General features: G+C 53.8%; 3 protein-coding genes across 6 annotated transcripts; 1 reads left to right on the top strand and 2 right to left on the bottom strand.

The window, feature by feature from the left end:
- The first annotated feature begins 9,604 nt into the window (after positions 1-9,604).
- CD300LG (CD300 molecule like family member g) lies at positions 9,605-23,098 on the top strand. 2 transcript variants are annotated; one of them, XM_079798764.1, is made up of 8 exons: positions 9,605-9,710; positions 11,886-12,221; positions 15,113-15,211; positions 15,964-16,204; positions 17,246-17,358; positions 19,368-19,420; positions 21,767-21,886; positions 22,435-23,098. In XM_079798764.1, exons 1-8 carry the CDS (start codon positions 9,668-9,670, stop codon positions 22,546-22,548), a joined length of 1,119 nt encoding a protein of 372 aa, XP_079654890.1. In that variant the 5' UTR covers positions 9,605-9,667; the 3' UTR covers positions 22,549-23,098. The 2 variants fall into 2 exon arrangements, with proteins under 2 accessions (XP_079654890.1, XP_079654891.1); XM_079798765.1 differs by lacking the exon at positions 15,113-15,211 and having other exon boundaries at positions 16,075-16,204.
- A 4,754-nt stretch (positions 23,099-27,852) lies between these two features.
- MPP2 (MAGUK p55 scaffold protein 2) lies at positions 27,853-48,864 on the bottom strand. Of its 2 annotated transcripts, XM_079796762.1 has the most exons (13): positions 48,786-48,864; positions 46,012-46,075; positions 40,549-40,667; positions 35,475-35,627; positions 35,198-35,347; positions 34,561-34,788; positions 33,593-33,724; positions 33,380-33,485; positions 33,236-33,304; positions 32,864-33,025; positions 32,002-32,204; positions 31,563-31,691; positions 27,853-30,400 (listed from the first exon to the last, which is right to left on the bottom strand). In XM_079796762.1, exons 2-13 carry the CDS (start codon positions 46,040-46,042, stop codon positions 30,224-30,226), a joined length of 1,659 nt encoding a protein of 552 aa, XP_079652888.1. In that variant the 5' UTR covers positions 46,043-46,075; positions 48,786-48,864; the 3' UTR covers positions 27,853-30,223. The 2 variants fall into 2 exon arrangements, with proteins under 2 accessions (XP_079652888.1, XP_079652887.1); XM_079796761.1 differs by lacking the exons at positions 46,012-46,075; positions 48,786-48,864 and adding an exon at positions 42,337-42,470.
- Positions 48,865-62,712: 13,848 nt separating this feature from the next.
- Positions 62,713-65,704, bottom strand: PPY (pancreatic polypeptide). Of its 2 annotated transcripts, none has more exons than XM_079799088.1 (4): positions 65,559-65,704; positions 63,282-63,472; positions 63,016-63,090; positions 62,713-62,851 (listed from the first exon to the last, which is right to left on the bottom strand). In XM_079799088.1, exons 1-4 carry the CDS (start codon positions 65,700-65,702, stop codon positions 62,827-62,829), a joined length of 435 nt encoding a protein of 144 aa, XP_079655214.1. In that variant the 5' UTR covers positions 65,703-65,704; the 3' UTR covers positions 62,713-62,826. The 2 variants fall into 2 exon arrangements, with proteins under 2 accessions (XP_079655214.1, XP_079655215.1); XM_079799089.1 differs by having other exon boundaries at positions 65,542-65,702.
- Positions 65,705-65,836: the final 132 nt, after the last annotated feature.

The following is a 65,836-nucleotide window of genomic DNA, read 5'->3' as shown; positions in this document are numbered from 1 at the left end:
ATTGGAGGGACTCCCAGGCGGGGCGGGGGCGGGGCGGACGCGAGGACAACCGGGTAACAATACGACGCGCTGGGAAAGCTGGATCGGCGCCCGCGGCCCGGGGCGCGGAGAAGTCACGGGGGAGAAGTTGGGCTGGGAGACCCGCGAGGCTCAGTTCCGCTCGGGTGCGGGCGGAAGGGGCGCGGGGAAAGGGGAGGCTTGTGTGCCGGCGCTTCTCGTGAGGACAGGCTCAGAGCGGCCTTGACGATCACGGACTTTTATGGTGGGTCCCTCTGGCCCCGGCACTCCTCAGCCCCTCGCATCACGCTAACCATCATTGTCTCTGTAACAGGAAACTGAGGCCCAGGGGTGGACGGCTGTGGGTGGAGGAGAGGGCAGGAGCTGCCCCGGGAGTGAGCAGGTGGTTGGGGGTATCAGAGGGTAAGGAGTGGGTGAGAACCCGCCCCCTCCCCCAGCAGCAAAGAAAGAGAAGGAGAGGAAACGGGTCCCCATTCCCCACCCCCACCCACCCAGGAGCCTGCAGTGCTTGGGACGGTGGTCAGTGTTGTCAGGGGCAGAGTAGGTAGGTCATGAAGACAATTTCCCTCCGCCCTCAGACGTCTACACCAGGGTTTCCCCGAATATAAGGCGCCTATAGTCAGGGGTTGTGTAGGGCCGGAGCCCTGCCAGAGTGTGCATTTCTAACTAGCTCCCAGGGGATGTGATGTTCCCTGTCTTAGGACTTCACTTTGGGTAAAGGAAGACTATAGGAGACAGGTTTACCTGTGGTGCTTAGTGTTAGATGTCAAGAGCCACCTGACAACCCTAGCTATCAGTGGACAGAGTATCAGCCTGTGGACTGAAAGGTCCCAGATTTGATTCCAGCCAAGGGCACATGCCTGGGTTGTGGGCTGGATCCCAAGTAGGGGGTGTGCAAGAGGCAGCCAATCAATAATTCTCTCTCATCATTGATGTTTCTATCTCTCTCTCCCTCTCTCTCCCTCTCTAAAAAAATATCAATAAAAATAAAAAAAGAGCCACCTGCTATAGGGTCAAATGATTTTTGACAAGAGCAGCAGCAAATGATGCTGGGACAGCTAGACATTCAGGTGTGTTTGGTGTTGGGGGTGGGAGCCCTGTTTCATACCATATACAAAATTCCATTTAAGAAGGTCTAAACATAAACTAAATGGATAAGTCTTCCAGAAAAACATAGATGATTATTTTCTCAATTTTTCAGTAGTCAGAGATGTCTTAGAAAGGACATAAAAAAACAGACCCTAAAAAAGTTGAGAAATGAACTTCGTCAAAATTTAAAACTTTTGTTTATCAAAAAAACACTATCAAGAAAATAAATAAGTGAGCCACAGACTGAGAGGAAATATTCATAACAGATATATCTGACAAAGGACTTTGCAACTCAGTAAAGAACTCCTGTAACTCAATAATAATAATAACCAAAATAATGGGCAAAAGATGTGAACACACCTCACAAAAAATGATGTATAAATAGCCAATAAGCATATGAGAAAATGCTTACCCAATATAATTTGTCATTAGGAAATTGCACATTAAAACCATAAGCAGGTATCACCATGCATCTACCCTATGATTCAACAATTCCACTCCTAGGTAGTTATCCAAGAGAAATAAAACCATCTGTCCACAATACCTATACAAGAATATCAATGCATCTTTATTCATAACTAGAGGCCCGGTGCATGAAATTCATGCACAGGTAGGGTTCCTAGGCCTGGCCAGCGATCAGGGCCGATTGGGGCCTTCCAGCTGCCAGCCGGGGCCTTCCTTTGTTCCGTGCCGCCCCCTGGTGGTCAGCACACATCATAGTGAGCAGTCAAACTCCCAGTTGGTTGAACTCCTGAAGGGACAATTTGCATATTAGCCTTTGATTATATAGGATAGCCAAAACCAGAAAACAATTCAGATGTCCAGCAACAAGTGAGTGGATAAATAAATTGTAGTATATCTGTACACTGATATGTATATTCACTCATCAATGTGGGGGGGGGACCCAAACTACTATTTAAAGATTATTTCTACCATATTACAACATGGTCGAATGACAGGTGTGTTACTAGTATACTGCACGATAGAAGGCAGGCATGAAAAAAACATAGTGTAGGATTCCTGGGGGTTGTGATCTTGATGCTGTCCCTACACTCACAGACCTTGATGTGGCTGGTCCAGAGACCCAGTTTATTCTTCTTACAAATTAGCAAAAGGACTCCAGAAGAGACAGAAATATTAACAGGCCAATTTCAATAGAGTTGTCAAAGAATTGCTCCCTCAAAAAACATCAGGTAGTTCTGCAGGAGAATTCTACCAAACATTTAAAGAACAGATATCTTTAACTCTTCTAGAACAGCGATTTTCAACCAGTGTGCCTCAGGAATTTTTACAACATGCAATACCTGACTAGTCAGGGGCACTGACCACTTTTCCCTTAGATTTTCAAATTTAAAAAAATTACAACAGCCAACCCAACGATAGCCATCCAGTGTGAATGAATCAAAATTATACCTTTTTTTTTTTTGTCAGATCCACAAAACAAGAATTATCAAAGCTATTCACAAAGAAATAGATAACCTAAATGGTCATGTATCTATTAAAGAAATTGGAGAAAAAAATAACCCACAAGAAATATTTCCAGGGATAGGGGGGATATTCCATAATGATGAAGGATCAGTTGATCAAGAAGACATTTCAAGCCTAAATGTGTATGAATACAATAATTAAACCTCCAGGTGCCTACCATCGCCAGAGTCATTTAACATGGCTCCGGGTGTGTTGGCCAATATGAACAGACGAGAAAAACAAATAACAGGCATAAATACTAGAAGGCGGCGGCTCGGGTGATACATGGTATACCTAGAAACTCGAAAGTATTGACTAAAAATAGAAATAGAAATGATGAGTGCCATCAGGGATGTAAAGCAATAAACCAGTTTCCACAGGTGGAAAGAGTGATAATTGATATTAAACTTGCTGGAAGATGATTTGTCATTATTTACTAAAATGCTCATGTGTACGTGTCCTTAGCCAGGGGACATTTGGGCAGGGAGGTTAGAATGAAAAGTAAGCACACACAGAGAGAGATGTTTGGGTGAATGAGGGTTTAGAACTGGGGTTCTGGGGAGAAAGCTTCACCCCAAGGCAGAGGAAGTGACTCAGGGCAGAGTTGGCCAAGATGGCTAGAAGCTTAGGCAGGGGTCCCCTCACCCAGCCAAGCCAGGGCAGCCACCGATGGAACAGGAAGATGAACTCAACGCCAGACGAATGAAGGACTTGGAGTCCATCTCTACAGGGAGAGGAGCGTGTAGGAGGCAGGCTCTGGAAAAGACAGAATGTCATGATCTTCCCAAGAGGTGACAGAAGGAATCTGCTTCAGGCTACAGGTCTGCATCTGTAGGTCTGGCATTCAGCCCAGACGCTGAGGGAGCAGGGAGTAATTCCAAGGTGAGAAATAGGCTCGCTCCCAGACACACCTCAAGAGGGTGAGTCAGGAGGGTCTGGAAAAAGGGCAGCTCAGTGAGAACCAGGCAGACTGTAACTACTTTTGGGGGGATGGGGGTGGGTGGGAAGGAGCAGGGGAGTAGATTTCTGGTAACATTTCCTATTTGTTGTTTTTGTTATTCTATCTCAAAAACCAAAGTTTAGATTTATGAACTAGAATACTAGACACACAGGAGCGTGCACCAGCAAGACAACTTCACAAATTAACGAGCACCCGTGTAGCCACCATGCCTGTGAAGAAATAAAGGCTGCCAGCCCAGAGGCCCCTCACAGATACATCTCCCCACAGCGATGACCACTGCCCGACTCTCCTGGTGATCGCTTCTGCTTCCTGGTTTTGCCACCTACACGTCACCATCCAATACCATTTCGTGGTTCCGTCTGGTTTGCTTTCCGACAGCTAAATGGAATCTTACAAGATGTCTTTTGTACACATGGCTTCTTTCCCTCAGTATTATCCTTTTTTTTAAATGATTTATTCATGTTGTCTGTGACTTTTTCCCTCCCACTCTGTGGGTATGTCTTTTCACTCTTCATGGCGTCTTTTGATGAACTGTTTTTAATTTTAACACAGTCGAATGCGTCAGTCTTTTCCTCTGTGGTCTGTGCTTTCGGTGTCTGGTTTAAGAACTCTTTCCCCACCCCAGAGGCCACATTATCTTTAAAAAGCTTTATCACGTTGCCTTTTTCATTTAGTTCTGGGATCCACTTCGAATTGATTTTTGTGGGTGATGGGAGGCAGGGGTCACATCTCGCATTTTTTCCACATGTTCCAACATACGTACTGAAAAGCCATCCTCCCCCGCCCCACTCTGCTGTGCCACCTTTGTCACAGAGCAAGTGTCCACACTGTACCCAGGCGAGAGAGGCCCAGGCCCTGGGCATAGCACCCCGAATATTATAATCATATGCATATTAAAAAAACACATGGTGTGTTGTTGTTTTTTTAATTGATTTTAGAGAGAGAGAGAAACATCGATTTGTTGTTCCACTTATTTATGCATTCATTGGGTGCCCTGACCAGAGATCAAACCCGCAACCTTAGATGACACTCTAATCAACCTTGCAACCCGGCCAGGGCCCATGGTGTGTTTCTTCACATTCGGAACATTCTCACAATTACTTATTTGATTACTGCTTGTGTCACATCCTCTATCTTCTTTCATTTTCGTCTCCAATAAAATGTATGTTGGGCATTCTAATGTTATTCCCCATTTCTCTTACCCTCTCTTCTTTATTTTCCTTCCATTTATTTCTCTCTGCTTCATTCTGGATGATTTCTTTGGTTCACTATTATCATTTCAACTGTGTCTCACCTGAAACTCATTTATTGAATTGTTAAGTCTAAGGATTATATTTTTCAGTCCTAGAATTTGATGTTGTTCTTTTTCAAAACCGCTGGCTCATTTTTCATACTTTCCAATTCCCTGTCAACAATTTCAAGCTTGACTTTTACCTCCTTGAACACAGTGAGAATGGTTGTGTTAAGGCGACGCCTGCTGCTTTCAATCTCTGTAGTCTCCACGGGTCTGCTTCTCTTGTACATTCTCGCTTATGAGTCTTGTCTCCTCAGACTATATCTGGTTCTCTTTCATTGTATACTAGAGGCCTGGTGCATGAAATTCATGCACTTGGTGGGGGTCCCTCAGCCCAGCTTACGCCCTCTCGCAGTCCGGGAGCCCTTGGGGGATGTCCGACTGACAGCTTAGGCCCACTCCCTGGACATCCTTAGCGCTGCCACAGAGGCGGGAGAGGCTCCCACCACCGCCGCTGCACTCACCAGCCGTGAGCCCGGCTTCTGGCTGAGTGGCACTCCCCCTGTGGGAGTGCACTGACCACCAGGGGGCAGCTCCTGCATTGAGCATCTGCCTCCCGGTGGCCAGTGCACATCATAGCGACCAGTCATTCCGCCGTTTGGTCGATTTGCATATTAGCCTTTTATTATATAGGATTGGGTTGTATTTGAAGGGAAAAATGGTTTTCAAATATTTGAGGCATAGGCTGATGCTATCTTCTTTTTTTTTTTTTTATTGATTTTTTACAGAGAGGAAGAGAGAGGGATAGAGAGTTAGAAACATCGATGAGAGAGAAACATCGATCAGCCACCTCCTGCACACCCCCTACTGGGGATGTGCCCGCAACCAATGTACATGCCCTTGACCGGAATCGAACCTGGGATCCTTGAGTCCACAGGCCGACGTTCTATCCACTGAGCCAAACCGGTTTCGGCGGCTGATGCTATCTTCTTCCAGAAAGGATTTTCATTGGTATCTTTAAGGTACCTGGGGGTAGGGGGAGAGAGGGCATTACCAGACCAGGACCAGTTTTTTAAATTCGAGTTCAAAGCTTGAAGTTTCCTGGGACACCTGATGACAGAGCTGAGTGAGCGCCCACGGTGGCCTGGTTACTGCATTCACCCTTCTCCCAAGTGCAGCCCCTTGGTCCTAGTCTAAGGAGATTGAATACAGGTAAGGATAGCCCTCGACTCCAACATTCCCTGAGTGGCTCCTCCTGAATCAGTAGGTGCTCCCCAGGTCAAAAGCACCTTGCGCCCTGCGTCCGGGCGAGACCAAACCAGAGGGAGTCGGACCTGCATTACCACCATTTGTCCACCATCCAGAGCTGAGGGGTCAGTGCCGACATGTACTCATAAGGAACTGGTGGACATTGAAATTGGGTCTCAAAAGAACTGTTGGTCCAGAAAGAAACTTACTACAGACTGATTCATTTGCCTGTCAGCATAACTATTATTGCTCGTCTCACATTCAGTTCTTATAAGTGTATTTCTAGTGACACATGATCTCGCTCATGTCGGGCCTCAGAGGGAGGATAGGGGAGGTTGGGGGGAGGGGGGAGAGATCAACCAAGGGACTTGCGTGCATGCATACAAGCCTAACCAATGGTTAAGGACAACAGGGGTGTGGGGGCATCCGTGGGGAGGGGTGGGGGATGGGAATGGGGGGATGAGGACAAATATGTGACACCTTAATCAATAAAGAAATTTTAAAAAAAACACACAAAAAACAAAAGCACCTTGCGTGCTCAGCTCATCCTTCTGGGTTTCTACTTGCAGACCTCAGCCAGGTAACCACTCATGCTTTTGTTGGCTCTTCACTGCTTTTTTTTTAAAAAAATAAACTTTACGCCCTAGCCAGTTTGGCTCAGTGGATACAGTGTCAGCCTGCCTGCAGACTCAGGGTTCCAGGTTCAATTCTGGTCAAGGGCAAATGCCCAGGTTTCGGGCTCAGTCCCCAGTAGGGGGTGTGCAGGAGGCAGGCGATCAATGATTCTCTCATCATTGATGTTTCTATCTCTCTCCCTCTCCCTCTCTGAAATCAATTTTAAAAAATCTATTTTTTAAAATAAATAAAATAAACTTTACATTGTGGAATAATTTTATACCTACAGAACTCCCCTGAATGTCCTTCATTCTGTCTGCTCTAACGTTAACATCTTACTTAACTGTGATACATTTGTCACAACCAAGAAATTCACTTTGGCACATTACTAGTAACTAAACTCCAGACTTTATTAGTATTTGACTAGTTTTTCCACTGATATCCTTTGATGGTAGGGCACCTCCCAGAATTCTGGGTAAGAAGCAGGACACCTGTGTCCTCTCCTCTCAGATCCCCAAACCCACCAGAGGACACATCTTGCCCACCCTATTGCTCTCCCTCCCCCGCCCCCATCCACCCCATGGGGTGGGACCAGGTGCAGGGCCCATACTAATCCCTCCCTCTAGGCCCTTCTCCCCAGCTCCTGCAATACTTTCAGGCCTGGAGCATCTGTTTCTAACGGAGTCCTCAAACCTGGCTCCTGGTTGGTGTGGGGCTGCGGGGGGAAGGACCTCACCAGACACACAAAGGGAGCAAGGATGATGCATATTGGACCCAACCCCTTCTACATAAAAATTAAAATGTGGTAACACTTCTTTTACTCTCCGGAAATGCAATCATAAATAATATGTCTTCTCACACTTACTTTTTAAAAATCACAATACAGTGCCTGAGCTGTAACAGAGGGAAAAAAGGAAAACAACTTGTCACCAAATAAAACATATTTCTAAGTGTCAACGCACAGGCACAGAGACACTGGAAACCGTGACAGTGTCAGATGCTTGTCCCTGCCTATAATAAATAAGTTAGGCTTTAAGATAAGCAGGAAGGCCCAAGCTGGTTTGGCTCAGTGGATTGGACCCGGCCTGAGGACTAAAGGGTTCGAGGTTCAATTCCGCTAAAGGGCACATGCTTGGGTTCCGGCACGATCCCCAGTAGGGGGATGTGCTGGAGGCAGCCGATCAATGATTCTCTCTCATCATTGATGTCTCTCTCTCTCTCTCCCTCTCCCTTCCTCTCTGAAATCAATAAAAATATTTTTTTTAAAAAAAGATAAGCAGGAAGGTCAGAAATTATTCTGTATAGGACAAGACAGAAATGAAAGAAGAGAGATATACTATCAAATGCTAGAATAAACATTATTTTCATCCGTGTTTTTAAAACTGCAAAAACCGGTTACCTTTTGCAGCCTATACATGTAATGGGAGTGGGGTCCTGGGCTGGGGTCATCCTTACCGGGTTTTCACTGATGCGAACCTCTGTCCTGCCCAGCAGTGCCCCCAATCACAGTGACATTAAAACCTGTCTCCCACACCCCCAGAATATCACACACACACACACACACACACACACACACACACACACACGCACACCCCTCCCAGAACCACTGAATTGTTACTTCAAATATTAGCCCAACAAGTGGATAAAATTCTGGCTGTCTCTATGGACGTACACATGCCCAAATGTAAACAGTGGTTTTCTGACAGAGAAGGGGGATTACAGGAAACATTCCCATTGTTCTCCCCGCCCCCCCCCCCCCCCCCCAGCATTTCTGCATTGTGTAAAATTTTGCTTACAACCTGTATGAACTTTGCAATACAAAAACACACACCGACAGATGTGTCAGGGCTCCCTCTAGGGTCCGTGTTCATCTTGTTCCTTTCAAGAAGGATTCAAATCAACGGCGGGAAACTGCTAATTAATTTTTTTTTTTTGCTGCCAAGACGGCTCTGCCTTGCAGCACGGCCTGCAGATGGCTCCCTCTCAGCCCAGCCCTGCGGCTTCTGACCCCTGCCTGCACCGCCGCCCGGTGGCCAAGGACCGTACTGCGCCCTCCGGCCGGCGATGCAGGAGGGGCAGTGGGCACTGCCACAGGAGCTCGGACCTCTACCATTGACCTCTTGGCAATCTGAAGCTTACCGGCCCCCTCTCAGAATAATGGTCTTTTTTTTTTTTTTTCCAGAGAGGAAAGGAGAGGGAGAGAGAGATAGAAACATCAATGATAAGAGAGAATCATTGATAGGGCTGCCTCCTGCATGCCCCACACTGGGGATCCAGCCCGCAACCAGGGCATGTGCCCTCACTGGGAATTGAACCGTGACCTCCTGGTTCATAGGTCGATGCTCAACCACTGAGCCACCCCGGTTGGGCAGAATAATGGTCTTTTAAATATATAAAATACACATGCTTAGAAGAAAACCAATAACATTGAAGTGGCTATCAAAATAGGTACGTGTGTAATATAGGAGTAAACGTGCTTCTCTCTTAGCGCTTTCAAAACCAGCTCTAGTGGCCAAATCTAATAACTAAGGATCTTCCACGCAATGAGGAGCAGCCACCATATTTTGGGTTATCGGTGACAACTTGACGTGCTAGTGTCTGTGATTTGTCTTGGTGGCAAAGTCACAGGTCCTGCTAACACTCATAATAGAAGGAAAAGATATTACTTAAAGCTTAGAGAAAGTCATTTTGTAATTTTTTTTCTCATCCCAGTTCATGGACTCCCTGCATTTTACACACCGACCCCCTTCGGTGCATGGCTGTGGGCATGGTTAAGACTCCTTGGAAGGGGCAGGGGTTTGGGAGAAGTGCTCTCAGGGAATATTTTAGGGGGGGAGGAGGTTAAGCGGGGAGGGAGGTAATTAGATTGAATGGCAAAGGCGGATCCCTGGGCTGGGTGCCCAGGGGTGACCCACACGGCCCCTCCCCTCCCTTCCTCGTTTGGATCCCACTCATCGGGAGGAAGTTAAAGCTCCTGTGCTCCCAAGAGGCGCTCCCAGTTCGCTGCGTGTGCTCCTGCGTGTCCTGTGCCCACCATGAGGCCCCTGGTGCTGCTGTGGGGCTGCCTCCTGCTCCCAGGTGAGATGGGCAGAGGGAGTAGCGGAGGGGTGCAGGGCTGAGGCTGTGAGTCTGCCGAGAGAGGACCCCCTGAACCGGCGTTTCCTTTCCCGCTGTGCGTGCGGCTGTGACCCAGCCCTGCCTGGTCCTTCCAGGCTTCACCCCACCCCAGGCCTCCGCAGCCCTCAGCGGGCCGGCACTTGCTGGTTCTGGAACCCAGAGCCAGGGGTTGGCCCCGACGGGGGGTTCCAGCTTCTGCGTGTCTGTGTGGCTGTGAGAGACGCTTTCCTCTCTCATCACTTTCCTACTCGGAGGCAGAGCAGACATCCCCCGTACAGTTGCCGCGTGAAACTCAGCAAACATTTCTTGAACGGCTGCTAAACTCACAGCAACCCTGAGAGGCCATTTTCGCGTTTCGTCCGTTCACAGACCTGCTCTATTGTTAACCTTTTAACATCAGACATCGGGGTGCATTTTGTAAGTCATGCCAGTTGTTCAATTGACAATGTTTTCCTTAGCAGTATGTAAAATGAGAGTGTGCCTTACATATGATAACATGTTACATTACACGAGAATGAAGTCCCACCGTTTGGAACAGCATGGATGGACCTAGAGGGTCCTATGCTAAGCGAAGTCAGTCAGTCAGAGGAAGACAAACACCATGTGATTTCACTTATATGTGGAATCTAAGGAACAAAATAAACAGAGAAACAGAATTGAAACAGACTCATAGATACAGAGAACAGACTGGTGGTTGCCAAAGGGAGGAGGGAGGGGGCCTGGGTGAAAAGGGTGAAGGGATTCAGAAGTACAGATTGGTGGTAACAGAACAGTCACTGGGATATACAGTACAGCACAGAGAATATAGCCAATAATAGTGTAATAACTATGTATGGGGCCAGGTGGGTACTGGAAATAGCAGGGGGAACACTTTGTAAAGTATATGGCTGTCCCACCACCATGCTGTACACATGAAACTAATACAAAATAACATGGAATGTAAACTGTAATTGAAAAATAAAACAGTATTTTAAAAGAACAAATTACACGTGCGCATTGTGGAGAAGAAAATGTCACCGACGGAGATAACCAATGTTAATTGGCTGACTGTGTGTGTATTAAAAGTATTTTTTCTTTTTTATATATATATTTTTTTGATTTCAGAGAGGAAGGGATAGAGAGAGAGATAGAAACATCAATGATGAGAGAGAATCATCTATCAGCTGCCTCCTGCACGCCCCCTACTGGGGATCCAGCCCGAAACCCAGGCATGTGCCCTTGACCGGAATCAAACCCAGGACCCCCCCCCCCCCCCCCCCCCCCCCCCCCCGCTCCGCAGGCTGATGCTCTATCCACTGAGCCAAACCAGCTAGGGCAAAAGTAATTTTTCTTTAAAAAAAAAACACAAAAAAAAACAGATAATTCAGGATCTACACTTTTGTATCCTGCCTTCTCATTTATTATTATTTTTAGCCCCACCTTTAAATCTGAGTCTCCAGTTATGACCATGACTGCTTGTTAGACCCCCAGGCAGACTCCAAAAGTCTGTATGAGGCCAGGAGCCACCCAACTACCTTGTCCTGTTTGAGCAGGAGGTCAGTGACGCCCATGACCAGGCTCTCACTTGGCACCGCCCGGTGTTGCGGGGGCCTCTCCAGAGGCTGCAGAATTCCCTGGGTTTGGGCTGCGGTCGCACCTCTCCAGACTCCACCTGGAGCAGCTCACGGTCACAGGCCATGAGGCTGGTTTTCCACGGACCTCTACAAACAGGGGGTTTTGTCGATTAATGTTTGCCCTTGGGTTATTATGTCTATCAATAAAAGTAATTCTTTTCAACAACAACAACAAAAAGATATTATCCTTACCTATAGATGAGAACACTCAGAAGCCCAGAGAGGTCAAGCAACTTCCCCAAGGTCACACAGCTCCTAAGTGGCAGTGCCGGGACTCACACTCCAGGCTGTCTGAAGCGAGAGCTTCCCTCCCCATAATCCTTTAATGTGTCAGGTTTAGGGAAACAATTATATAGAAATAGATCTATTTCAACAGCCCTGTCCCAAGGTCCCCTGGTGGTGGGGGGGAGTACCAGCTCTGACAGGGCTGCCCCCAGAAAGGGGTGACGGAGAAAAACCTCTGGTCTTGACCGCGGTGCTTGAATCCAGGGAATTCTGACCCCTGTCCCTGCTGTGGTTGCAGGTTATGAAGCGCTGATGGGGCCGAAGAAGATCAGAGGATTCGAAGGTGGCACTGTGTCCCTGCAGTGCACCTACACGGAGAAGCTGCGGGAGCACAAGAAATACTGGTGCAGGAAAAGCGGGGTCTTCCTCTCCCGCTGCGCGGGCATCGTCTACGCGAGAGAAGACGGCCAGGAGAGGACAGAGGGCAGGGTGTCCATCCAAGACGATCCCCAGAAGCTCACGTTCAACGTGACCCTGAGGAAGCTCACCCTGCAGGACTCGGGAGACTACTGGTGTGGCATCACCATCCTGGGCATTGATGAGACGTTCCTGGTCTCTCTGCTCGTCCTTCCAGGTAACTGAGGTCTCTCCTGCCCTGGCTGGAGGACGGGAGATGCCGAGGGGAAGGGGGGCGGGGTGGGTCGGTAGTGGACCCAGTTCCCCCAACACGCAGGGCGCAATGCCTCATGGGAGTGTGTCTCAGGGACGCAGGGAAACCACACAGGTCAAAAGTGCATCAGCGTGTGGGGCACAGAGGTTGCCGCACGAGCCTCCGCTGTTCCTTCCCTCTCGCTGCCCAAGGTCACCCCACTAGTAGGTGGCAGAGCAGCCTCAAACCCAGGTCTGTCCACCGCCCGGCTCAGTGCCCTTCCTCTCTGCCCAGCTGTGGGAGACATTGCCACGGCTGGGGCAACAGAAAAGATCCCTTCCTCCCTGGAGTCAGAGAGAGTCCAGAGGATTCCTCAGGCTGGGCCCTCCCCACAGCATCACCTAAGCCAGTGGTCGGCACACTCATTAGTCCACAGAGCCAACTATCAACAGTACAACGACTGAAATTTCTTTTGAGAGCCAAATGTTTTAAACTTACACTTCTTCTAACGCCACTTCTTCAAAATAGACTCGCCCAGGCCGTGGTATTTTGTGGAAGAGCCACACTCAAGGGGCCAAAGAGCCGCATGTGGCTTGCGAGCCGCAGTTTCCCGACCACGGATAAGCCATGGCCACGCTGGCCTCACCTGCTTGTAGCTCCCTCGGCTCTTCCTTCTCGCCTCCTCTTCCCAGATCTTGAAGTCCCATGGACAGGTGTGAGGCGTGCCTGGCAACCAGCCTCAGAGGGGCTTGTTGAGCTCGGAAACATTAGGGGCTGGGGCTGGGGCTGGGGCTGGGGCTGGGCTGGGGCTGGGCTGGGGCTGGGGCTGGGGCTGGGCTGGGGCTGGGGCTGGGGCTGGGGCTGGGCTGGGGCTGGGGCTGGGGCTGGGCTGGGGCTGGGGCTGGGGCTGGGGCTGGGCTGGGGCTGGGGCTGGGGCTGGGGCTGGGGCTGGGCTGGGGCTGGGCTGGGGCTGGGGCTGGGGCTGGGGCTGGGCTGGGGCTGGGGCTGGGCTGGGGCTGGGGCTGGGGCTGGGCTGGGGCTGGGCTGGGGCTGGGGCAGTGGATGGGGCTGAGCACCTCTCTGAGTGCCCGGAATCCCACCTGGACCTGCTGAGCCGAGGAGGAGGAGGAGGACCAGAGAGGCCCAGGGGAGTGAGCAGCCCCCGGCTGCATGTCAGTAAGGGTGAGGCCGGTCTTGTATCGCATTTCACAGATGGGGACTGAGGCGCCGAGAGATGAAATGATTTGCCCAGGGTCTCAGGGCAGGAAGTGGTGGGGCCAGGAGTCAACAGCAGGTCATTTCTGGCTTTGGAATCTGCTCTTTCCCTCTCCTGGCCCCGGAGCTGGGACCCATCCCACCCCAGGTCCATCCCCACTGCCAGATCCCCATCATCCATGGGTCTTTATTTTAATCCTATATTTGAGGCTCTACTGCTTTCATGATATTGTCCTCCTGTATCAGACCCTGTTGGCCTCTCTCTGATGACGGTTGGGGTATTGGAAATAAAGAAAGCTAACGGCAGTGGTGGGCTGGTGAATGTACATAACAAACGGCTGGGGAGACTCCGACTTGTAGTGTTGGCCCATTTCTGTGGTGTAAATGCCCCTGCCGTGGCCAATTTCCAGCCACCAACAGTTTAACAACCAGCTCACAAAATTCCTGAAAAGCTAAGTCTTAGCTCTCACGAGCCAGTGTGCGTGTCTGCACACCAGAGTGTGGCAAAGCATTCGAAGAATTTCTAGGAAGGTCAGAGCAAGGCAAGATGCCCACTACCATTACTACTCTTCATCATTACCTGGAGGCCCTAGGCAATGAAATAGGATGAGATTAAGAAGTACGCATATTGGAAAGGAAAAGAAAAATATTCTTTATCTGCAGATTTGATCATTTACTCAGAAAATTTGGAGAAAAACTGACCTAGATCACAATAGAAAATGGTGGGAAGGAAGAGAGTCCAGGATGGCATGTAAGTCAGAAAGGAGGTGACTGATAGACGTGGGGAGGGGGGGAGCGCAGTGGCTGCTGGGAGCTTGGCCCCACTGGCTGCTGGGAGCTTGGCCCCTGCCTACTGTGCTAGGCAAGGAGGCTAGGCGTTTTGCCCTTGGAAAGTCCCAGCCTAGTGGGGAGTCCCAGCCTAGTGGGGAGTCCCAGCCTAGTGGGGAGACCCCATAAACAAGTTATTGCCACAAATGGAGTATTAGTTCCACTGGCGCCACGCACAGGGTGCTGTGGGTACATGAAGAATAGAGGATTGGCTCCTCCCGGGGAAGGTGTGGAGTTGACTTTTGAGCCGGTGCTTGGTGAGTTCAGTCGAGATGGGAAGGAAAGGCATGGCACACAAAGGAACAGCAAGTCAAAGGTATGGAAGAGGCAGGAGGCTAGCTTAGATGGACTAGAGGGTAACTGTCTGGTCGATGCACGGGATGGGGAAGAGGTGAAGTTGGCAAAGTGGGTTGAAGCCTGAGTTTAAAAGGCCTTGAACGGCACGAGAAAAAGTTTGGATTTCAGCTCATGGGCAATGGGGAGTCACTGACTGTTCTGAAGTAGAAAGTGATGGGGCCCAATAGATATTTTAGAGACAAAACTGGCATCGGGGTGAAGGGCGGCATGGAAAAGGCCCGTGGGCAGTGGGGGACAAGGGAAGACGAAGGTCTGCGCTTAGTGGGAGGTCAAGGGCCTGCAGGAGCGGAAGGCCAGCAATCTGCTGGAATCTACCATCCGTGGCTCCTGAGTGGCTGAGGAAGGGGGAAAGGTGGCGATGTTCTGAGTGGAGATGGGGGTGGGGGTGGGGGGAGCTGCTGGCTGCTCCCAAGGCAGGAAATCTGGCTCAGAGCAGTGATCCCTGCCTCCCTGAGACAGCCTTTCCTTTCCTCTAGGTCCCTGCTGTCCTCCCTCTCCCACCCCCTCCTTCCAGCCTCTTGCCACAAGCCTCCAGCCCAAGGCCAAAGCTTGGCAAACTCAGCCCCCAGCATTGAGTGAGTCATGGTTTTCCTGCCCCTCTCAGCCCCTTTGTAGAGAAACAGCCAGTGGGTGCCGGCCTGGTGCCGGACGCTGCGCGCTATGTGGCCCCCACATCCTTGGAGCTGGGTTGTCAGCTGGGCAATGGGAGGCTCAGCAGGGTTAGGTCATTGGCTCAAGGTCACACAGGAAGCAGACACAGCCTGCGAGCAGAGCTTCCGTGTGTTCAGGCGGGGGTCTGAGGGGCGAGCAGGACGGTCTGGGCCCTTTGCCTGACCTCTGGGCCTGTCCCTACCACCCTGCCCTGTCGTCCCCGAGGCTATTGAAGGAGATCAAGGACTATTGAGTCCTAGGAGGTGGGGGTGGGCATGTGATGGTGACATGAGGACTTTCAGGGGAGAGCAGAGGTGACCATTGGCCAGGACCGTAGGGGGAGGGCAGGAAGGCATCTACCGAGTGGTCACTGGACTGGGTCTTGGAGGTGGGGGCGGGGTGTGCGCCTCCCCACGGAGAACAGGCTGTGGGCACAGAAAGGCTGGGGACTGTGCACAGGTGTGGGGCTTGCCTGAGCTATGGCTTGCTCCACACGGCATTATCTAGGCCTCTGTTTGCTTCCTGGGGTGCCCTTTACCTGGGGGTGTTCTGAGAAACTGGTCCTGGGGAGGGGAAGGGAGGGGAGGAGTTAGGGGTCAGGGGTCAAGGCTCAGAGGTCTGGGGATGGGATGCAGGGACCAGGGAAGGTGCTGAGGCATTGCTTTTGGACTTGTAGCTTCTCCCGGTGTCCACCCGACAGTCACCAAGCCGGGGAAGACAGAGGCCGAGGCCTCTCCATTCACAGGGCCGTCCCCGTCCGAGCCCGCAGGAACCTCTCTATACACAGGAACCTCTCCGTATGCAGGGACCTCTCCGAACGAAGAGCCCCCGCCTCACAGAGCCACCTCTCCTCATGCAGGGACCTCTCAGCCTCCCACGTACCCGGACTCCCCCTCTGCGAAAGACAGCAAGTCCAGGTGAGCTCCAGGTGACCAAGGTCACCTTTCAGGCCATCCCCAAACCGGAAGGAGCCTTTGAGCAAATGAGAACCTCACATTCCTTCCTCCAGGTGAAGACAGCCTCTGGCCGCGGCCACAGCTGGAGGCAGTGAGGGCAGATTCAGCCCTCGTTCCCCCCTCAGCAGGGCCCTCGAGCAGGGAGCCACCTGCCCTGCAGGGGCCAGCAGCCCTGTCGCCCTGGACACGCAGTCCCGCCCAAGGCGAAGGGCCCACCCCTCTCCCTGCCCCAGCCTCAGGGACAGCCACCCCAGTTCAGTAGCTTTTGTCTGTATGCTTGGCATTGGGCCCTGTGCCAGGCATGAAAATGTGGAACAAAAACATGTTTTCCCACCCAACTGGAGTCCAAACCTGAAGGATGGTTCTTGGGGGTTCATGCATAGTTGCACGCAGTTACTGACATCCGGGCAACGGCTGGCAAGTGCAGACCCAGCTGAACGTGTCGCCTGGGGTTGGCAGTGGAGATCGGGGTCCTTTGGGACTGACTAGATCAGTGGTTCTCAACCTTCCTAATGCCGCGACCCTTTAATACAGTTCCTCATGTTGTGGTGACCCCCAACCACAAAATTATTTTCGTTGCTACTTCATAACTGTAATTTTGCTACTGTTATGAATCGTAATGTAAATATCTGTGTTTTCCGATGGTCTTTAGGCTACGCTGCTAGCGGTTCTCAACCTGTGGGTCATGAACCGCTGCTGCAGAGCCTAAGACCATCGGAAAACACAGACATTTACATTACGATTCATTAACAGTAGCAAAATTACAGTTATGAAGTAGCAAGGAAAATAATTTTATGGTTGGGGGTCACCACAACATGAGGAACTGTATTAAAGGGTCGCGGCGTTAGAAAGGCTGAGAACCACTGGACTAGATGTCTGGTCCCTGGTGCCCTCTGATCTCCTTGGGAAAGACAAGGGACGTGGCTGGGACCCAGAACAGGGATGTCGGGGCGCACAGCATGCTGCTGCTCTCTGGTGACCGCCCCCGGGCGCCTTCTGCAGGGTGTCCGACTCAAAGGCCCGCATCCTGGCGCCGGTCCTGGTGCTGCTGATCCTTCTGCTGGCCGCAGGCCTGGCTGTCGTCGGCAGGTGCTTGCTCCGGTGCAGGAAGGAAGGTGAGCACAGGTAGATGGGAGCGGGTGGGAGGTTTTCAGCCGGGGACCTCCCTGAGACCACAGTTCCCGCCATCACCCCCGAGAAGCCCTGTGGCTCAGTGTGTCTGTCTGAGACACAGCATCACGAGTCCCTTCTGAGGGAGCCACAGGGCCATCGGCATTAGGAAAAAGTAATTCGAATGGGGGAGTGAGAGCGGGGGCTCTTGGCTTGCTCACGTCCATCCAGAGCCATCAGCCACTTCCCTCCCTATTGTTCTTGGGGGTTCGTACGTAATTGCACGCAGTTACTGACATCCGGGTAAGCGCTGGCCAGTGCAGACCCAGCCGAACGTGTCCCCCGGGGTTGGCAGTGGAGATCGGGGTCCTTTGGGACTGACGGGATGCTTGGTCCCTGGTGCCAGACATTTCTTCCCAGAGAAGCCATGTTCGGTCTCTGCAGGTCCAGCTCCTGTGTGAGTCCTGACTATAGGGGGGAAGGCTGGACCCAGCACTTGAACTGGAGCGTGACGTACATGGTGGCCGCTGGGTCTCTGGAGGTGCTCAGCTTCTTTGGAGGCGTGGCTTCAAATGCCAGGGCTCCTACCTTTTTAGCTGTGAGACCTTGGGGGACTCGTCTAACTTTCCTGAGCCGCGGCTTCTTCAGATCACAGATCTATGTCCAGAAGAAATAGAATACGAGCCACATATATAATTTACAATCCTCTCATAGTCACATGAAAAATATAAAAAAATGAACTAGTGGAGTTAATTTTAATCATATACTTTATTTAACACAAATATAATCAAAATACGATCATTTCAGCGTGGAAACAAGACGCAAATATTAGTGATACACATTCCACATTCGTTTTTTCCTACTGAGTCTTGGAAACCCGGTGTAATTCGGAGTCACAATTCCAGGGCGCAGTGACCATGTGTGGCTCGTGGCTCCTGTGTTGGACAGCACAGATACTACCGGAAATAGCAGTAACAGAGACTACCAGGTGCCGGGCATTGCTGTGTAGCTTATGTTGCCATTATCTCCTTTGATCTCCTCCATACTGTGGCGTTAGGAACTACTTATCACAAGCACTCCCATTATACAGGGAAAGAGACTGAGGCCCTGTGCTTGCATCGCTAGGAAGTAGTGGAAACAGGAAGGTGCTTGGGAAAGCACTTTGCAAACTGGCAATGTTGTCCCTGTGCAGATGGCCATGGGCCAAGGGGACATCCTGTGCGGCCCCAGGAAGAAATGTCAGCTTTGCCCACGTCCCCAAATCCCCACAGAGGAGTCGGGGAGGAGCGTACAGGTGGGAGCATTCCTGGCCACAACCTCAGAACCTCTTAGCCTTTTGCCTCTCAAATTGTGGTCCCCAGCTAGCAGCAGTGACCCCTCCTGGTAGCCTGGTAGCAGTGCAGACTCTTAGGCCCCAAGGCCAGTCTACTGAATTAGAATCTGCATTTAATAACATGTCCTGGGGCCCTGTATGCACACTGAGGTTTAAGAAGCAATGACACAGCAATGCCCGGCACCTGGCTGGTTTGCTCAGTGGTTAGAGTGTCGGCCCATGGACCGAAGGGTCTCTGGTTCGATTCCTGTTCAAGGGCACATACCTTGGTTTCAAGTTCAATCCCCACTCCCACCCCACCCCACCCCCGGTTGGGGTGCGGGCAGGAGGCAACCAACCGATGGTCTCTAACACACTGATGTTTCTCTCTCTTCCCCTCCACCATTCTTTCCACTCTCTCCAAAAATCAATGGAAAAAGTGTTCTCACTCTTTGGGTGAGGATTAAAAAAAGAAGCAATGACTTTAGCACACAGAATTTTACTTCCCCAGCCTGGTTCTGGCCCACATGAGGAGGTGTCCATGTACTGATCTCAAAAGGCCCAATCACTGCCAAGGGGCTGAGCTAGAAGGGGCATTTCTGCCCAACCTGCCTGCCACCTCCCTCTAGGAAGCCCCTCCCCTCTGTGGGAGCAGCTGCAGGCTACTCCTGGCCTCAAGGTGCTCCTTCTCATCTCTTTCAGTTCAAATGGCCACGGAGACACAGAAGAATGAGAAGGTCCACCTCTCACACTTGGTAAGTCAGAAAGCAGGCAAAGGCCACGCTCGGACCCTCAGACGCGGCAGGGCTGGAAGTTAGGGCTCCAGGCTCCGCCTCCGCGTCTCCCTACCTGGTCCTCCATGGCTGACCTCAAGGCAGGGATAGCTTCCCACCGCCAGGGAGTCTCTGCGCCCCAAGACCAGCCCTTCAGGCTGTGAGCTGACAGCCTTCCTCCCCACCGAGGGCCAGGCCCAGCGCCCTCCTCTCATCCCTCTTTTCTAATCAGAGGAGATCAGCGCTGGATCCAGAGTGGGCCTTTGAGATCTTCTAGTCCAGCCTTCCTCTAAGTTGGGTGCGCACCCCCTTTCAGAACCCCTGGGGGGGGGGCAGGTGGTGTCAGAAATACCCTCTCCCAACTGAAACCTCTAGGGGCGGGGCCCCTGTGGATTCTGACGCCCACCGGAGTATGACAACTACAGGCTGGTCTGCTTGTGCAGAAGAGGAAACGGAGGCCCAGAGAGGGTAAAAATCTTGCCCAAGGTCACACAGCAAGTGGTGGCCCAACTAGAGAACGGGACCCCGATTTCTCATCTCCCATCTCTGCTCTCTTCAGAGCGCCCTCATGTGTTCCCTGAGCATCTCCTTGGCTCTGAGACACAGCCTGAAGGTGGTGCTCTGGGAACCCAGGGGAAGAAGGAATGGGGTAACTTGCCCATCTTCCTGGAGAGGGGGACCTGCCCTGGCCCTTCCCTGACCCCTGCAAAGAGAAACGTCCCTTTCCACGTAGGGAGAGGGCTGCGCGTCACGGGTTCAGGAACCCAAAGCCCCACCTGCCTCACCCCGCCCCCCCTCCTCCCTCCGCTGTTTACCGAGATGCTTCCACTCGGATTTCCTAAACTCTGGGGGGCAGGAAAGGGGCTACTCCGACTTCTTTCCTGGCGCCAGCAAAGACAAAAGCTCAGGCCTGATCCCTCTTGGGAGGGGCTGGGGCGGGGGCGGGAATGGGGTCCTGGGCGCGGCTTAGGAAGCAGCTGTTGTTGTCTCAGGAAACTCTACGAGGCGAAAGGTGGTGGACCGGAGTGAGGGGAAGGTCAAGGCGAGGGACAGAGGCTGCCACCGGCCACTTTCGGAGCCCGGCCTCCAGGCTGTTCCTCCTGGGGCTCACCCCTCCCCATTGCCCCGAGAGGAGCTGGGGCAGGAGCCAGGACCTCCGGCTGCTGCGGGGCGTGCCTGCCCCAGGCCTGTGCCCTGCTCTGCGGCTGTCCAGCCCACGGGGAGGGCTGCCTCGCTCTGCTTCCTGCCCCTGCACCTGTGGGAGGGCACTGGGCCCCTGAGCAGAGGAGCTGGGGTGGGGGCTTTGTTAGGAGAAGGATGAACAGGTCTCCCAGGAGGGTCGGAGGCCAGATCCTGTGAGTGGGACCAGCTGAAAACTTCTGCTTTTCTTTGGCTTCTGTCGTTCTGAGCAGAGTCCGGAGGTGGAGGTGAAGGACTGGAGGTTTGCCCTGGCCGTTTTCCTCAGTGCTCAGAGCATCAGCCAGGCGGCTGAAGGGTCTCAGTTTTGCAGTCAACGAGTCTCTCTCACATTGACGTTTCTCTCTTTCCCTGTCTCTCCCCCTCCTTTCCTCTCTCTCTCGGAGAATCAGTGGAAAAAGCATCCTCGGGTCCTCAGGTTGGGATGCCAGGCCCCTCCACTTCCTGCTCCCGGGTCCTAGCAGCGTTGGCCGAGGCCCCTGGCCCAGACTCTCAGGGCACAGCTGTCCTGAGGTGCCTGGCCAGGCGTCTCCCGGCCTGATGGATTGTCTCATCTCACACTTACCCAGCTGCAACCCTGTCAGAGGGGAAAACTGGGGCTTAGGAGGTTCTGTAACCTGCCCATCTTCCCGTGAATGTGAACGTGTTGGGGAGGTCCCAGTCTCTCTTCCCCAGGCCTCGGTGTCCCCATCTGATCCAGGAGGGGTTCCTCAGACGAATGATCTCTGGAGAATTCTTCTCGTGCTGTTTGTTATTGAGTGAATCTTTGAGATGTCCAAGTCTGCCCTCTCTGAGCCTATGACAAAGAACCTGCAGCCAGAGCTGGAAATAACAATAATGAAAACAAACTCATCATTGCAGGAGGCCCCGTTGTGGAGTGATAAAACATTGTCATGAAGCGTCATTACAACCCTGAGGAACAAATGCGTATCCCCACCTTACAGCTTAGGACACGGGGTCTTGGGGAGGTTCGGTGGCTTGCCCACGGTCCCGCTGAGACAGAGGAAATGGGACGTCGGGACTGTGACTTCACAGCCCATGTCCTCCCGCTCGCCCACCCCTCCTGCATTTCCCTTCACGGACCATCCCCGCTGCCAAGAACGGGCTGTTCTGACTGAGTCTCTGTTTCAGAACCGCCTGGTCCCGGAGTACGCGGTGGTCAACCTCGCAGCGCCCGCTGGGCCTCGAGCCGGCCCCAAGCCCTCCGCCGGCCCCTACACGGAGATCCAGGAGATCCGGTGCCCAAGCCAGGTGTGGACACAGGGCCCTCGGCGTCTAAAGCCACCTAGCCTGGCCCCGCTCTGACAGTGCGGGGAAGTGGGGAAAGGCTCTTTCCTTAGCACTGCTCCCCAAACTCTGCTCCCCACCCATGCACCCACCTACCCCATCAAAACCACAGGCCTTGGGCCGTTCCACTCGGAGCCAGAGCTCTTGACCTTTCTTCCTTTCCCATCCAGAACATTCTTGACTGGCTTGTTGGGAATCACAGCTTAAACCAGCAGCCGCCAACCTTTCAGACCTCACGGACCACCGGTTGGCGACCACTGGCTTAAAGAGCTCGGGGCTGGCAGGATCCCAACCTCTAAAGCCAGAGCCCGGCCTGGGCTCCCTGGGGAGGGGAGGGGAGGGGGTGGAGGGAGGGCTAGGGGGGAGGGGCGGTGAGTCTAAGCCTGGGGATTCTGGGGAGTTGTTTGCTCCTGTGCCCCCTCACATGGACAGAGGCCTGGAACTGGGGGAGAGGCTCTGGGGTAGATCCCCCCACCTGGGCTCTACTCCCAACCCCACTGCTGTCTTTCCAGACTTTGGAGGAAGAGGAGGCCTCTCTCCAGGACCCGGCGGCTGAGGCGAACCCAGGGCCTCCCTTTCACGTGTCTGAGGAGGAGCTCAGATCCTCCGTGTTCATCCCAGTCTAGCCACCGAGCGCCCTCCGGGCCGGGCCTGCCGCCAACCGTGACCCGGAGTGGCTGGATGTACGCTCCTTCCAATGAGCTTTGGGCCGTGGCCTCAGAGCCCACCCGCCAGGCGCCGGGCCTCTGCAGGCTCCCGGGCGCTCCTGCCTGCCCCAGCCCGACCTGGAGGCCCGTGTCCGCCTGCCCGGTGGCCTCACGGTCCCAGCGGAGCCCGGGACCTGCCCAGCACGTTCACATCCCTGGGCCCTCGCCAGGCCCAGGCAGGGCTCAGAAGACCTGGTCTGGGTGTACCTGCTGCAGGCAATCCCCTGGGCCTGGACCCCGCAGCCGGCTTCCCTCCGCCCCCTCCAGGCCCGCCCCACCGGCTCCTCCCTTCCTTCCATCCTCAGACGCAGCACCACTTTCTCCTGCAGAAGCTGGAGGGGAGGAGGGAGCCTGTGGCTGGGTTAGACCAGTTCTGACTTCTCCAAGTGCAGCTGGGAACCACTGCATCCCAGGCCTCAGGAAGCTGCTTAACAAAGCGATTCCTGGGCTCCACCACCTCCTTCCAAACCGGCCCTGCGGGGGGGGGGGGGGGGGGGGGGATTTCTAACAAGTACCTGGCGATTTAAGGTGGAGAACCCCTGGGCACCCTGAACTCTCGGGTCCTTCCAGCTTAGTCCTTTATTTGGAATGTGGGGTCTTCCGCCTGCCCCATAGGGATGTCTGCCCACGAAACCGTGACCCAGCTGGAGGCTTTCCTGGGCCTGCCTGAGGTCCGCCCAGGGCAGGTACACGCTGGGAGGCAGGGAGTCGCCTTTCTGATCTCCCCACCCAGCCAGCCATGCACTCCAGGCTTTGGAAGAAGGATGGAGAAACGCTTGGCCCCGTCCTTGTCGAGAAAGGGTTAATTGCCTGTGGGTGCTGGTGAGGGGCTGGGGTGAAGGGTAGGAAGCCACTGGTGCAGGTGGGTCTCTAAAATGGAGAGGGAAGGGTTTAGGGCAGGAACCTACAGGGAACCTCAAGGTGTCCCTGAGTCTGGCCCCAGAGCTACTATTATTTTTCTTTCTTCTTTTTTTTCACAGTGAAATTGGGGGCGGGGTGAGGGGTGGAGAGGGGATAGCTTGCCCGGTATACAAAACTTGGAGGGAAAAGAAGAAAATAAGTCATTCATCTTCTCACCGCTACCCAGAGACCCTCATTACTGCATTTCGTTCTATTTCCTTTCAGTCTTTTTTCTCCGCATCATTGGCTGGTGTTCTTTTGCGAATTATTTTGCATATACAACTTCATATCCTGCTTTTCCCACTTAACTATTAGAGCATATAGTTAAGCATTTCTCTATGATTTTACAAACCTTTTATAAATAAACTGTTTATCAGCTGTGTCATATTTTGTCATGTCAGTGTGCTTTACTTTCATTGTTCTCTTTCACCAGATAACTATTTCCCACGTTTGCTCTGCACAAGGCTTTATCTGCACGTGGAGATTTCTTTCAGGAGGATTTGCGTATGTGAAAGTGCCGGGTCATAGGGTATAAATATTTTTGAAGTTGCTAATACCTATTGCTAAACAGCTGACAAAAGAACAATTCTGAGATGTTCTAAATTAAATTACAGCAGGCAAGAGAGAGAGCAAAAGAGACAGGAATAATTAACCAATGAATTATTATAGTGGTGAATTAATTAACCCATTAACAGCTGTGGGCCAACTGACAAAAGACTGCTGACATTCCTGAATGTTTCTGGAGCTCTGAATCAACCTCCGGGCACCGACCAGCTGACCCCAGACATCGCCGCATCCTGCACACGGATGAACTTTCTGGACTGTTGCCTGAAACCAATCAAAAGCAGTGAATATTTCTTCCTTCCCCAGAATGTGCTCCTAACACAGAAGTGTCCCGGCTTCACCTTATCTCAGCCCCCTTCTGCAGCCAATGTAAATTCTGTCCAAACAAATGGCATCTTGCCGAAACCTGTTTGGCTCAGTGGACAGTGGATAGAGCGTCGGCCTGCAGACTGAAAGGTCCCAGGTTCGATTCCGGTCAAGGGCATGTACCTTGGTTGTGGGCACATCCCCAGTGGGGTGTGTGCAGGAGGCAGCTGATCGATGTTTCTCTCATTGATGTTTCTAACTCTCTATCCCTCTCCCTTCCTCTCTGTAAAAAATCAATAAAATAAAAATATATGTAAAAAGACATAAAAACAAATGGCATCTTTCTTCCCAAAAACAAATATAGCCGAAACCGGTTTGGCTCAGTGGATAGAGCGTCGGCCTGCGGACTGAAAGGTCCCAGGTTCGATTCCGGTCAAGGGCATGTACCTTGGTTGCGGGCACATCCCCAGTGGGGGTGTACAGGAGGCAGCTGATCGATGTTTCTCTCTCATCGATGTTTCTAACTCTCTATCCCTCTCTCTTCCTCTCTGTAAAAAATCAATAAGATATATTAAAAAAATATATAGAAAAACGCTCGTGGACTCCAGGAGCGGGGACACGTGGCCTTCCCCACCAAATCATGCTGCTGGTGGCTCAGACCTCATGCTCGGGGCCTGGTCCTCCTCTGGCCAGCAATATGGCCCAACAAACCCTTTCTTTTCAAAAAGGCGTTCAGCAGGTTCGTTGGTCCGGGTGGAATCCACCGCCATTGACCCCAGGGCCTCTGCCATGGCTCTGCGCTCCCCCACGGCGTGGGTCTCAACAAGGGCCACAAGGCGACCAAAAATGTGAGCGGCCGCCGCAGGCGCCTCACCAAGCGCCCGCGTTCTTGCAGGCCACGGTCTAAGAGGGGGTGGCTCTGCCCCCTGTGAGCGGCGCACGGAGAGCTGCTCACGGTCTCTAAGGACAAGAGGGCCCTGCAATTTATCCAGAAAAGGATGGGGACACACATCCATGCCAAGAGGAAGAGAGAGGCGCTGAGCAATGTCCTTGCAGCCACGAGGAAGACAGTAGCCAAGAAGGACTGAGCCCCATCCCCTGCATGTAATAAAACCTGTTCAGGAAAAAGAAAAAAAAGGCATCCAGCCGCAGAAGTTAGGTTTTCTTTGTGGTGGTTTAACACAGCTTTCTGAAATGGCAGAACCGATTTCACTCCCACCGGGGCCTCACCATCGGCATTTCTCAAAGCCTCTACCCCGTCCCTGTGGGTGTGGCCGGAGGAACTGTCCCTAACCTAGCCTGCATATGGAGCCTCGCAGGTAGTCTAGCCTAGAGTAATCTTTTATGTCGTTTATAACTTTGGCTCTATACAGCCCTAGAATTTATAAGGTTTGTGTAATGTGTCTCTTGTCATTTGCTCAGTTTCCCAGGAAGACCAAGCCGTCATCAGCTAAAATTCCTCCATAACAACCGTAATCACTGCTGATGACTGCCAGTGAAAGGTCAAAGTTGGTGAGGCCCGGGCAGGCTAACTAAGCCCTCTCAGATGGTGGGTAAAGAAAAAACGAATTTATTTCAGGAAAAGAGGGCGGGGGATGGAGCCATCCAAAGAGAAGGGCTACGCGGCACTGAGCCAAAGGTATTGGGTCCACGATGGCAACGAAAATATACCTAAGACAGGGAAACAAGGAAGGGCACAGAAGCAGCAACAGGAAAGCGTAGGCGGGGCTGCTCTGGCTCACGGAGAAGTCAGGGAAAAGGGGGCCTCGGAGACAGGTTCAGGGGGTGAGCCCAGGATGAGCTGCTGCGGCCCACTGCTCCCCCGGTTGTAAGTGTCATGGGGTCCGCGGACCACCGGTGGTCCATGAGGTCTGAAAGGTTGGCAACTGCTGCCTTAGAGGTTAGGGGATGTGTCCCTGTCAGGGAAGGAGAAGGAAGGGAATGGCACGGGTATGCAACTTGGGTCCTTTGTCCTGAGCGTATTTCTTCTCCTCCTCCTCCTCCTCCTCCTCCTCCTCCTCCTCCTCCTCTCCCCCTCCTCCCCCTCCCCCTCCTCCTCCTCCTCCTCCTCCTCCTCCCCCTCCTCCTCCTCCTCCTTTCTGTCTCTGCTGGAAATCTTAGGACAGGTCAGGCCTCAGGGGCGGGTCTCCACAGAATATTCATCAGCTTTCCAGCTGTGCTTTCAGGGTCATGGTCTCCACTGATTGGTCGGTGCTAGGGCAGGGGATCATGACTCAATGCAGCTGGTCCCGAGGCAGCCAAGGTGTCACGTGTCTAGCTTTGCTGCTTTTCTGGGCCTGGAGCCGAAATACAACCGAGGCCTAGACGTTATCTTCCGGGAGGAAGAGGTCAGGGGGTCTAAGCCACAGACTAGCGATGTGCTGGGGGGATAGGTCACCCTGGGCAAGGTTCTTGTGTTTCCAGTGTTGCCCCTTGCCAGGCACCCAGAGCTTTCCGCCCCGTCTCTGTACCTGGCCCACCGTCCCTGCTCTGCTCATGTCTATCTGACAGCCAGCACTGCTGGTCAGGACCAAGCCCAGGATGTCCTGCAGGGCCAGGGGGTGAACCCGCTGAAGCAGCCGGAAGGACCCTAGTGGCCTCCTCGTGCACTTGCCTCACTGTACCCTCATTATACCCCCGAGTCAGGTGCTCTTCACCTACAACACCTTGAAAATACGACAGGCACCAGCACTGCCGCTGGGAGGGGTGCCACAGTGATCCGAGGGGGGCCCGTAAGCCTGGCGCAAAAGCAGCAGATCTGCCCATCTTGATGGGACCACATGGGTTTACCAATCTATAAGCACCCCCCCCCCCAAAAAAAACAAATAAAGCTTGCTGAGGCCCAGGGAAGCAGGGGGACCTGCTGAAGACCACACAGCACGTTCTAGGGGGTGCTGAGTGGATTAGCCATGGAGTCCCAGTCCCCTGGCCGGGAGAATGCTCCCAGGCAACTGGATTCAATCATTTAGAACGAGCATCTTGGGGGATGTGGAGTGTGGAATGGCGGGACTGGAAATTTCAGAAGACATCACAGAACACAAGACATGTCACCCAGAATCCATTCCAGAACCATTGGTGCCCTGTTCCCTGCTTTCGCCCTCTCCAGAAGCCATCGGCCGACCCCATCCAGAGACAAACAGCCCATGCCCTAGCCGGTTTGGCTCAGTGCGTAGAGCATCGGCCTGTGGGCTGAAGGGTCTCAGGTTCTATTCTGGCCAAGGGCACATGCCTGGGTTGTGGACTTGATCCCCAGTGTAGATCAATGATTCTCTCTCATCGTTGATGTTTCTATCTCTCTCTCCCTCTTCCTTCCTCTCTGGAATCAATACAAAAAAAAGAAAAAAGAAAAGACAAACAGCCCAGATGCCTTTGCTTTCACATTTAATCAACGGAAAAGAAAGAAAACCAGTCAGAAAGAAAGCTCAGGAACTGGGTGGCTGAGGGAGGGGAGGGGGAAGGGCAAATGGGCTCAGACTTAGTGTGGACTGTGGGGGGCAGGGGCCTCATATTCCTGCGGTCCCTCAGATACAAGCGTCCACAGTGGGAGGAGGGAGGACAGAGTCAGAGCTAACTCGGTGGGCGCGCACACCTGCTCCATGGAGTGGGGCTTATGCAGGGGAGGTAGCACGCTGTTCAGAGAGGGATGGAGACAGGAGAGGGGCCCAGCCCTGCCCCCCGGGGAATCACTAGAGGTGAAGGTGCCAGAGAGCATCAACACTGGAGAGTCGCCCTAAAGCGCCACCTGCCAACTCCCCAGCAATGCGCCCAGCTCCCCCGACCCCATCTTCTGGTCAGAGGTTAACCAGGTGAGGTGGGGCCTGGCAAAGGACACCCCATTTCCCTCCCACTCCCAGTCCCCTTGGGCTGAGGGGGAGGGCGATGTCAGAGTTGAATTAAGGATAAAAAGAAGGCTGAGTAAAGGGAAAAGAGGAGTATAAAGATGACTGCATAGAGGATGCAGAGCTATGCAAATGAGATGGGAGCAGGCTTGACCTTGACATCTCATTTGCACGTCTTATGCAAATGCAATGAGATCCCTAATATAATAAATATATTTCTAACTTTGTAATAAATATTCTGTTTCTTCTCCCTCCCCTTCCCTACGAAATGGGCACACAGTGGTTCAGGGGCCAGCTCGGGCTGACACTGCAGCGAACACTGACTGACATTCAGAAGGACCGGGGAGCACAGGGGCTGGGCGGGGGGGTCCCCTAGCAGGGACAGGCTCACCCCAGGAAGGATCACAGAGAAGGATGAGGGATGAGATGCCTGGGGAAGTTGAGGACAGCATTCTTTTCTCAAAAGGGATTCTCACCCTGGCTAGTGTGACTCAGCTGGCTGGAGCATCGACCCGTACACCAAAAGGTTGTGGGTTCGATTCCCGGTCAGGGCACACAGCCAGGTTGCAGGTTCACTCACTAGTTGGGGCACATGGGAAGACAACCAATCGATGTTTCTCTCTCTCTCTCTCTCTCTCTCTCTCTCTCTCTCTCTCTCCCTTCCTTTCTCTAAAAAAAAAGGGGGGAGTCTCCTATTTTACACAATTGCCCTCACCAAGGACAGGAGAGTGGCATTTAGGGTCAGGGGACAATAAAAGAGCTGGAGGAAGACATCCGGGCGGGTCAAGGCTCTAGAGTCTAGGGTAAGTGTCTCCTAAGACATGGGAGCTGATGGGAAACCCTGAAAAGGGGACCCAAAGAGTGACCTCCAAAGCGTCTCCTCTCCAAAAGCCAAGCCTGACACACACATGCAGAAACCCAGGACAGGTGTGTCGCCGGTGGGCGTACACGGCACAGAAACAGTCTGGACGCCACCCCCTGGCGCTGGGCAGTGAGGAGCCGGTCAGAACACAATACTCACGGCCCAGTGCTCACAGCTCCCTCCGCATCCTTCCTGAGCCCCCCCATCGGTCCTGACACATGGACCTGGCCAGAGCAAAGACCCCAGTGGACAAGGGTCGTGAACAGGGAGCCCAGGTGTGTCCTCACCATGGGCCACGGAGAGCGTGGAGCTCTCCGGTCAGAAGTAGCAGGCGCCTAGGGACAGGGCTCAGCCTCCAACGCCCCCTGACCTGGCTGAGCCTGCTGCCCCTGCCGGCCTGGCCCTGCCGGGCACATGGGGGAAGTCTGCGGAGAGACTTCGGCAGTGAAAAGCTGTGGACGAGGGAACTACAGGGCAGTGTCCATTCGTGGGCCTCTGCCTCATTCCAGGGAGCGGAGAGCCGCACTGCTCCCGGCGGTGACACCTGGCTCATGCTTTGGCTCCTGCAGCCTTCAGGATGGCACCAGGTTGGCCCCACTGCCCAGGCCTGCCTGGCTGCCAGGGGGCCTTCCCCTCCCCTGGCCACACGGGAAAAGCCTAAGGCCTGCTCCTAGGACAGAGGGGTGAGTGGGAGGAGCTCGGGAACAGGGTGGGGTGGCCAGTCCAGAGGAGAGAAGCTGACTGCAGAGAGGTGGCAGGGGCCGTGCACCTCCTGACCACGTGGTCCCAAAGCAGCCCTTCTCGTCTCTGGTCTGAGTCCCGGGAGGTGACTCTGACACAGTCCTGGGCACAGCGTGGCCCTCAGAGAGGAACATCTGGTGGCCAATGGGCATCAGGAGGGGGCAGCACCTGGGCACAGAGGTACCCCATGAACACCCACCTCCCTGGCAGTGCATGCCTCTGCGCCGAAGCCAGACTTGGGGCCTGCGAGGAGCTGCTTCCCAGGGAGCCAGAGCCCCAGGGACTGGAGCGAAGGACCGTAGCTGAGGGTCAAGGTTGGGAAAGGGATGGATCCGGGTCTCTGGGTCACAACCCAGAGGGGACAAGGTCCAGTCGAGCAGGCTCAGTACACCCAGCTGACAGGCACCCACTGGGGCTCCGTCCGAAGCTTCTCCATGGCGGTCTGCAGCTCGCGGAAGGTCCTCTCCAGGTTGCAGTTGACCAGGCTGAGGTCAAAGTAGTGCCCGTAGCCCCTCTGGATGCGGCTGCTCTCCTCCACGGTCCGTCTCAGGTCCGCCTCCTGCCAACACAGGGGGACCTCCCGCTGGTCAGTGTCCCCCCACTCACCCCCATCGTCAGAGGGATCTACAGCCTGCCCGCCCCACGTAGATCCCTCCCCAGAGGCCAACCATGGTGGGTACAGACTCCCTGGCTAGGAGCCCCTCCCTACATGTCCCAAGGTGCTCTCCTGCAACCGTGGACAGACAGACAGGTAAAAGGAAGGAAGGAAATAGCCCTTAGTAAGAGCCAAACATGGCACTAACATCTTTACAACTCACAGAATTTCCACTCCAGCTCTGCAAGGCGGGACTCATTATCCCCATTTACAACAGAGAAAACGGAGGTACCAAGAGTTCACAGTCAGCCAGTGGCTACACGGAGCCTGCCTAACTCCAAAGCCAGTGCTCCCTACAGTCGAGGCAACCCCCACCCCAGACCCAGTCCAAGCTGGTCAGGCAGGGGTGAGAGGGGACTTGAACGCTGACTTAAATAAGCGGAGATGGGAGCGCTGGGGCTGGCCCGGCATGTCCCAGCAGCACCAGTCTTCGGTGTTTGTGGCCAGGGTGGCATGCAGCAGACCGGAGCCCAGCCCAAACAGCCTCTGCAAGGCCTGAGCAATACTGTGATGAGGGCCCTGAGAGCGGCAGTACCAGGTATGGCCAGCAGAGGGACACCTGCGCAAGGAGCTCTGCAAACCCTAGCCCTCTTGGAACAGGCTGCTCCGAGGGGGGTGTGGGGGGGTGCCCCGGAGTCCTGCAATACCTGATTGGAAGCCTCTCCTCCCAGCACTGCCGCCTCCCTAAGGCTAACTCATCCCTCTAGCAGCCCTCCAGCTTCCCTTCAGCCTTTCCCCAGGTTGTAAGTAGCCCAGAGTCCCCCTGCCTCTGCCCACAGAACCCACGGGCCCTCTGGGCTCCCTTTAAGGGTCAGCGCTGTCCCCACAGAGTGGATGGAGCAGTGGCCTGGCAGAAGCTCCTGCACCTCTGGCTGGCTGTGCGCCTGACTCTATGGGAATCTAGGCACTTCACTTCCTTGCTCAGACTTCCGTTTCCACACTCTAAGGTGGGAACTTGGAGTCCTCCTTCACTGATACCTGGGGTGGGTGCCTCTCCCCTTCCTCAACACCCTTCTCCTCATGAACTCTGATCTGCCCCCTCCCACTGCACCTCAGGGCCCCTCACCGTGAGCTGCTTAGTAGACACCCCGCTTTCCAGTGCAGCCCGGTTCATGGCCCGAAGGGTCTCATAGTCAGGGGCCTCAATGAACACCACGTAAGGGACAAACTCAGCGGTTCTCAGCACCTTCACCGCCTGCAGGAGAGAAGGGTACATGTGGGGTGATGGGGGTGAAGGCGGGTACCTGGAATGCATGAGACATCGGTCCTGGAGAAGAACGTTAGAGGAACAGCTGGCAAGGAGCTGGGGATGGGGTAACTGAGGAGACTAGAGGAGTAGGGGATCTTGGAGGCTAAGAAAGAGGGTGTAAGGGGGCTTGGTCCCTAGCAGTAGTTGAGGGGTGCTTGGGAGATAAGAGCCTGGGAATATGGGGGGGGGGGTGCGGGGGAATCAGAGTACCCAGTGGGGATACTGGGCAGACTGGGGAAAAGCAGGCCAGCAGTACCTGGGGGTTGACATCCAGCACGCACACCTTGCCGGCAGCAACCACACCCCGGATGGAGTCGATACGTGTGCCATACAGGTTGCCCTCGTATTCGCCATGTTCCAGGTAGCGCCCAGCACGGATGTCAGCCTCCATCTCCGCTCGGGACACAAAGCTGTAGCCCTGGCCTTCCCGCTCTGAGTCTTTGGGCCGCCTGGATGTGTCTACGAGGGAGGCGGGACGGAATGGGCACCGCCTCAGACACACACGCACGTGTTCTGCTTGCATCACACAGCCCAGGGGGGGGGGGGGTGCGTTCTGCCCTCCACATGCTCAGTTCTGCTGCCTCCCACACACCGTGCCCTCGCCCTCACCGTTGGCACACACACACAGAGAGACTTTAGACATCCATATTGAGAGAAGCCAGCCCGGTGCTCACAGAGGGGGAGCGGAGGCCCCGAGAGGACAATGTGGAGCCGTAAAGCAAGGCCAAGCTGACCTGGCTCTTGCCCCCAGAGAGCAGGAGCTTTCACCCCAACTGGCTCTGTCACCGAGAAGCCCTGTCTTCCATGAGGCCACACACAGCTCATGTCCCTGTTTCACATCAGTGCCCAGCTGGGCGTTTAGCAAGTGAAACGTGAGAAAAGGCAAGGCAAGGCTAGTTCCGCCCATCTGGCCACAAACAGGCTCAGGGGACGGCTCCCCAAAACATCCCAGCCTGCAGTTCCCCCACCAGCCCATAGAGGGCGCGCGCCCCACGCCTCACACCCAAAGTGCTACTTAACGAGGTGCCCATGCATATGCCCATTCAGTGGACGCAGTCCTGGCCTCCAGGGCACTCCCACCTCCTGATCCCCACCCAGCAGGCCCAGCTCCCACTCACAGGGCACCGTGGTGCCGTAGCGGTCTGGATCCCACATGATGAGCTTGTTCTTCAGGCTGCGCCGACCCACACCCTGAGCCCCGATCAGCACCAGGGTTTTCCGGCGGAAAGGAGGCATGCGGGCCACCTCCTCATAAATGAGCAGCTCGTGGCGGTCAAACTCTGGACACAGGGAGATGGCGCTGCTCATCAGGCGAAGAGGGTGGGGCTGGGTTCTCAGGGGCCAGGGGCAGCAGGAAGAAACTGGGCAGGGTCCAGGGACAAGACTGGCAGCATCAGAACCAGGGGAGCATGTGCACAAGGCATTGGTGGGGGCAGCGAGGGGATGTGCCATGTTAGAGGAGCACAGGGGAGGGCGCCTACAATACCCACCTGCATTCTTGGTGGTCAAATACATCATTCGTTTCTTTTTTTTCCCTGAAAGGCTGCCGCAGAGGGTCCCTGGCCGTAGAGAGAGGGGTGAGTGAGGCCAGGCTGGGATGCCGGCAGGTCCCAGAGGAGGACTAGGGGCTATACCTGAGTTGGGTGTCAGCTCCAGATCCCGTTTAACGAAGGCTTTGCGCTTCTCCTCCAGCAGCTGGCTGGGGATGAGCCCAGCACTGCCTCCTTCTACGTGGCATGCCTGAAACAGACGTGGGCAAAGCTCTGCCTGAGTGAGGGGACACCTCCCAAACCCTCACCTACCCCCACACCACACCTAGAGGGGCGACATGGGCACCCAAGGCTCACCTGCCACCAGTTAGCATCATCCTGGTTTACAATCTGGAGTAAGTCCCCAGCATTGAAGCGCAGGCCCGCCTCCTTGCAGGGGATGAGGCTGTCTCGGGCTGGGTCATAGTCAAAGTGGCATTTCACAAATACCTGGACCAGGGATCAGGGAAGGGTCAAGGGAAGAAGCAGGGAAGGCTGGAGGGGATGGACCCACCCCACCGTCCCCAACCTCTCATGGCGGGGGAGGGAGATGTCATACAGCCCACCCTCTTCCCCCCTTCCCTCACAAAGATGAGAGAGGCCCTGGTACTGCCCCTTTAATAAAGGCGTGATGCCCCCAGGCCTGCCTGGCCCGCCTCCCTGGTACCAGCCTCCCTTTGCATCTAGAACAAAAGGACTCAATCAGAAGGATGGGAGATCTGCTCAGGCCTGGGGCCCTGGCCCCACCTACCGAGGAGGTGAGAGGCAGGATCACCGGGTAAAGGACAGAGACCCTAACACCTAATGCAGGATCCCTCCATCCAGTCACCTCTTCCCCTTGGAGGTAGGGGCTCTGGCAGACCGCTAGAGAGCCAATAGGAGAAGTGGGCAAAGCAGCCAGACCTCCACAATCCACCCACAGAGAGGCAGCGGTATAGGACGCCTGGCGATCCGACTCTGCGCACCCACACAGACACACAGGCACCCAGACAGCTGCACACCAGGCACGCACTTGTACACTTGGGCACCACAGGCCTTGAATGCACGCACATCCCTTGCACGTGCACATGAGCGCCCAAGACGAGGGCAAAGGCGAGTGCGCGCACTACACGCAGATGCCTGCAGGCGTCTGGGTCACTTGCCTCCCCAGCGGCAGATCATGCCCCCTAGCTTGCTTTTCAACGCTGGTTGGAGAGCTGCTCCCACCCCAGGCCTGTGACCCTGATAGGGAGGTTCAGCTGCCCCTTGGGCCTTGTGCTGGATGGGCACTTGGTGGAGGGACTCACCTGGCGGGGCAGATGGGGCTCCTGGTAGCTGGGCAGGATCTTGAGGATGACACTGCCGCTGGCGCTGCGCAGGAGCTCCTGCAGCGCCCGGGGGTCGCTGCCCACGGGCTGCCCGTTCACCTCTTTGATGATGTCACCCACATGCAGCAGGCCTTGCTGAGCCACCATTCCCCCGTGCAGAATGCGTGCGATCACCAACTCGCCACCCTCCACGCGGAATGTCACGCCCTGGGGGATGGAGAGTGGGTAAGCTGAGCCCCAACGGCTCCACGTCAGAATCTTCTAATGGGGATTAGAAGATTCCAGTACCCCCGTTTAGATCCCCAGGACCCCCTGTTTCCATCCCCACCCTCCCACGTCGCCCTCCCAGACTTCTCCTCTTCCATCCTTTGCCCAAATTCTTCCCTTACAGGAGCACTAAAGGAGGGCGAGTGGGCAGAACGAAGAGGGTTCTGGCACGTGTATGCATGCAGCCCGTATGCACAGCCTGCGATCCCCTGGGTCTGCATGGGCAGATCCCTGGGCAGAGCTGATGCTACCTTCATTTTCAGCCCTCTCCAGACTGGATTTGACCCCTGCTAGTTACTCTCAGTCCCCCCACACGGACCCCACATCTGGCCCTGCCCAGCACCCTCACCAGATGTTCTCCAGCGGTCTTGCGGATGCCCACCATGCGCACAGCGTCAGGAGGCACCGGCTGGTTGCTGAACGTGGGGTCCAGGCCGGGGCTGGGCGGGGGTGTCTCATAGGTCTTTGAGGCCACAGAGTCGTGGGTCTCCAGGAGGGACTGGGGAGGTGGTGGGAAGAGAAGGGACCATGGGCCAGTGGCCTGCAGTCCCTTTCCACTCCACCTCCCCCTCCCTGCCGGCGCCTCCCCCAGCTGCACCCCAGCTGCACCCCAGCCTGGAGGAAACCTGAAAGTGAGGCTCCTGGAGGATGCGGGCCAGCTCAGCGGCTGTGCTGCTCTGCTCGGCCAGCTGCGCCAGGTCCCGCAGGATCTCCTGCACCAGCTCTAGGTTGTTGTCCCGAACGGCCTCCAGCTTCGTCTCCTCCAGCCTCTCATGGGCCTGGGGGTGAAGGTGGAACAGGTGAGACCTGATGCTTCCCCAGGAACCCTGGTACCAAACAGTGGCCCCCATTACCCCCCAGGCATCTCCCCATCCCCAAATCCTGATTTTAGACCCTTACATAAAAGGTAGAACACTATATACACTCTTTGATCCCTTGAGTTTCTTGTTTAATTGCTCTGGTTTATGTTTGGTTTTTAACTTAATATGCCCTGGAAATCACTCTATGCTACAATGTGGAGATTTTCCTTTATTATTATTATTATTATTATTATTATTATTATTATTATTATTTTAATTACTGCACTTGACTTATTGTATGTTTGGAGTATCGTAATTTATTCAACCAGTCCCCCAGGTATTTAGGTTGTTCCAATGTTTTACTCTTCTATATAACAGCGGTCACCAACCAGTGGTCCACGAACCACCGGTGGTCTGTGAGGTCCAAAGGTTGGCGACCGCTGCTATATAATAAAAGGCTAATATGCAAATCGACAGAATGGTGGAACAACCAGTCACTATGACACACACTGACCAGCAGGGGGCAGACGCTCAACACAGGAGCTGGCCCCTGGTGGTCAGTGCACTCCCACAGGGGGAGCTCTGCTCAGCCAGAAGCAGGGCTCATGGCTGGAGAGTGCAGCGGCGATGGCAGGAGCCTCTCCTGCCTCCGAGGCAGCACTAAGGAGCAGCGAGCCCAGCTTCTGGCTGAGCGGCACTCCCACAGGGGGAGCGGGCCTAAGCGGGCAGTCAGACATCCTCCGAGGGGTCCAGGACTGCGAGAGGGCGCAGGCCAGGCGAAGGGAACCCTCCCCCACTCCTCCCAGTGCATGAATGTCATGCACCAGGCCTCCAGTAACAAATAATGCTGCAGTGAATAACGCTGGCATAGCTGTTCTAACTCTGTGGAGAAGCTCTTCCATGTCAATACCTAGAAGCCTTGCTGGGTCAAGCAGTAAATACATACGTGGTTCTGACAAACTCCCCTTTATGGGGCTTGGGCTGCTTTGCCCTCCCCCTGGCACTGGATGAGAGACTTTCCGAAGATTGCCACCGGAGTGCTAACGATAGAGCCTGTACTTGAACCCAGAGATGCCAGCTCCTGCTCCAGAACCATAAGCCAACTGCAAAGGCCACCCTGCCAATTCTTTGAAAGTCATTCCGTCCTCTCTCCCACTCCAGCCACTCTGATGTTGGCAGAAGACGCTTAGGGTCATAATTAAGTAGTTCAATAACTGAAAGAAGTCCCAGAGACTGGTGTGCCAGAAGGAAACAGGAAACATCAACTCACTCTTCAAGCTGGATGTGACCATGTGATTTGCTTTGGCCAATGGGACGTTAGCAAATGTGATACGAGCAGAAGCTTGCAAAGTGCTTGGGATTTGGAGCTTGTCCTCGTTTGCTTCCGAGACCACCATGTGAAGAAACCGGGGCCACCCTCCCAGAGGATGAGAGACCTTGCCATCCTAGATGCCACAGCCCCAACTCAGCTGACTCAGCAGGCGTGTGAGGCCATCCTAGCGCACCCAGCCCCAACTCAGCAAGCCCATACTAGAAAAGCCACCCAGCCACCTGGCACAAAAGCATGAGAAATAGGGCACTATGCATTGGGGTTGTTTGTTACACAGCAAAGGTTAACTGATATACTAGGCTCCTCGCCACGGTAGCCTCTGCTTGTCATGTCTGCTGATCAGTGACCCCCGTGGACCCTCATTCTTCTAGGGCCATGTCTTGCTTTGCCATCTCTCTCATCCTGGCCTGACCACAGGAGTAGGGTCCTCCCTATGAACTCCAACTAAGACTACATTATAACCCTTTATGATTTAAAAAGCATCTCCACATCCATGACCTCCCCCACCGAACCCCACCATGCCTCTGACAGATCAGCATCATTATCCTCACTTCTCAGAACAAGTAACTGAAAGTTACAGATGTTGAGGTTCCTAATGTGCATATCAGCAATTCCATTGCCAAGAGTCCACCCTGGAGGGACTCTCATGTTTGCAGAAGCAGGTGGATGTGAGGACGTTCACATCCTCAGAGACGTTGTCCGGTGTACTAAAGTCACAGCCAACCAGCCAATCTTCCGACTCCAAACTCTGTTCTTTTTCCTTCACCTCATGGGGAGGCCTCCCAGCTGGCAGATGCCCCTCCTGGTAACAGTGTGACTGAACTTCTGAGTGTCGCCTACATTGGACTCTTCACCTTAGCCTTGCCTGCTGTTGAAACACCTGCTGCTGGACCCATGTCAGCCCTCCCAGATGCCAGCCACCTGCCAGCCACCTGCTGTCTGCAGCCAAACCCCTCGATTTGTCACCTTTCTGCCAGGTTTGACTTCCCTCCAGAGCCTTTACTTCTCTGGGTTTGTCCCTGAGGCCCTGCCCCTCCCTGGTCCCAGCTCTAACCAGTCTGGCCTCTCCCACACTGTCTGCATCCCAGAGAAAAGAGTCAAGCCCAACTCCATAAGGGTAAGATAAAAAGGTTAATAGCCACCACATGCAATTCCACTCGACTCCATTCCAAAGGGTTTCTGGGCTACTTTGCCAGGAGAACCAAGCTTTTACAGCTGGATCTTTGATAAAAGTACTTTGTCTATTAGATTAGAAATGTACTGCTACATACAGAATAATTACAATCGGTAACAAGGAGTAAGAAGTAGGTCCCGTTATCCAAAGCGAGTCACATGGTCAAGCCCAGATTGAAGAGCAGAAACAGCCCTTTGATGCGAGAAGTGGGAAAGTTGCATTGCACAGGGCCACACCGCAGGAGATGGGAAGGATTTTCCTGAGCTCAGGCAGGAGAAGGGAGTTTATTTACAGCCTGATACAGCACATCGGCAACCGCTCTGTCAGGCTGCACTGTGAGGTCCCAGGAGGAGATGACAGACTTGGGCTCCATCAGGAGAAGAACACGCTGACAGTTCATTGCCATAGCCCTGGTACTTGGTGAGCACACAATCGTATTTGTTGAATAGATGATGGACGACTGAGTGACTGAATGACTAAGTGGATGACATGGCCAGACAGCCGGCAAGCCCATCATTGGAGAGCTGTCAAACAGATTAGACAAAGCCCCAGAGAAGAATGCGACTGAGGGGGGTCATGCTTTGGAGGGGACTGGCTAGAGGGCCTTCTAACCCTGAGATTCTGTCATCCTGAGGGACTCTCCTTATTTCATTGACAGTCTCACTGTCAAAGCTATAGCTGAAGTGACCCAGAGATGATGTGGTCCAATAAATCCAATTCTGAAATCAGCATTGGGAGGTTACAGATGTTGAGGTTCCCAATGTGCATATCAGCAATTCCATTGCCAAGGGTCCGCCCTGGAGGAACTCTCACTCGCAGAAGCAGGTGGATGTGAGGAAGTTCACATCCTATTGTCCTTAACGGAGGCAAATAGGCAGCAACCTACCTGCCCTTCAGTGTGGAAACCAATGAATAAACACACTGGTCAGGGCACATGCAGGAGGCTACCATTTGATGAGTCTCTCTCACCCTCTCTTTTCCCCTACCCTTCTCTCCCTGCCTTCCACTCTCTTTAAAAAGCGATGGAAAAAGTATCCTCGAGTGAGGATTAAGAAAAAAAAGCACACAAAAACGTTAAAAAATAAAACAAAAACACATATAAAGGGGCATTTACATCTAAATACATATATAGGCAAGCTATGCAATTCAGGATTATGACATCATCAACCTCAAGTCAATCCTGCTCCCTGGCTTTGATGAGTTCCCACTCTCCCTCCCTGTAGTGATTAGTTGAACCTTTACTTCCAAATTGTTCCTATTTTCCTGCTCAACCCCTGATCCCGAATCCCCAGCAGACGACTGCCCCACCTCCGCTGGAAAATCTGAGCAATTACCCATGACTCCATGCAACTCCCAGCTTTGCCGCCAACACAGCATTGGCACCATTCTCGCCTTCCCTCCTCCTCCTCAGGAGCGGGGGCTCCTTCACCTGCCCCTCCCCTCATCCATCCTGCTTCTCTCCGTCAAAGGCAGTACCAGCCCCACACTTGCCCTCTGCAGAATCCGGGGTGCCTTGCTGCCCTCCACCCCTCACCTTCCATAGCCAGCACCAAGTACTGCCAATTTACTTCCTAAACATTTATTTCTCCCTCCCCTCCCTCAAGCCCTGTTACCAGAGGTCTGGTTCAGAGCCATCCCCACGTGGCTGCCAGAGGGATGCTCCTAAAATGTCCACATTCCATCATCACCCCCCCCCCCCGGCTTAAAACATGGAAGACTCCATCCGTGTTACTCACAGGACAATGTCCAAGCACCCGGCACAGCCCCCAGAGCCCTCCACCACCTGCCAGCATCTCCAAAGCTCACACCCCCTGTCTCACACCCGAAACTCCAGCCTCACACCAGTCCCCTGTATACTCACTCCCGACTCTTCTCACCTTTGCTTCAGCTTAAGCTCTTCCCATGGCCCAGGCTGCCCTCCCCTCCCTCCTCGTTCTCCAAGACGCAGCTCACGTGGCCCTTCCTCCAGGAAGCCCCCCCTGCCTAGCCCGGGCTGAGTTAGGCAACTGTCCTTTATGCTCCAAAGTGCCTACTGCATCTGCCCGTCACTGCTGTTACCCCATTGTTTAGTAACTCGCCCGTTTAGTGAGTCTTTTACCCGCCTGATGCATGGCAGGTGACCATGTAAAAATGTCTGCACAAAATGCCCAATGACGGGGGATAGGCAGGATGAACTCTGGAGATTCCACACAGGCATGCTCCCCCCCACACACACACCATAGTTCCACAAGCTGGCAGACACCAAACAAGCTTCCACATGGGCATGCCCCATGCTCACCAGCCAGGCCTGGCACAGCTCCCCTACCATTCCCAGGGCCCTGTATGTCTAACATCCCATCCCCCGCTGTACCTCCCCAGACCCAGTGCCCTTGTACCTGCCTCCTGGAGCACTATACCTTGGCCAGGGATCTTACTATGGGACTTTCCATAATGCCGCGAAGGAAGATCAGGTCCAGTTCTGCAGCCCCCGTGGCATTGGGGAGGGATCCCAAGTTGTCCAGGACTTGCTGCATGGCTGGGGGGAAGGGGTAGGCAGTGAGACACACGGGTGCCAGCGAGGCACAAGAGACCAAAACACACCGCAACAACCCCACCTCACGCCCCACAGAAGACAGCCCCTCCCCAGCAGCACTTCCCTCCCTGCCAGGCATGGGAATCCCTGGGGTGGGGCCCTAGCAGGGAGTGGCCTTGGCCTGTTCTGCAGGTCCTAGGTAATGCCAGCCTGGGCAGGTGGGAGGCCCCAGGCAGGAGGAAGTAGACTCCGATGTGGGAAGAGAGGGGAAAGGGCAGCAGGCGTCAGGTCCCAGGTTCTGCCCTGCACCAGAGAATCACAGGCTCCGCACTCAAACTCCGAACGGGCTGAAGCCCCAGGACTCAGCCACCGGCCCCTGAAGGGCTCGGGAGTGAGAGACAGTGCTTGGATCATGTTCCTGAGAACAGGCAGCCATGCAGAAGCCAGGGCCCACACATTATCTAGTGCAAGCCGTGCCGCTAATTCAGTGTGATTTTGCATAACTCACTGCTTCTCACTGGTCTCAGTCTTTCCCTCCTATATAATGGGTGGGTTGGATTAGATGGTGTCTATAAGCCCTTCAGCTTTGATCATCTATATATATAAAAGCCTAATATGCAAAGTGTCCCCTCAGGAGTTCGACCGACTGGGCGTTCGATCGCTCGCTATGACGTGCGCTGACCACCAGGGAGTGGCATGGAACGAAGGAAGGCCCTGGCCAGCTGCCTCTAGGGACCCTACCTGTGCACGAATTTCGTGCACTGGGCCTCTAGTGATCTATAGTCATCCAGAAATTAATATAGATCATAGGAAGCCAAAGCTGAGGCCCAGAACATTGGCAGGAGCTGGGAAAACAGGCCTGGGATGGCTGTGGGCACCCAAGGCCAGAAGTCAGACTAAGTCATCCCGGGGATCAGCAAACCCTCAGCCTGCGAAAGGCCATAACCAAGGACAGGAGAACACCTGATGCTGGGCCCCAGCAGTCGCTGAGATCTGAGGTAGGTGTTGCCGTCACCCACCAGCAGAGGAGGGAGCTGCCAGCTGTGGCAGGTCCTGGGGGAGGAAAGGAGAAGCAGAGTGTGCCCAGCCGGGGGCCAGAGATGGGCAGGGGGTATCATTAATCTGCCACCCTGCCACCCACACCTACATCTGCATAACAGCTCCCAAGCCATGGAGGAGGAAGGGTGGATACAGTCCCTGGCACCTCTTACTGCTCTTGTCCATGCCTCCTCCTCCAGGAAGGAATGGGGATGGGGATGGGGAGGAGGAGGCACTGAAACTGGAGCCGGCAGACATGGTTTAGGGGCTCCTGGACTCCCACCCTCTTCCCCCTCCCTCACCCACCTTTGCCAGAAACAACATCCTCGTCTCTCCTTCAGACCGTTCCTGACCACGCCTGGGCTTGCCATTGGTCAGGGACCTGTAAGACCCCTAGTGGGCTCAGAAAGATGCCAGGGCATGGACCTTCTGCAGGGTACCCCGGGGTCCACCGCCTTAGCTATCCTCAGCTATCCTCACTCACACACTGACTCAGCCTGCCAACCCCGAGGAAGGACTGAGCCAGGGGAGTCGGCGCCCTCTGCCTAGGCCAGCTCTCTGGGACACCCTCTCCAGGTGCCCGCAAACCCTGTAGGGCCAGCTTTCCCCTCGGCCTCCGGACCCTCCTTCCTACCTTTCCTTCGGAGGTCGGCTTCCTCAGAGGATCCCAGGGATATAACCTCCAAGGAGGCCGCGCTGCCTGGGCTGCCCGCCATAGCGGCCCCCCACCCCAGCCCGGACTCCAAGAGCAGCCTGCACTCCGGCTTCGGCCGCCTTCCCAGCCAGAGGCTGGCAGCGCTGGAGGAGGCGGGACTCAGGGAGCGCCTTCTGCAGGATCAGCCAATAGAAAGGTTCAGCCGCCCTGACCGCCTTACTGATTGGTCAAAGGCGGGGGCGGGGGGAAAGAGAGTCCCAGTCCAGCCGCCGGCTAGAACCCCCTGGGTTCAGCACCAGCCAGTGGGAGCGGGGAGGCCGTGGCTGAGAGAGGGGGGCGGGGGTGCTGCCCCTTCAGACCTGGGGCGGCGCTCAGAGACCCTCCCCTCACTGCCCAGCTGCAGGAAACCCAAGGGGGGTGGGGACTTGGCCCCACCTTGTTCCCGCCCTCGCTTCTGAAGATCTGCCCTCTAATACACACCCACGCCACCTCCTCCCCCTGCCCTCCGACCTCTACTCCGTGTCCCCTCTCCAGGCTCAGCTTCCTTTACAATAACCCCTTCAGAATCAAAGGAAGCGCCTCTCCCACCCCGCCCCCCACCCCCAACGACTCAGTCCTCCGCCTTACTCAGCCATTGGGGGTGAGGGGGTGATAGGGAGAAAAAGGAGGGGGATGAGAGGTGGCTCCACTGTGGCTGGGAAGGGTACCTTAAGCCCTTCTGACCCCACATCTCAGCTGTAGCTTCTCCGGGTCCCCCATCTCCCATCAATTCCTCCCCTTGGGTAAGAGGTGACTACCTGGTGGGCAAGTCAGGCATCTTGGAATTGTGGAAGGGAAAAGGTGAGGGAACAGCATTCTTGCAGCAGGGACACGGGCGGTAGAAGGGAGAGAGTTGGCATTTACCCCAGCCCAGCGCCTCCATTACTCTCAAACCCTGTACCCGTGAGGCCACCACCAGGTGCTGCTCCTGCCACCAGATCTCCATTCCCTGAGGAGTGGCACCAGCTTGCATTGCACCCCTGGTTGCCATGGCAACAGGAGGGCTTACACACCAGGAGGTTAACCCTGGGATGCAAGACAGATTTAAAGGGACAGCTCCATCTGAATTCAGCCTACATCCCCTCTGGAGTCCAAGAAAGAAAGGAATCGGGTAAAGGGGAAAGAAAGGACAAGGCTGCCCGTCTGGAGACTCCGGGGGCAAGTTCTCTCAACTCTCAGCCCATGCTATCACCTCCATATCTCTCAGCCCCCCCTAACCCTCAGGGGAAGGGCCGCCCCACCTTCGGAGAAGTAGAGTTGGGGGTCTCTCTGCAAGAGGAATACACCCATACCATGCCCCCTCCAAATGACAATGACCCTCTTGACCCAAGGGGAGGGGTGGGAGAAGGACCTTGCTAGCTTCACCCTCTGCAGAGCCCAAGGCTGGGATCTCTCTGAAAGGAAGAGGCAAGTGGGAGGGTAAACCTGACCTCGGAGGCAGGGTCACAGTTGTCTGTCAGGCCTGTGGGAAGTGTAATGGCTGCCAAGAGAGGAGGGGCAGGACCCACCATTAGATTTTTTAGGGCAGAAGCTAATCCTGGGCACAGAGGGCTACCTGCAGGAAGAGCTAAGAGACTCATAGCCTTTAAGTCCCACATCACCACTTTACAGAGGATGAAACGTGGGCTTCGAGAGGTTAAGCAGCTTACTCCTGTTCTTCTTTAGGTTTTGGGAAGGCAGGAGCAGCCCAGGGAAGTGGGGGGGGGGGGGGGGCAGGAGTCCTCAGAGGAAATAAGCCCCATAGCCACACCCCTGAGCTCCACTCCCTGCCCTGTCCCCCACTCACCCAAACCATGCCCCCACCAACGGGCCTGCAGCAAGGAAGCTAAATTGGTGGACCTTTTCCTCCCTCTACACCCCTGCCAGGCACTATTAATGGGTTTACTGGGCAGCCCCAGATTGAGAGGCCTTTAATCACAGGCTCAGGGATGGGCTTAATGAACCCATAAGCAGCTTACAGTGGGGCCCAAGCATGCCAGAGCAGGGAGGGGCGGGGCCAGGGCACCCAGCAGGCTGCACAGGAAGAAGAGGCCTTTCCTGGGGGACCATGGTGTCACCGTTTAGGTTCTGGCCCACTCCCAGCAGTCTTTACTTTCCTGGTGCAGCTTCTCAGAGGAGAGCAACAGTCATTTTAACGCAATTCGGAGCCTGGGACATCTTGCAGAGGCAGCGGCAAGGCCTCCAGCAAGGGCTACATGGGAGGGAGGCACTAGGCCATGAGGGAGACAGACAAATCAGAGTAGGGTAGAGTTGTTCTGCTCTAGCACAGGGAACTTCGCCTGGTGGTCCCTAAATGCACTTAAGGGGCCATGAACCCCAGAGTGGAATACAGATTTTGTGCTGAGAAGCATTTGTCTATCATGAAGGCCATGGCTGTCATCAGGTTCTCAAAGGGATCCAGGACCAATGATCTTGTTCCATCACCTCATCTTACAGATGGGAAACCTAGGTCCCAAAAGGGAGGGATTGACTCAAGGTTACAGGTTAACGAGGTACCGTATTTTCAGGCGTATAAGACGACTGGGTGGATAAGATTTTCCTGGGTTAAAAAGTCATTTTATACGCTGGAAAATACGGTAGTCCAATATATCTAATCCATTATATCTAATCCCATCAATATAGTCCAATATACCGTATTTTCCGGCGTATGAAACGACTTTTTTTTAAAAATATATTTTATTGATTTTTTACAGAGAAGAAGAGAGAGGGATAGAGAGTTAGAAACATCGATGATAGAGAAACATCGATCAGCTGCCTCTTGCACAACCCCTACTGGGGATGTGCCCGCAACCAAGGTACATGCCCTTGACCGGAATCGAACCTGGGACCCTTCAGTCCGCAGGCTGATGCTCTATCCACTGAGCCAAACCGGTTTCGGCTGAAACGACTTTTTAACCCAGGAAAATCTTATACGCCCAGTCGTCTTATACGCCGGAAAATACGGTAATAATTTGGAGCACGGCATAATGATTGTGACTGTTCCTAACAGTAACTCTCATTCTCTGACACGGCCTTGGGGGCTCCCATCGACCTCTTTACGGAACAGGCTCTGGGAGGTTAAGCAGCTTGCTCCTGAGGCTTCCTAGCTTGTCCGGGTGGCCCTTTCCTTGCCCTAAAACCTCCTACGGAACCAAGTTGAGGCTTCCTGATCCGGCATTCTCCGTGCACAGCTTCCTATGCCCTGCACACATGCGCACACCCATCTCTAGCTGGTCTACTCCACCTATCTGGTGGGCACCGCATCATGGACTTCTCAGCCCCAGGCTGGGCTGCTGTTGTCCCTCTACCTCAGCCACCCTCCAAGGCCCAGCTCCCAGGGGGTCACGTTCTCACCAGCCGGGTCCCATGCCGTAGTCCTCCAGCAGTAGTGAGTGTGCATTGTCTTTGGAGCATTCATACCCCTGCCCTCCCAGGAAGTGTGTTAAGCTGTGTCTCCAGGGCTACCCTGGGGCAGGTGTGGGAGGGCCATCGAGTTGCCTGAATGACTGGCTGAGTGGCTGGGTGGAGAGTGGTGTGTTCCTACAGGGGCCTGTGGGAGTGCCTGATAGCTGCTCCCCACCCTGCCTGGCACCCTCTGAACCACTAATATTAACGGACTTCCTCTCCCTTTCTTACCAGTCTCAGAGTTGGTGGCGGCAACCGGCATGGTGAGGTCGGCAAAGGTTCCAAAACGTCTCTCCTAGAGGAGGGAAAAAGGAGGATGAGAAAGGAATCAGGAAGGACCTCCCACTCAAGATCAGCCAACAAGGCAAACTGAATGGTCCCAGAGTCCTGGGAGGCAGGAGGAGCAGATATTTCATGCCCAGTTCTTCAAGGAGGAGGTGACAGAGGATCAGAGAGATTAATTGATTTGCCCAGGGTCACAAAGCTAATAAAGAGAGCTACAATGAAAATCCAGGTTTTATGACTCAACAAAAAATTAAGCGTTTCTGCCCACCACCTGTCCTTTCTATTTTTTAAAATCCTCACCCAAGGACATACTTATTGATTTTGGAGAGAGGGGAAAGAGAGCGGGAGAGAGAGAGAGCGAGACCTGAACCCGCAACCTAGGTATGTGCCCTGACTGGGAATTGAACCTGCAACCTTTAGATATACAGGACCATGCTCCAACCAGCTGAAGCCACACAAGTCAGGAGGCTGTCCTAGATTTTTTCTTTTAGAGGGGTTGGGTAAGAACACAGAATTTGAGTCAAAGGCAGGAAAGATGGGTGTCCAGACAGTAAGCTCCATGAAGTCCAAAACCGCATCCGTTTTATTTTGCCTCTGGACCTTAGGCCTAGCCCAGTGTAGACAGATGCTCCACAGACATTTGTCAGTCTGTCTGATAGAAAGGATGTCATACTCCCTAAGGCCCCTCTGGGTTCCTCTTCCCCCCCTTCTCCCCTTCCTAGCCCAGCGTTGGGACCAGGAGAGCAGGGGGCTTTGGGCAGAACCAGGTGTAGAGTTTACAGCCCTAGTTCCCATTCCAGAACCTCCCCAAGGTGAGGTTGGCTCCTCCCTTTTTCAGGGAAAGGGGTGGGAGGGATGGGGGGTAACCCACCACCCTCCCTCCCTTTGCCTTCCTGGGTCTGTGCTGCTGAAGAAAACTCTAATTCCCAGTTGCCATGACAACAAAAGGCAGTGGCTCACAGCAGGGGTGGGGGAGCGGAGGAAGTAGCTGGCAGCGCCCACTTTAGGACTGAATGGCAGTGCCCAGGGAGTGGGGGAGCCACAACTTCACCTCCCTCCCAAAGAAAGGATTCTTCCCAGAGAGACCACGACCTGATTTTAATACTATCCTCTCCCATTCCCCTCCCTAGCCTGAGCTGGTCACCTGAGCTCAGATAACAGACATCACAAAGATGGCAGGACTCCCCTTCCTCCCGGACCTGCCCCTGAAGATGTGGAAGAGCGCAGCTTCCGGGGAGAGGAAGGACACCTGTCAGGCTGGCATCAGGCTGGGGGGAATGCTCAGGATCCGCTGTGCCCCCAGTGCCCAGCCCCCTGTCCCTGTTCCTAGAGAGCAGCAAGAAGGGATCTCTTCCTTCCCCATCCCAGGTCCTAACCACCTGGACCTGGAAGCCTCTCGCGGCTGGCGCTGCTCTCCCAGACAGAGGTCCTGACGGAGGACTCAGCCGTGCGCCGCCGGTGGAGGGTGGAGGGTGGGAAGAGGCAGGGGAGATTCTGGCCCCAGAAGTCCTGCCCAGCCTGCCTGGGTTCTCTCCCCGAGGAGTCGGTTCCCACGGCAGCGGCTCGCTTTGCCCCACCCCCACCCCAGTCCCGGGGAGGGCGGGGTCCGGCTGTGCCCACAGGAGAACAGCAGTGCCAGGCAAGCCGGCCTGGCTCCGGGCCAAGGACCGGAGCCCGGGCATCTGGGAACTCGCACCGCGGCTCCCCAAAGCCAGGACCCGGTGCCCTCTCACCCCTCCCTCCAGGCTACCCGCATGACCCACAGTCGGCTGGCGCTGCGGGCCAGCGGTGAGAGGGAGAGGTCTTCTCCAAGCTCACCCCCACCCCTCCATCAACCCGCGCACAAAGAGACGTGGGAGAGGAGGGTCTGACAAAGGCGCTTTGAAGACCGACAGGTCGCGGGGAGCGGGGGGTTAGACAGCCTGAGGGATGGGGTGCTAGAGGCCGGGCGGGCTGCGCGCAGCCACAGCCAGAGCGCCCCCGCCCCACGGGCCCAGCCCTAACCCGCTGGGCGCTAGGACCTGGGGGTAGGGGGGCGTGTTTCGAGCCATCAAAGAAGGCTCTTTGCTCGCGCGCCCGCGGGAGACCTAGGGATGAGGTCATTGAATGGCTGTCCCCAGCCGGTCCTCATTCGGCCCCCCCTTAGTTGACCTAACTTTCTGACCCTGGCTCCTGGTTCCTAACACCGATCCCCTCCCAAATCTCCAAGCTCTAACCCTGGCCCCTGACCCCGACCCACCCCCCCACCCTCACTAAAATCTGGGAGGAGGAAGAAGGAACGCGCCCCTTCCCTGGACCCTACTCCCAGAGAAGATTGAGGTGTTAGCCTCCCAAGGGGGACCGGGGAGCCACGGAAACCCACGCAACCTCTGTCTCGCGCCCCCACCCCCCGGAAGCGCTAGCAGCGCAGTTCTTACGTAATGCCAGGCTCCGAGGTACCCCGAATCCGCGCAGCCCCCGGTCCCCGCACAGCTCACCACCTCTGTGCCCGAGGTCACTTTGGAGCCTTTACCGCAGGGGCCGGGACCAGTGACAAAGGGCAGTGGGGTTTGGTCTCTCTCTAGGGGCACCCGAGAAGGAAGGGGGGACAGGGGGTGGAGAGGGAGGAGGCGAGCCTGGGGGACGGGGCCCGGGGAGACTGGACCCAGAGAATAGGACCCCAAGTGCCGTGCCTGGATGCAGAGGACACAGAGGTGGGTGCTGGCCCGGGGGTCGCCTACCTGCGCGCGGGGGAGCCCCTAGCTCGGGCGGCTCAAGCGCAGCCCGGCGCTACGCGTTTATTGCTGTCAGTCGCTACCCCGGCTCTTAAAGCGGCAAGGCCTCCTCTGCGTGAGGGGGCGGAGACCGGGAGGGGCACGGAGGGGGCGCGGGACAACCCGGGGAAAGGAGTCTTTCCGGGCAGCTAGTGGGTAGGCCGGGAGGTGGCGGTAGGAGAGACATCGCACAGCCCACGACGCCCTGCATCCGGCCCACTCAGGGAAGCACGAGCTGGGATCTGTACCACTAGTGTCCCCGTCGCCCAGAGATCCCTTAAAGGGGCGACGATGAGTGAACGATCACTCCGCCCCTTTCCCTCCGTTTAGATCCGTGTTCCAGTTCCGAGCGCGCCTCACTTTTCCTCGTTCTCCTCCATTCCAGTTGGGAAAGGGAACAGGGGGGGTTTAGGGAGGCCTTCAAAGAGCAAGAGATCCACCCCCCACCGCCAGGGCCTCGGGCTCAGGGGCAATTTTTAAAGACTCGAATGATGGATACCCGGACCCCGGACTCTCTGGAACAATTTGCAAAAAAAGAAGGGGGGGCGCTTCCTCGCGAAGGGATTCGAGACCCTATTTTAAGCCTGGACCAGAGAGCTGGTCCATACCCCTGTCTACGGAATACAGAAATAAGTAACTCGCTACCCTTCGTCAGAGACCCATCTCAAGAAGTCAATAAAGGGTTAAACCTGGTTGCCCGCCTTCGCCAGCCTCTGGCTCCGCCCCAGACCTTCGAGTGAAAGACACTGTGAGGCCTGCGCTTGCTAGAAGCTCCCATTGACCACCCTTCGCTCAGTGCATCCAGCCTCTGGGACCAGCCACTTCCCGCGCTGCTAAGGACTTTATCCTGAAAACTTGCTTAGAAATGGGTTTGACTTGGGAATTCATCCCAGAAGCAGAAGACTGGGGTCCCTGGGTCCCTGGAATCTCTGCTTGCTCCTGAGCTCCAGAGGGCACAGGTGCGTAGGTGTACAGGCAAAAGCCGCAGAACGGGGCCACACTGTACTGAAAACCCTCTGCCTTTACTGAGGGAGGAGAAAGAGTGAGTGGCTGCAGGCTTCTGTCCCAAACCAGAGAGGCTTCCTGGAGACACTGCTCCCAACTCTCTCCCCTGCCTTCAAGCCAGAAGATCCTCCTGATTTAACTCAAGAAGAAGTTCCCTTCCGGTTACGAAGGCTACCCTCCACTCTCACCTGACAATCTCTGGGCAAGGAATCGCTCTGCCGTTTGCATTTGGTTGGGAAGCGGAAGGATCCTGAATCCCTCCAAAACATTCATTACTTCTCAATCAAGTAACTATTACTACGCAGCAACCCACAGCTTCAATTCCATTCAGGGTCCCTAAGTCCAAGCGAGATCCCAGATTCTGGCCCACTAGGGAGGTGGAGCCCAACTCGTTATTCTTACTAGCCGCTTCCCCCACTAGCCAGTCAACAGTATCTCTCTGTTTCGGACTTTATAAAAGGCTGGCCCCTCCCATCTGTTCAGGACCTTATAAGTTGTTTGATTCTCCCAACAGCCTGGGAGGAAGAAGAAGGAACGCGCCTTCTTGGGGTGAGGGGGGGAGGCATTTCTGGATGCAGAGTAAGATGCTCCTATTCTGTTCCAGACAAAGTGCCAGCTTCAGTGATACTGAGTCAGATAGCGGCTTCAGTTTCAGTGACTCCTAATTTCTTGGAGCTCACAGTCTGGGGGGAGGGTGTCAGACACCAAACACTTTCTGGGAGTATAATTGAATGATATAACAAAGATGCAATAAGTGTTCTAAGCTGGGCCCAAAGGAATGAGGGTGCTACTGGTGGGGAAGAGAGTATCTGGGAAGTGAAGCCTGTTTGAGGGGTCCACAATGCATGGCAGTTAGGGGCTGCCACTCCTGTGAAGGTGGGGTAGGGTGGGGATAAGGAAGTGGAGGGATGAGTCCTCCCCCTCTGGGGTCTGTAATTAGCTCTGTCTTCCTCCCTGCCTCATCCCAGAGGTTACAAGGATGAAGGCAGTGTCTCTGCTTCCCCAGAGCTTTGGGAGTCAGGGCACAGAGAGAAATAAAACTCAGGGTGGGTATTCTGAATGTCAGTAGATCCGGAACTGTATTAATGTTGCACTTTTGGTAACAGCCAGCAGGGGCCGCCAACAGCTATCCTGCATCTATCTTTTCTACACCCACCCGCTCCGACTCCTCTCCCCCACCCCTGCAGTCTTGTTCTGATAACCTTTTCTATTGGCTGCACTTCTCAGTAAAACATTAAAATTTTTTTTTGAAGTTTGGAACCCTTGATGCATATATATTTTTATGTTTATATCCTATATAATAAAAGGCTTACATGCAAATCAACCAAATCAACAGGTGGAATGACCTGTTGCTATGACACGCACTGACCACCAGGGGGCAGACAGTAAATGCAGGAGCTCCCCCCTGGTGATCAGTGCGCTCCCAGGGGGAGCGCTGCTCAGCCAGAAGCCCGGCTCACAGCTGGCAAGCTCAGCAGAGGTGGTGGGAGCCTCTCCCGCCTACGCAGCAGCGCTAAGGATGTCTGACTGCCAGCTTAGGCCGTCTCCCCACAGGAAGCGGGCCTAAGCCATCAGTTGGACATCCCCTGAGGGCTCCCGGACTGCGAGAGGGCGCATGTCGGGCTGAGGGACCCGCCCCCCACACTAATTTTGTGCACTGGGCCTCTAGTATTATTATATCTATGCTGTTGAACTAATATGTGTATTTTTAAAATTCACACACCAAAAAAGAATTTTAAATTGATTATTTAAAACTATAAATAGAAGTTCCAATATTTTCTTACTACACTCCAAAGGATTATCTAGGTGCAGCCCACTTTGGAAACCACTTTTCTAAAGGAAAAGATGCACCTCCCCCGCTTAATCCCAGCCTCAACAGGTAGCTCTGCCTCCTCTCCAGGACCAAATCAAACCCTCTCTGGAGAATCAAGTGTCCTGGCCTCTTGCTCCCCTCACAACCTCCTGACAGCCTGAAACCCCTCCACCCGCTCCACCACCACCATCACCACCACCACCATCACCACCACCACCATCACCACCACCACCACCATCACCACCACCACCATCATTACCACCAGCCAGTCACACACCAGCCTGCCTTGTAACCACATCAGATTGCTGATCTGGAGGATAAAGACTGAAAAACTCTCCCAAAAGCAGCCTCCTTGCCCTCTTCCGCCATCCCAAGAGCAGCTGGCAGAGATACCCTAATACAAGCCTCTGGCTCTCAAACACCACCTTCCTCCTCCAGTGCAGAAAACTTTGGTCATTTGTCCTTGGTTTTCTCCTCCGTAAGATGGGAGGTTGGGGCATAGGAACTCAGTTACTAAATTCCCTTCCAACTCCATCAAGGTAACAACTTCTCACTCTGCTCATATAGGAGATAAAATCTCTTCTTCCCAACAGGAATTTACAAGAGGTGGCCTCTTGGTAGGTATTTCTTAAAATATTGATTATTCCACTCAATAAATACCCATTCCCACTACTGTGGAGTTGAGGACAGTGGCTGTATCTCACCACCACTGTAACTCCAGCACCCGGCGCAGCGCCTGCCATCCAGTGGGTGCTCAGTTAACGCGTGGTGCAGACTCTGGGGGTGGGGGTGGGGCGGCACATGACAGTAGCTTGGGAAGCTTCCAGTGATGCCAATGTACAGCCAGAGCTGGAAAAAGGTGTGTGTAAGGGATCATCAGCAGAGATGTGGCCCATGGCCCTCGGGTATTAGACTGGGGCAGGTGTGTTGCACAGGTGAGGACTGCTGAGAGGACCCCTGAGGTCACTGTGGACGTGGAAGGCACTCCAGGTGCCAGGTAGAGCTGAGGGAACCCAGAGCAGAGGGAGATGAATGTGCCCCTCAGAACAAGGGGAAAGAATAGGCCTCCAGGAATGGTGGCCCAGCCTGGCCAGTGTGGCTCAGTGGTTGAGCATTGACCTGTGAACTAGGAGGTCATGGTTCAATTCCCAGTCAGTCAGGGTTGTGGGCTTGATCCCCAGTAGGGGGTGTGCGTGTGCAAGAGGTAGCCAGTTAATGATTCTCTCTCAACATTGATGTTTCTATCTCTCTCTCCCTGTCCCTCTCCCTTCCTCTCTGAAATCAATAAATACATATTTTTTAAAAAAAATAAGAATGCAAAAAAATCATCTTCAATTGAGGATGGGGAAAGAAATGATGGTCTGGAAATTATTGGCATTTTGTTTTTCAGAGAAAGCGAGGGTCAGCTAACTGGTTCTCGCTCTGGTCCTGCTGAGAGGCCTCGCTCAGTAAGAGTGCAGGGAGCAGGTGGAGTAGCCCCTGTGGGAAACAGTCTGGCAGGTCCTCAAAAGGTTAAACAGAGTTTTCATATGACCCAAGAAATCCCACTCCTAGAGAAATGAAAGCATGTCCACACAGAGACTTGTACACAAATGATCACAGCAGTATTAATCATAATAGCTAAAAAGTGGAAATAATCCAAATGTCTATCAACTAAAGAGTGAATAAATAAAATGTGGTATATACACTGAGTGGTCAAATTATTATGACCACCCCATCAGTACTTCGTTGGGCCACCTTTTGCCTTCAATACTGCGGCGATTCTTCTTGGCATTGACTCCAGGAGATGTTGAAAGGTGATTCGAGGAATCTGACACCATGCCTGAGGAATAGCACTGTCCAGTTCTGTGAGATTTGATGGTTGTGGAACCAGCTGCCTGATGACTTTTAACTTTGTCCCACAAATGTTCAATTGGATTGAGATCTGGTGATTATGGGGGCCACCTAAGCAAGGTAAAGTCTCCCGCAGGTTCTTGAAACCACTCCTGTACAATACGAGCACCGTGGCATGGCGCATTGCCTTGTTGAAAGAGGCCATCTCCATTGGGATACGCCATCAACATGATAGGATGAACTTGATCAGCAACGATACTTAGGTATGTTGTGCTATTCAGACATTGTTCCACACAAATTAAAGGGCCCAGATCACGCCAGGAAAACATGCCCCAAACCATAACACTGCCCCCACCAGCTTGAAGGGTTGTACTCATGCATGTGGGGTGCATGCTTTCATGCTGTTTCCGCGAAATTCTCACTCTGCCATCTGCATGATGCAACTGGAAACGTGATTCATCGGACCACATGACTTTTTTCAAATGCTCAACTGTCCAATCCTTGTGTTCCTGTGTGAATTGGAGACGTTTTATCTTGGTAACTGCAGACAGCAAAGGTGTTCGAACAGGCCTTCGGCTTCCATATCCCATACAATGCAGTGTACGGCTAATTTGCTTACAAATGGCAGGTGGTCATAATAATCTGGCCACTCAGTGTATATCCATACACTGGAATATTATTCAGCTATAAAGGAATGTGTGGAGTAAAGAAATTAACCTTGTCCCGAGAGATGTCCCTTATCTTCTGAGAATCCCTAAGCCTGTGGAATGTCATACCTAACAGGAGTGTTTTTGTTTGTTAGGGGACCTTGGGTCACCCCAGGTAGTCTAACAATGTGATTTGGAGTGGGGGATCACATGGTATCATCTCAACCTCTGGAGGGGCTGGATGGAGACAGATTAGCCATACGGGCAGTCAACCATGTCTACGTGAGGAGCCCCAGTGAACACTCTGAACACCAGTGTTCAGGTGGGCCTCCCTGGGCGGCAATACTCGTGCATATTGTTACATATCGTTGCTGGGAAAGCAATGCTATCCATAATCCATAGCAGAGGGCAACTGGAAGCTTCGTGTTGGAAACTTTCCAAGATTCTGCCACATGTGCCTGTTCCTCTGGCTGACTTTAAGCTGTATTGTTTAGCTGTAATAAACAATAATCATAAGCATAACAGCTTGCAGTGTGTTCTGTGAGTCCTTCTAGCAAATTATCAGCTCTAATGGTAGTCTTAGGAACCCCCGAACTTGCAATTGATGTCAAAACTGAGGGTGGTCTTAACACCGTCTTCGGGGTCATCCATGGTGGACGTTTTCAGAGCAGCCTAACTACAGCCCGTGTGTCCTGCACTGTCTCCTGAGGACGCCGGAGCCGGCTGTGTAGCTTCCTCCCTGTGTCTCACAGCCATGTCCACCAATGACAATGCTAACTCACCAGCTGCCCGCCTTAACAGATTCAAGAACAAGGAGAACGAGTACAGAAATGAGGTATCACCGCGTAGAGGTTAATGTGGAGCTGAGGAAAGGTAGGAAGGATGACCAGATGCTGAAAGGGAGAAATGGGAGCTCGTTTCCTGATGATGCTACTTCTCCACTGCAGACAAGCCACGACACTCGGGGCACTGGAAATTGGTCTGTCGAGGACACTGTCAAAGGCATAAGTAGCAACAATTTGGAAAGCCAGCTGCAAACGACTCAAGCCACTAGGAAACTGCTTTCTAGGGGAAAACAGCCACCCACAGACAGCAAAGCGTGAACTAGCTTGATTACAAACATCGTGTCCTTCATGGACAGAATTGGTTGCAGTCCCACTCAGTTTGAATCTGCTTGGGCCCTCACTAACATTGCTTCTGGGACATCAGAACAGACCAAAGCTGTAGTAGATGGAGGTGCTCTCCCAGCATGCCTTTCTCTGTTGGCATCTCCCCACGCTCACATCCGTGAGCCAGCCACGAGGGTATGGGCTCTAAGAAACATTGCAGGTGATGGTTCCATTTCCCGAGACTTGGTTATCAAGTACGGTGCAGTTGACAAGAGACCCAGGAGCCCAGGGCCAGGCAGGGAGGGGGCCAGGGAGCTTCACAGAAGGGGAATTGCCAGAACTGTGGGATTTTGCCGGGCACAGGAGTAGAAGCAGCCCATCCGACACAGATGGGAGTGGTGAAAGTGCAGGACTACTCGGGAGACCACTGAGTGACACAGGTGGAGGCTGGCCAGGTACAATGAGGGAGGAACAACAGCAGGAAGTGTAGCTAAAGAGAATGGGTGGAAACAAACATGGAGAACAGGGGCGTGACAAACAAATGGTGTCTGTCCTCACGAAGGAACGCTACAACTCAGCAATGAAAGGGCACAATGGCCCATACGCCTAAGAACACAGAGAAACGGCAAAAGCATTGTGCTGAGTGAAAGAAGTCAGGCAGAAAAAGAACACACTGTTTGATGCTATTTATAAGAAGTTCTAAACCCGGCCAAAGGAATCCATAGAGATCAGATCAGCGGTTGCCTGGGGCCAGGTGAACTGGAAAGGGGCAGGAGGGAACTTGCTGGGGCGATCTGTTCCGTACCTTGACTGCGGGGTGGGTACTTATTTGTCAAACTTACCCAACTGTATACTTAAAATGGGCAGCTTTTATTGTGTGTAAATTGTACTTCTATGAAGTTGACTTAAGAGGTTTCTGGGTGTTTTTTCGTGGCTGAGGACAAATTGTTAAGGACTTTAAATGTCAAGCTACGAAGTTGGGGTTCTCACGGCCAAAGCTGCAAGAGGAGCACATCATTTGAACTCTTTCCGGAACGCAGGCATCAGCATTGGACTCGTGCCTGACTGGAATAAATTATAGCCTGTTTGTTGGGATTTGGGGTGCACTGGCCCCTAGATCTCTCCTTCCACTTTATACTGTGGAATTTTATCATAAGAATCTCATTTCTTTTTTTTTTTCTTTTTTAAAAATATTTTTTATTGATTTTTTACAGAGAGGGATAGAGAGTTAGAAACATTGATGAGAGAGAAACATCGATCAGCTGCCTCCTACACACCCCCTACTGGGGATGTGCCCGCAACCAAGGTACATGCCCTTGACTGGAATAGAACCTGGGACCCTTCAGTCCGCAGACCTACGCTCTATCCACTGAGCCAAACCAGTTAGGGCAAGAATCTCATTTCTTTCTCTGGAGATTCTTGGCTCCATGGAAATGCAGTAATGGTCTCACTTCAGTGACACTGACATTGAGTTTCACACTCCTTTCCTAAGATGGGGGGAAAGAGTGCACCCGGTAGTGGAGGGGCTCACACATGTTAACCACCTAGTAGGTGCCAGGAGCTGCCCAAGGGCTTCAGCTACAGCATCCGACTCAGTCCTCACAACAGCTCGTGCTATAGGCGCCATCGGCTCCATTTCACAGCTGAGGACACGGGCTCAGGGATACAATGTCCCTTACTCAAGGTCACACAGTCAGGAAATGGTGAAGTCAGGATTCCTTCCCAGAAGACCCTACTCTTCCTACTGAGCCCCTTCTGAGGGTGGGATGGGCAAGAAAAAGTATCAGCCCCCATTTCATAACCTTGCCCCAGAAAAGCAGCAGGACCCACCACCCTTTGAAGGCTCTGCAGCTCAACCATCAGGGGCTCTAACATGCGAGGCAGGCCAAGAACATCTTCACCCCCTCCCCATACTAGCGGGCCTAGAGGCCAGGAATAAGGGTGCTGAGGCCTCACCGCAGCTCAACAGGGAACGGAGGCACCCTGGACCCAGCTGGATGGGAAGGTCTGGTCTCTCAGCAGAGCCCCCTCCCAATGCTGAGAGAAGGCCCCTGGGAAAAGCATAGCCCCCTCTGAACCCCAGTGTCGGTTCCTCCTTAGTACCTGCAGACTTGAAGCAAAAAGTTACCCTACTCCCCAGTGCCTCCCTCCACCTCTGCCACCCACGCCTCTGGACCCCTGGGCAGGGACTGTGCCCAGGTCAGGACAGCTAGCAGTCCATGTGCTTCCACCCCCACCCTCTCCCTGTTCCCAACGCCCAGGTTATAACATAAGGGCAGGATAAGGAGGTCAAGCTGGGGGTGGGACCTTAAAGGGAAAGGGACATAGAACTGAAGGAATATAAAGGGCCTCGGAGGTCCTGGCCAGAGACCCTTTGCTGTGCTGCTCGGCACCTGCTCAGCACCATGGTAATGACTGGTGGGCCCTGTCCGCTGTCTTCTCCGCGATCGTGGGGATGGACGCCGGCACCAGATGCCCCTCCCCAGGGCATTAAAGGCATGAGGACTGAGGCCAGGGCAGCCCCCTCTGCCAGTCCCATGGCCAGGACAGCTGCCGGGTTTTCTGTCCCTGCTTTGGGTGGTGGGGGTGAGGGGGTTTTCTGGTCAAGAGAGAATTGTCTCAGGGGCTCAGGGAGGGGGAGGGGAGGTCGTATCATGTTTATGGGCATCATAATATGTGAGCTGCTGTGTGTGCCGGCACAAAACTCTCTGTGCTTGGCTGGGGGTGTGCAGGTAGGTGTATGTAACTGTGTTAGTAATTATTCATTTAACATGTATTATTTAGCACTACTAAGTGTCAGGCACTGTTCTAGGTTCTTGTGATACATCAGTGAATAAAAGGGGCAAAGAGCCCAGCTATAATGGTGCTTACATGGATGGGGTTGGGGAGCACTTTGGAGGGACAAAGACAACTTAAAGCACAGAATATAAGAAGTTAGAAGGTGCAATGGAGCGGGGTACGGGGGAGTAGAGCAAGATGAATGGATAGGTTGCAATTTTTTAAATAGGGGTTCAGGCCCACCCATCTGATGTGGCTCAGTGGTTGAGCACCCAGCCAGGAACCAAGAGGTCGCTGATTCCCAGTCAGGGCACAAGCCTGGGTTGCAGGCTCCATCCCCAGTAGGGGGCGTGCAGAAGGCAGCCCATGGATGATGTTCCTCTCTCATCAATGTTTCTATATATATATATATCCCTCTCCCTTCCTCTCTCTCCTTCTAAATCAACAAAAACTTAAAAAAAAAATAAGGGTGTCAGAGTAGGGCTCACCGGAAGCTGAATTTTGAGCTGATGCCTGAAGGAGGCAAGGAAGTTGGTCATGAGGATATCTGGAGAGTTTTCCAGGAAGAGAACGGCCGGTCTGGCATTTTAAAGGAACAGCCAGGAGGCAGGAGAGGCTGAAGTAAGGTGAGCAAGGACTTATGAGAGAGGTCAGTGAGGTTAGGGCGCTGACCAACGGCTCTGTGCCATCCTCGTGTGAGTGTGTGAGTGAGTGAGTGTGTGAGTGTGTGTGTGTGAGTGTGTGAGTGAGTGTGTGTGAGTGTGTGTGAGTGTGTGTGAGTGTGTGTGTGAGAGAGTGTGTGTGTGTGTGTGTGTGTGTGTGAGTGAGTGAGTGTGTGTGTGAGAGAGTGTGTGTGTGTGAGAGAGTGTGTGTGTGAGTGTGTGTGTGAGTGAGTGTGTGTGTGAGTGTGTGTGTGTCCATCTCAGGGCGTGCCTCACAGTCCATCCTCCCGGTCCCGGTTTCCCTGGTACTCTGTGGGCGTCACTGTGTAAGTCTAGGGGGGCACCATTGGGCCTGGCATCTGGATGTCCCCACCGGCGCTCGTGAACGTGTGTACCCCCCACCCCCACCCTGGCAGACCCGTCCCTGGATCTGAGCGCCCAGCTCACCTACCCCCGCAAGGGTCGGAGCGGTGGGCCTCACGTGACCGCCGCGGCTCTGTCTGCCCCGCCCCCTCCAGACGCCGGCTCTGCGCTGCGCGTGCGCACTGGCCCTGCTGTACCTGGCGGGGCTGCAGCTGCCGGAGCGGGCGCTGGGGGAGGAGCTGCAGCCGCAGCCGCCCCGCGGGCCCCGGGCGGCCTATTGGCTGAGCACCTTCGGCCAAGTCGGCAAGTACTTAGAGAAGCTCTTCAACAGCAGGTGAGCAGCTGAGAGCGGGAGGGAGGTGGGGAGGGAGAGCGGAGGAAACGGACGCCACCTGCCCCCCACCCCCTCCCACGCATCGCAGCCCCAGACTTCTGCAAAGACATGTTTTCCAGCGGGAAATCTAAGGACGCCAAGAAATCTAAAGACGTTAAAAACCCCAAGAAAACCGACAACAGCACAAAAGCCCCACCAGTGAATGCCAGGAGACCCCCACCAGCCAACGCCACAAACCTCCCTCCACCGAACCCCGCGAAACCGCTGAATCCCACTAACGCCCCACCGCGGAACGCCACGCAACCCTGCCCTCCGACCTCCTCCTACGGTCCCAGGTAGGAGAGCCTGGGCACAGCTGGCACCAGTCAGGAGCCTCGGAACTGGGGGCAGATTGGGCGGGACCGGGAGGGAGACCTGGGCCACAGGGACTTCCGTCCCCAGGCTGGGCTTTCACCTCCAGATGCCCGACTCAAGTCTCCGCGCCCACCGATCTCCTTTATATTTTTTATGAGAGGGGCCCTAACTCCCCCACCCCCACCCCCCTGAGAACAATAAAGAGAAATAGAATGTCTATTGCTTCCGCGACTACTGTGGGCCCTGGACAAGAAGAAACCTACTGTTCTTCAAGGGAGAGGGCACCCTGGGGCTCCTGCTGAGAAAAAGACCTCAGCTTTAGGGGCTTCCCTGTGGCTCCCTGCAGCCCATCCACCTCTCACATACCCCACTGCCAGGGGAGGCAGAACAGAGTGAGAGAAGCCCATTCCAGTAACCTCCAAGGAGGGGCTTCAACCAGACCCCCACCCCAAGTTTCTACACAGAGCAGGGCGGCGCTGTCTCCATGGTGGCCCAGGACATCGGGGTTGGTACAGGGACAAGCGGCAGCCCCTTAGTGTGTAGAGCATAAGGTCCTGCCTTGGCCTCCGGGACCCTCTCCGCCCCACTGGCAGCAAGCAGAGCAGGGGAAGGGGTGGGAGCCCAGCCAGGTCTCTTCCTGGGAAGCTGGTGGCCATCAGAGAGGCCTGGGCAGGGGCAGATCCAACTCACAGGTGTGTCCTGGGCAGGGTCCTAATTCTTGATACTGGGAAGTGTCTACACCTCTCCCTACTCAGAACCCATCCTCCTAGCTGCCAGAGAAAATTCCGGGGCAGGACTTCAGGCTCCATCATCCAGACCCAAATTCTGATCTGCTGAAACCAGCCCCCCTCCCAGACACGCCCTTGGACTTAAGAATCAGCCTGAGCCATGCCTTTGCCTGGCAGCTGCCTCCTCTCCAGCCCTTTGCCTTTTAGGGCCTGGTTCCACTTTCAGGTCATTTGCCTGCACCAGACACAGCCAGACGGGAGGGGAAACATGATGTGGTGTCGTGGCTGTGGGGTCAGTGTGAGGTGCTGAGCCCAGGAAGGTGGGTCCCCTCATCCACCAAACCCACAGGCCCCCATCTCTGCAGGCTGAGCATGTGAGGGGCGGGGGGGGGGGGGCAGGAGAAGCCATTCCAGGAGCCAGGAAAGTTCTAATTCTCTCACTTCTCCCTCTCACCTCTACCCCCGTGACTCTCCCTTACCCACAGGTGCTCCTGGCCCAGGAAAGGGGGAGAGACAAGCCCCTCCCTCTCAGTCACACACACACACATACACACACACACACACACACACACACACACACACACACACACCAGGTGCAGGATCCCTTCTGAGCCCTCCCAGAGCTGCAATGTGGAATCCACAGATTAGCCCACTCCCTGGAACCTGAATTCCCCACGGCCTCCCCTCCCCTCCCCTCCTGAATGGCTCCTACGCATGAACTTCATGCCCAGGAGTTCACAACTTCTCAGGACAAGTTCTTTCCAAATTTCTGGTTCTTCAAGGATATTCCCTATAGTCCCCCAAAGCCTGCCTTCCAGAGCCCCTCCCATGGGCCTCTCCCAACTCCTTCCACGTTTGAAGAGCATGTTATCTCGCTGCAGTCTTTCCACATATTCGTTGGCCGATGGCTACATTGCAAGTCTGCCCCTTGCAAGCCCCCATTTACTGAGCGTTTACCTGGGTCAAGGGCCATGCTAAATGTTTCACATGCATTATTCCATGTCATGCTCACTACAACCCTGTCGTTCTGTCCATTTTACAGATACAGAATCTGAGGCTCAGAGAGGTTATAATCCCTGCCCAAAAGCACACAGACAGGAAGTGGCAGATTCCTATTTGTACACAGGCTCATCTGACTCTTGCCGCAACCTTTGCGGCGGGGTTCAGGATCTGAAGGAGGGGCCGATGCACAAATGAAAATGCTATACAAGAAATACGAATTTAGAAGGCATGGGGGGGCCAGGTGGAGACCTCTTTCTTGAAGAGACACCCCAAGACTGGGTCCTGCCTGCTTTTTATTCCTTTTTAGATACACATCTTGCCCTCTAGCAATGCATACAGGCCTATCAAAGGTAAAGTTTGGTACATAGTAAAAGGATTATCAGGTTAGGGAATTGCCTTGAGCCACCACTATCTCAACACTTGATGCTTAGCATCAGCCCTGCTAACGCACAAGGTCCATCAGCCTTCCGAGTTCCTTGGTGCACTGACAGTATTGGCAAGCGGTGGCTTCCTGCAGACTCTAACGCTGATGCTAGATCCCTCTATTAGGATGCCGTCTGCGGCAGGACCTCGGACAAACTGCAGTACTTCTCTCAGCCTTGGTTTCCTCCTCTGTAGGGTGAGGATAACAGCTATCATCCTCACAGGGTTGTTGTGAGGGTTAAATAACCCTGGCACACAGTAGGCTCCTTTCCCCAACAATCTACACATGACACCATCTCCAGGCCCCTCCCCTTCACAGTCCCCCTCCTGGGCCAGGCTTCTGCTGAGCCTAGAATCCCCTCGACATGCTCCAACTGGACATGCACAGTGACCTGCCCAGAGGAGGGCAGCTCTGGTGCCATCATGCAGCCAGTGACTGTCTTTGCTCCAGTCCTTCCTCTGGGCTGGGCTGTCACCCCTGCCCCCATGCCAAGGACACTAAACTATAGGAAAGAGTTGGTGGGGGTACATTTGGGCCCAGGGCTGTTATGGGGCCACTGATCAGGAGAGTCTGAAGGTGCTGAAATGGAAGATTCTAGCTCGCGTGCCACGTCACCGGCTGAATGACTGTGGGGGAGCCGCTGCCTCCCTCTGGGCCACAAGTTGCCCCTCTGTGAAGCGGAGCTGAGCTGAATGGCTCTGATGACCCCACAGATGTTCTGATCATTCCTAACACCCTTCTTTCCCTGCCCCTCCGCCCCCCTGCCTTTCTCTCCTGCCTTTGGCTGCTCCTGATCGCACCAGGGGTCCACAGAGACACACAGAGAGAGGCAATGTCTTTGGTTTGCTTTATTTGGCCTGTGTGGGAGTGGGGAGCAAGCTTTGGGCAGAGCCAAGGGTGTGGAGGGGAGATCTGGGCCGGCACTGCCCTTGGAGTCGGAGGAGGCAGGAGGTGGCTCACTCGTCCATCTGGCTGAGCTCCCTGTGGGGAGAGGGCAGAACATGGCAGTGGGAGTGGGCAGTCCTCATGCCCTCAGGAGACCTCAGGCAAGCCCTGGGCCCCTGTTCTCCCCCATCCCCCCAACTCACCTCCACCCCCATTTCAGCCCCAGGGAGCTGGCACACAGGGCGGGGAATCAAACCTACCTGGGGGCAACCTTGTTGGGGGCTCCCCACTCCAAGGAGTTCAGCGGCGTTTCTTCCTTGTCTCTTTTCCCATATCTGGGAGGGGAGAGGCAGCTGGGGCAGGCAAGCACTGCGCCCAGGTGCCAGCCCACCTGCCTCCTGCCTGCCCTTGGGTACCATCCTCCAGGGGCATACAGGCCCAGGCCTGGTCAGTAGAGAGGTTCTGCTTTCCCAAGAATGTGGGAGGGGCAGGAGCTGGGACCCCTCCCCCTCCCTCTGGTACACACCTGGGCCTGGTCAGCATGTTGATGTATCTGCGGAGCTCAGCTGCATACTGGGCCAACTGCTCTGGTGTGGCGTTGTCCCCTGGGTACACTGGCTCCAGCGGGGTCCCCGAGGCACACAGCGATGACTGCAGCAACAAAGCCACACACGTGGACAGGAGCAGCAGGGAGAGGCAGTGGCGTGCGGCAGCCATCTGAGGAGCAAGGAGTGGGAGGGCATTGGAGGCAGAACCCACCCAGCCCCCTCGCCCATCACCTACTTCTCCAAGCCTGGGGACCAGCGGGCGAAGCAAAGAGCCGCCGGGACCTGGCCACCCCACCGCCTAGACACTGCCTCAGAAAGTAGAGACAGCTCCTTCCGTAGCAGCAGCAGCCGGAGCTCAGCCCGGACCTCCGCAAAGGAGAAAAGGTAGCGGAGAAGGGGGACATGGGCAGGAGGCACGAGGCACAGGACGCATGAGGCCCAGGGCCTGATGGCTCTGAGCAGGCAGGTGTGGGGTAGGGGTTGGAGGGAAGGGGTTGGTGGGAAGTGTGCTCCTGCTCACCTACAGGGCAGGACACACAGAATGAACTTGTGAGCCAAAGGACAGAAATCAATAGCCTGAGGTTCGCTACCCGCCCCCTCCCCCTGCCCCCCGCCAGGGAGAGACATGCAGATACAGATGGTCACGCCCCAAGGACTTAAACCTAATCGAATCTGGCAAAATAAATGTCACTCAATTATAGAAAGAGCCTATTGTACTCTTAAAATCATTTACTAAAACAAAAAGGGCAAGAGAGGCCAATATAGAATGCTCAAGTGCCTTCCCAAGAGGCCTCAACTCCTTTTTAAAATTGCTGTCAAACATTCAAAGAATTAGTTTGTAAGTTTGTTTGGGATAATTGTACAGTATGCTGTTGTAAAATATCAAAAATTATAATGACATTGTAGAATAATATCATGTAAGGATATTCTTTGCTCCAGGCCATGGCAATTCAATCGCAAACTGGCTGTTAATTTCTTTTTGTATAGACAAGGTCCTAGCCATATTTTTGTACCTCTTAGAGGCTAAAACCTTTACAATATTTTTTAAAATATCTATTAATTCTTATTTAACAAGGCTTTCCATGTAACTTCAAGTATATTAGATCTGTTTTAAAAGATTTCCTTTAAGAAGAGAGAATAAATTTCTTGTATTACTCTGGGCCCTTGGAGCTTTCCAAAAATCATCTCTGTTAAGGCCTTGAAATTTTAACATGAAAAAAACCATCAAATATATATATATGATTCAAATATTATAATATTTTTAATAATTATCTTAAGATATAAAACACAATATTTTATTTTCTCAAAAATAAGTTCTTATACTTTATAAGACATAATCAATTAATAGCTTCAATTCTGTCCTCTAGGTTTTTTATGAGACCAACTTAAACTTTATTTTTTATTTGCCAGTGGCTCTGGAAAACTAGGTTTGGTTTGTTTGAATGTAAATTACCACATTCCTTAGAATACTGGGAGAGTGGGCTTCTATATTGAAGCTCTACATGTCTCTCCCTTCCCCCACATCCTGCTTACTTCGGGGGAAGCATTAGCAACAGATGTGGCTGAATTTCTTTTCATGCTTAAAAGATAGACAGATCTCAAATTTTTTCTTTCTTTTTCGCTTTCTGAAGTAATAACTAGCATCCAATTTGGCCAAGATTTGAATTTCTCTTCGAGTTCTCTTATCATTTTTAAATGTAACCTTAAGTAATCTTTTTGCAAGTAATCTTATTGTGGGAGAGCAGATAGCCTTGCCCTCTCCTGCCACCTTTGAATTTCTCTGCACCAGAGACGGTTTCAGCAGTGGAGTTTCACTTATTACAGATTTTTAAAAATATATATTTTATTGATTTTTCACAGAGAGGAAGTGAGAGGGATAGAGAGCTAGAAACATCGATGAGAGAGAAACATCTATCAGCTGCCTCCTACACACCCCCTAATGGGGATGTGCCCACAACCAAGGTACATGCCCCTGACCGGAATCAAACTTGGGACCTTTCAGTCCACAAGCCGACGCTCTATCCACTGAGCCAAACCGGCTTCGGCCACTTATTACAGATTTTAAATTTCAAATACAAACTAAGATTCTAATTTGAACAAGAAACAACATTATTTTGTGATCACATAGACTTCAACATTTGCCTCTAAAGGGCACTTTCTCTAGACTCTAATTGTCCCCTGCTTTACTCCCGACTATCCAAACATTTCTCCTCACTTCTTATTGAGTGCACTCTTTACCTTGAGGAGTTCCTCACCATGCTTCTCAAGTCCTCAGGTCCCTGGTTTCGGGCGCCAATTGGCAGGGCCAGCCTGACGGTTAAACCGGGCTGAGGTAGGGAGGTGGGAAGTGAGAAAAGAAAGAAAGACAGGAAAGCGGGGTCCGGAGGACTGCAGGTCATCGACGGACTGCAGCCGCTTTATTAACTGTGTAATGCCTTTTATACACAAATACTGGATGGGAGGTCAGTCCAGAGGAATGTACTCTCTGTTCCTCTTAATCTCTAAGATAAAGCAGAAAGCCAAATTCTCGGTA

Source organism: Cnephaeus nilssonii (genome assembly GCF_951640355.1).
Source record: "Cnephaeus nilssonii genome assembly, chromosome: 19".
Classification (NCBI taxonomy): Eukaryota; Metazoa; Chordata; class Mammalia; order Chiroptera; family Vespertilionidae; genus Cnephaeus; species Cnephaeus nilssonii.
Note: the sequence above shows the minus strand (reverse complement) of the source record. Positions and strands in the feature narration are given on the sequence as shown.

Bases quoted from the DNA above. Each gene is read 5' to 3' on its own strand.
- CD300LG (XM_079798764.1), top strand. From the start codon at position 9,668: ATGAGGCCCCTGGTGCTGCTGTGGGGCTGCCTCCTGCTCCCAG. The intron at 9,711-11,885 runs GTGAGATGGGCA...CTGTGGTTGCAG, and splicing joins GGGCTGCCTCCTGCTCCCAG to GTTATGAAGCGCTGATGGGG. The intron at 15,212-15,963 runs GTGAGTCATGGT...TTGGACTTGTAG, and splicing joins AACTCAGCCCCCAGCATTGA to CTTCTCCCGGTGTCCACCCG.
- MPP2 (XM_079796761.1), bottom strand. From the start codon at position 42,418: ATGGCGGGCAGCCCAGGCAGCGCGGCCTCCTTGGAGGTTATATCCCTG. The intron at 35,348-35,474 runs GTTTCCTCCAGG...CCACCTCCCCAG, and splicing joins TCCAGGAGCCTCACTTTCAG to TCCCTCCTGGAGACCCACGA. The intron at 31,692-32,001 runs GTACTGCTGGCC...TCTCTCCTGCAG, and splicing joins TGCTGGATGTCAACCCCCAG to GCGGTGAAGGTGCTGAGAAC.
- PPY (XM_079799088.1), bottom strand. From the start codon at position 65,702: ATGACCTGCAGTCCTCCGGACCCCGCTTTCCTGTCTTTCTTTCTTTTC. The intron at 63,473-65,558 runs GTGAGGAACTCC...CTTGCTCCTCAG, and splicing joins CTGAGGACTTGAGAAGCATG to ATGGCTGCCGCACGCCACTG. The intron at 62,852-63,015 runs GTAGGTTTGATT...CTCTCCCCACAG, and splicing joins CCCAACAAGGTTGCCCCCAG to GGAGCTCAGCCAGATGGACG.